The following is a 72,089-nucleotide window of genomic DNA, read 5'->3' on the forward strand; positions in this document are numbered from 1 at the left end:
CTTGTATGTCTCATATCCTAATAACTTTATATCTAACCTATACAAAGTTGACTCTAGTAAATAATCAAGCGACTCTTTAAATAAATTTTGGTTCACTAAAATATGACAACCAAACTTGACATACCAACGCTTGGTGGATTCAACCGAGCAATGCTCTAACGATCTCCCCCTTTTTTTCAATTTTAGTGACAAAACTCTTACATCATATGGATAAACAAATTACAAGAATTCATTATACATACGCTTGATTCCAAGTTTCAACAGCACAATAACCTGTATACATTCAATCCACAAATGCCGATGTTGACATTATAATAACAAAGCTAATACTCCCCCTAAAGGTAAGATAGGTAGATTTTCAATCCACACGTATTTGTTATTCCCTTTGTAGTTAAGATAACCACAAGTATGAATATGATATGTTACTCCCTCTTAGTCCATGCTTTACTCTTTCGTTAGATATAACGTTTAAGCACCATTTTCCTTTCCTTAGTGATACAATACCAATATCACTTGTTTACTCCATATATTTCTCCCCCTTTTTGTCACAAAATGATAAAGGTACGGGCAAATAAAGGACAATCGAATATTAAGGTTAGAAAACCGAAATCAGACATCCCATAAACACATAGCAATAATATAAAACATTCAAGCACAGGCTATGTAATCGAAAAACTATCACAAGAAAAATTATAACATAATAATTTTATACATAAATAAGATAGTTTATTCATAAATAAGATAGTTTATTCATAATAGGCCTTATACAATTATTGAAAGAAATCAAAAACTGAGTCGGGGACAACGTGCCAAATTTATGATTCGCTAAAATTATAAGATAATACTTTTTTGATATGTAGGCCCCGTAAGAAATATTAATAATGCAGTATATATATTCAATACATGAATGATTTACGAAGGCTTTTTGAAAAATGATTTAATTGTCTTCTGTTTTTTGCTAAAATCGAAATCGCATTGAATTTCATCTCTAATTTTTCTTATCATTGCAAGAATTTTTGGTGTTGTTGGATTATCCTTCTTGTGCTTGAATAATGCTCTACGAATTTCATCGGTCATTGTTGATTTTTTTAACACCTTTAAGATGGGAAGCCATATTTATGTGTATGATTTGTTTGTGTTAATTGATGTAGTTTTGAAAATGATAAGTGTAAGTTCGTTCAAAGACTTGTAAAGATTTGATTTCAGACTTAATTTTGGTTTCACTTAATGTTACGAGAGACTGGGACTCAGGATTCCACCAATAAATCCATTCATGCGATTCATATAGTTATTCTAGACAATTATAGCTCAAATAGAATATTGACTTTGTTTCTTTGCCAAGGTAGATTTTTGAAAAGCAACGACTGTAAACCTAAAGCATAGGATATCAAAAAACTTAACCTAAGTATAACCCATCAATTGAAATCACAACCGTTCAATAAAAACCATAAAACAATTAATAATCCTTGCAGAAAGTCATGAAAGAATTAAATATAATTACCACACGCATGAAATATGGCTTCCTCCGTCATCCCAGTGTTGGGGTTTAGCTCCTCATATTATTCACGTGCTCAAAATAGTTGTTCATAGCTCAAATAGGTGAAAAACAAGAGAAAACTAGTAAAGCAGACAGTTAGCAACGCTGCAACGGTGTTACAAACAGCTGTTACAATGGGTTGAACTGTTACAGAGAAAAGATGACAAGCTTATGATATATGTTATTTATTATTGTTGAACAATGATACTTCTGTTATGCTGTTTGAAAAAGACTGTCTCTGCGACTGTCCTCGTCTGTCCAATGTTCTTCAGCTTCGTCTTCTTCCTCCTGCTTCAGCATCAGCAGAGAGCTTCTCTGCAAGTCTTCTTTCTTGGATTCTCTGGCCCCTGACTAGACCCCTAACTCCTGATATCCTTTTCTGGAACTCGAACCAACTTATATATACCCAGCAGACACAAAAATCCCGAGTTAATCTCCTTTTTTTTCAATCAAAAGTCTCGGCTTTTCCTTTCTTTCCAAACACGAGATTTGTTTCCCTCTTTATCTTTTCTACGCGTCCCTAACAGAGAGTCCCTTCTCACCAAAACTCTTTCCAAATATAAACTCAATCCAACAGGGATGATATTATCCCTTTATCTCACGTAAATTCTCTTATTTCAATTCCAGCAAATCCCGAGTATCTCCTTATGTTTTCGAATCCACAAGCCTTACCAATCCTGTTTGGCTTAAACAGGCCCGAACCAAGTCAATTTGACGAGAAAATCCAACAAAACCTGCCCAGAAAATCATCAATATAAACCCGAGAAAAATACCTTTCCTTAATTAACTAAAACTCAATATCCAGCCAAAGTTCTTCCATTCCATCACCTATACCGACATTGGATTGCCAAAACATGCTTAGACCATGAGAATCAACGTTTGAATCTCTTTGAAACTGGTCCAAATCATAACCCCTAAATCTTCCAGAAACTGCACCTACTTTCCCGCCATTTTTGAATTTCAAACGGAGAAGATGGTGTGCCCCTTATCCTCTGGGCACCCCTTAGTAATTGAGGTGCCCCTTATCCAAATGAGGGGTTTCTTTAGTAATTTTTTCCCACGAGCGAAAAAAATACTTTTCGAGCCAATTTCGCCGCAAATGCTTATTTCTCCAAAATTACCTACAAAGACATAAAATAACCAAATAAGTATAAAATCGAGCACTAACAATATATAAAATTGAGATATATTAGACACATAAATGTGTCTATCAGTAGTATTATTTCATATTGTGTCTATATAAAATATTTTTTATTTGTTAGTAGTATGATTTCATATTGTATTTTTATACGAAATATTATTTTTTTTTGATAAAAATTTATTTAGAAAATATGATTTGGTATTGTGTTTATAAAAAAGTATGATTTGAAATTGATATTGTGTTTATATAAGAAATTAAAAATATGATTGGATATTATGTTTATAAAAATATGATTTGATATTGATATTGTATTTATATAGGAAATATAAAAGATATGATTTGTTTGCTACGGATTAGTGAGTACCCACTATCATGACCACATCCTTCGCCCATCTACCCAGTAGTGGGTAACTTTGTTGTAGGCAACATAACTACTCTAAACCCTTCCCGTATCAAACAACTTGTGCATCACAAAAATGCAACATACAGTTTTGAATGGTTATTGAAAATAGGGAAATTTAATCCTTACATAAAAGATATCACCTATAACGACTTCTTTTACTATCGCCATAATAGAAGGTGCGACTGTTCATAAGTGGAAAGAAGTTGCAGCGAACTCTCCTAAAAAAATATTCATGAGAGTAACCCTTAGTTTTGGGAATTCTACTACTCAGGAAGGAAACACAACACTCCAAGCATCATTCAACTCCATGTACCTAGGGGATACTACGAAACTCTGCTTGTGATGAAAGAGAGGTTTCATGAGTTTGGTTTGAAGAGTAGAAATTGTACTGAGACGAGTTGGGTTCTCTATTTTGGTAATTTTCCAGTATAAGACCCTCTTAACTTATACTAATAGGAGTATAGGAGCCACTACCTTCAAGGTAAAATCGTATTATGTAAGACACCTCATTTCCAAAATTGGACTAAAGGGTTTTGGAAAAGAGTTTTAGAAATAGAGCATCTTGTCATAATATTCACTCCTTATGTATGAGATTTCAGAATCAACAATTCCATGTCCACATAGAAATGGAACTCTATATATGATTAATTATGTGGTAATTTATAGTGAACAAGGGACGAAAAGATCAAAAAAGTATTTTAGTTGGATGTACTAATATGAGTTATGAATGCAACTTTTATTCAGAATAAATAAATAATAATAATTAAAAGGTACCTTTTCTTGCTGGGTATGAAGGATGTAATTGAACTTCTTCCCGTTTTTTCATATTGCTCTTAGACTGACTGACGACATCCTATTCCCTGAACGACTTGATCCCAAGTAGGTTCATATCCTCAGTTTTATCTGTCAGCATCATAATCTCCTTAAGGTAAAGTTTTCTATAATCAAAATCTTGTTTCTGGATGCAATTGGATATGGACTCAGAGAAGGTATTCTGTTATCTACTGGAAACTCATGAAGAATGGATGATATAAAATCTCTTATACGATTCGTTTGTCTTCATCAATCATGACAAATTATTCATTTTTACACCACCGATACCACTAACAAAATATACCAAAATAAATTATAAGGATGCAATCTTAATTTCCAAATAAAATGCTAAAGACTAGGTCTAGGAGCATCTTCGTCCCCCTTGTAAGCAAGTAATTAAAGAGGAAATCATCGGTTATTTTTGATAAAAAAAAATGCCCGGTCTTTCATCAACCACTCAAGGATTGTCACCAATCATATAAGTGGAGGGAAACATCACACTTGACCTGAAAATAAAAATCATCAAAACTGATATTGCATAGATGCGTTCTGATATGACTGATCTAGTAAATCCAGTTACAACATGCACTTTCCTCATACAAGGATATATATAGGGTGAAATTCTGATGATTATGATTGTGTTACCTAGTAAAAACACAAGAGTACGTGTTCCACATCTCAAAACTTACAAATATCATTAATTTACAACTTCTGGAGCAATACTACCTGCCCAACCGGAATATATTTGCACAGAGGAAAATAAAGACTTGTGCAGATCCAGTCTTTTGAAAATTAAATCAAGCACAACTTATACAGAAAATTTAAACTCATAATATGACAACTACCTCTAAAGCCATAATTAAGGTCGGTCATACACATATACCGCCAACCAATAAATGCCATACATTTTCAGGCTGTCCCGGACTGAAATAGAGTACAAATTCCACATACGCACACACAAAAAAAAAACGTACATAAAAACTTAGAATCACAAGTTACATATTCATATTCAAAACAAGAAACAAGCATTTGATCAAAAGGAATCTCGACTCACAATCTTTAATTAATCTTGGGGTGCTTAAAGTCACGATCGTCTTCTTAAAGAACAACCAAAAAAGGATGTAATGTCCTTGCATCTATACCTTCATTTTATAAATGAATTCCCACCTTACTAAGGTTTCTGTTCAGTAATTAAAGAAGAAATGAGGCTATGGAAACACCAAATCGAGGTAAAAAGGTTCAGATTAAGAAGAATCAAAGAAAAATCGAGTTACCTGAACATGATTAAATAATTCTTTCTCAACGTCCAACCAGTCCATACCTGTTCACAAAGATTTCATCCGCAGTTTTGCCTTTAGCCAATTACTCTAGGTCAATATTCCAATCTTCGTGAAAACAAACCTTGTCTTTCAAAACATCCTCGACCTTGTTAGGACACAAGGTTCCAAAACCATTTTCATGTTTCATGGTTACATGCCTTCCTACTTTTCCAAAATTATTTATCATTGAGCATGCTAGACCCTTTGAAAAATCATCTCGTTCGAAGGACATAATACAATGGTCATCATCACCGTCATCACATCTTACTGCTTTCATTGCAACATTATCCATCCTTCCCTAGAAGATCCCCATAAGAGATTGAAGAAAGGGAGGAAAGAGAATGGAGGCAGAAAAGAAAAGAAAAAAAAATGAAAAAGAAGAGTAAGAAACCCTAGTTTTCTTCTTTCTTAAATTTTTTTTTTCTAAAAAGATGTATCCAAACTTAAAAATGTTTTGGGAATCGAAGAAATCGAACATAGGACGTTTAGTACTACTCCTCCAACTCCAACCACTCCTCCACGAGCGTTTGTAGTAATATTTCACACATTCATACTCACCATTAAATCTTTTTACACCCTCATGTTAAATGTTATTTTCCTCCATATATACAAATACTAGTGTTTTTAGGATTATAAATACCTTTTATTTTATTGTATATAGGCCGAATTTTTCGTATCGAATTTATATATCTAAAGAATTATACACGTACGTATCCCATTCCGAACTATTGTCGGGTTAAAAATCGTTGACCGAACTTGACTTTTGCGAATCCGAATAATACACGTATGTTTTTCGTTCCATATGATTACCAAACTGCAAATTACTAACTAGGAAAGAAACCCTTCCAAAATATTTATGGTTTCCTCCCTTCGTGAGACATATTTTGGTAACCCTCAAATGGGGATAAAAGAATTAATTGAGAGATATGATCTACTAATCAGATCCTTGGTAACCTGCTAAGGATTTTTTTTCTAGGCAAAGTTACCATGTACTTTTAATATTAATTAAAAACCTAAAGAATTTACTATATTACGCCTTGTCTAAAACCATTTCACTTTTATCCCCTATTTTCTCTACTCTCCACCGGCATTGATTGTTTACATTACTACTAATTAATTTAATTGCCAGTGTGAAAAAACAATGTATCATAATATGAACTTTCATTTTTATTGATGAATTAATATACTTTTTCTAGTACAATATGATTTATTTTCTTTTTGTATAGATATTTTTTCGCATATAATATCATTATGAATTCGATATTTTGGTAAGAATTTTTAATAAATAACTCCTTAATTTCAATCGATTCATATAAACAATAGAGATAGGTTTAAAATGCTAATTATTTTCTCTAAAACCAAGAAAAGGAGATCTTGATATATTATGTATAGAGATAAATATCAGTAGGAGGGAAACAATGGAATGTTGTCTAGTGGACAATCATATTTTAAAGGTGGTGTGTGCAACCACTAATTACTAGTTTCATATACGTATAAACACTCTTTAAAAAATAAAGAAAACGTCGAGCATATTGTAGACACATAAAAATACCAGATTTGGAGTCCTCCTAAAGCCTCCAGGTACTATGGGTGCTATGTGTGCCAATTAGTATACCCCATAACTTATTACATCTTTAATTAACAATGTTCTTTTCAGAAATACAAACACTTTTCTCCTCTGTTGAAACCGTACCGCTGTTTTCTTATGCACGTTCTAACATCCATCTAGATATTTGTTCTACCCTATTACGTGCTATTAAATTCTTGTTAATTAAACTTGTATCGATCTATTTTTTTTTTTGGCTTTTAAGTTGATCGCACATATATAAATATGAAATGTTTAAAAGTAGTAACTAGTAGTCTAATGTGATCAAAGGAACATCCTCATACATATATATATATATATATATATATATATATGTAGGGGGATTAAGATAAATATTACTCGATTAAAAGATACGTTATTAAGGTAATGCGGCCCGAGAAATTTAAAACCAGTTGTTTTATTTCAAGAAGAAGTTAGTTGTCTTGTTTCTAAGTGAAGTCAAGGGACTTCTTGATATTTGATATTGCATTTGGCTTCGAACTACTAATATTTTGAATTTCACTGGTTACTTCTTTAACTAAGATGAATCTAATCTTGAGTCTGACTAACAACAAAATCTTCCCCGAGACTCTCCCTTGAACGATGCTCATCCGCCTAACTGGCTTGCTTTTGCAAAAACAAAGGCCTATAAATGTGTGCATATCCGCCTAAATCTCCCTTTGATGATGAACGTGAAAATTTAGTTGCTCTTTTGAAATAAAACATTCGAGAGAATGAAGAATTATGAAATGAAGCTGAACCCCGCCAAGTGATTGTTCGAACTCACTTCGAGGAAATTTCTTGGATATATGATATTGCACAAATTAATTGAAGTTAACTAGGAATAGATATGATTGATACTTGAGAAGCCATCACTGAGAAATAAGAAGGATATACAAAAGCTTACTGGAATATTGGTCGCTCTCAATAGATTCATCTCGTGTGATTTTAATAGATGCAAACCATTCTTTAAAACTCTGCACAAGGTAGAAATAAGCAAACAGTGAACTTCACATTTGAGCGAACTTATTGGGAGAAATTACACACAGTCCAAACTAGTCAAACTCGTAAAAGACTACAAATTACACAATCACAACATACCATTCCGGACTACTATATTAAGAGAAAATCTGTAGAGATAAATGAACTATAAGCAACATACCAGTAACTCGGGAACACACTTGACATCATCAATTGATCTGCCATTAAATCTATACTTTCTTTGAAAAATTCTTTCATTCCTTTACATCTACGCAAACTATTAAATAGTAAAAGGGTTCAATATTTGTACTATTTGATTCAACCAAGAACACACGATAAGAAAATTCTAATAATACTTAGAAAAGTGGAAAAGGAAATATAAAGCCTTGTTGTCATCCTCCTCCGCCCTCTCTCCTCTTTCCTCTTCTCTCTAACAGTTATTTTCCTTCATCTTCTACAATCCTCTCCGGCTAACTTTCATAATGCACTGTGAGTAGTTCAATCTACATGTGTTGATTCCTAAGCTAGGGGAACTTTGAAATGGGAGAAACTGATAAGTGCACAAGATTTGACTGAACTTATGGTGATTGTGAGGGAATAAAATAAATTTCTAAACTTCTTTTCTTTGGTTTTGGATAAGTTAATTCATTTTTCCTTTATAACTAAAATCATATGCATTTGACATCCTATTTTCATTCCTCTTTCTTTTCAAACATATTTCTGGATTTGATTTCATGTTTCTCGATTTATTGCATATTTAGTATCTATTAAAAACCCAAAATAGATCGACAAAGGATTCATTCATATTACAGATAAAAAGTAGAAGAGAAACCAAAGGAGAACTAATAATACATAAAACTTATACTTTAAAACATTAGGACATGATTTAGAGAGATGTGTAGTAATTATACTTTCACTAGAATTCGATCCCTTCTGCTAAATCCCCCTGTTCCATCTTCTCATAGTGATTCTTACCCCTCTTCTTTAGATACTGTATTTCTCTCTTCTGAACGTAGTAATAATCGGATCCGAAAGGAATTTCCTTAATATAAATCTGAGCATCTAGAGATATCCCCTTCTATATCTTAAACTGAATAACCTTTTTAGCTTTAGACCCGAATTTGTTTTTCTCTTCTTGCTTGAGGTTGCAATATGCTAGGTACTGAGCCTGAAGGAAAATCTCTCTGAAGCATTTTGCACACTGATAATAATGAATCCGATGGAGATGATTTTCTCTGCATCGCATGATTCTAGTAGATGATACCAATGCATCCTTTGGAACTTGGCTATGATCACAGTTCATTCTGCTTTTTGTTTTCAATCTCTAAATATTTTGTTTCTTGTTATTTTCGTTGTGGTTTGGGATCTCCTTGTTTTGGAGATATTTATTTAACCTTGTCATTGATGAACTCTTAAAAGATCATTAATGCCATCCTTATCTTCCCCTACTAATTTTATGTCTGTGTCGCTTCTTCTGGTTTGTGATGTCTAGAGTCTTTGAATCTAGAGTAACTACGGTGGGTCTAATATGTTTTGATCTTCTAAAAATTAATTGTATCCAAATTTAGATTTGATCTCCTTTAATTTCTCTTTAATAGACATAGAAGGAAAACCTTTACTGTTTTAACAATTAATAGAAACAAAGCCCCCTTATCAAAGTTGTTAGTAAGGAATAAGTTTTTGGAAAGTAGAAAAACAAGACTTAACTTAACAATAGAACTGAACAAAATCACAACAAGATACATGGCAGATAGATCATTACATTCAAATAATTACAAATCCTAGTTTTCTTCTACCTTCTTTATGGCATGTGGCCTTCTTTAAAATTAAAAGAGAAAACAATGTAACATCCATCTTTGCATGTGCTTACCCGACTCTATAAGTCTGAATATCAACCTTTAGTCTAAAAAGTTATTTCTCCCCTTGCTTCTGCAGCTTCAGCGGCCTCATACTTTCCTTTGCCCTTGTTCCAATTGTACCTTGATTCTATCTTGAGTGCGTAACCATAGTCAAAACCTTGAGGCATCTCGCTATAGAGTATAGTAGCATCAATTGGTATTCCTTGCTTGATCTGATTCTCAGTTGCTGCCCTAATCTCTTCTCCAAGCTATCCTTTATCTCTGGCCTTAGATTGCAGTAAGCCAAATACTTAACCTGGTGTGCATACATAAATAAATCAGTACCCCACAAATAACAAAAATAGTAATGCAACCTATGCAGATGATCTTCCCTGCACCGCATAACCCTTGTCGTTGAAATAGGAGCTCTTTCAGGAACTGTGTTATGATTGCTAGCCATCTTGCGAATTTCTTTAGTCTTCTTCTGTTTAGTTTGTTTATTTGGATGAAAAACAACTCTTTTTATACTAGTTTACGGATAAGTACCTATTAATGTTTGTGTATAGCCTTCTCTTCTCCCTTATTCCAATGCCTCATCTCAGTTTCTCTTCCTATTCTTGGTCTCTCTCTGATTTAAATCTCTTAGCAGCTGTGGCACGTCTTCTCTCTTAATGAGACTTGATATTTCTGTAATATTTCTTTCTATGTTTCTGTTTAGTATTACCTATAAAACATAGGAATCTAAAACACAAGAATAATAATTTAGGAAGTCCGATATGGGCTTAGATACACGCAAATTAAGCTCATATTCTTTATCTGATGGTCTAAAACTCATACAAAATTAGGTGCATTAAATGGTTGCCTAGTGAACTAGTATATGTAAAAAACCGTTTCTTTTCTTAGATGTGCCATAGATTAGATAAAGATCACTACTCTTAATTCTAATTTATTTTTTCAAATTTGACTTCATCTCTCTCGACTTCTGCTTTTGTGTTGCACCTGTTAAAAGTCACTTTTTTATCCTTGTTTTGGTTGGGGTTGTGTACTTGTCTTGATAGTATCCCCTTTAGTATGTATTGTAAATCCTCTACCTTGATCCCTATTCAATCTTCCTGATCATAGATGTGACCTTACTAAAACACATAGGCTGGTATCTCCCAAAATTTGGCTAGTCAATTTTTTTTTCTTATCCCTCCTACATGGGTTATAACAAAATTTAAAAATTTCCGTTGTCAACCTCCCATTGGTTAGAATTAAGGTTACTTTATTTCGATCTTTGTTTCATTCACGGGTGCTGATATCCTAGGCCGTTGTGCAATTTGCATCCTTTCTTCCCTTTATTTAGTCTGCCATTCTCCTCTCAGCTACCATTCCTTTACTTCCTGTTTCTCTCTTCTTCTTCTTGCAATGAGTGAACCTTTCAACCTCTATAAACATCTTAGTGGTCTTTCTCTAGCTCAAAGACTAGCCAATCACAGTACTAATATCGGTCTTCTTCCTACCCCTCCTTCCTTTATTAGAGATTATGGGATCAAAGATCACAGTATTCTTACTAGGGTTTTCTCAACTGAGATTCTTCACCAATGGGAAGTTAGGGGAGCACTAAATAACTTTTGGGGGAATCATATTATTTTCCAAATTAGGGAAGTAGATCCAAACATGTTTATTATCTCTTTTAGAAATAAAGAAGATTTTTACTAGATATCATCTAATGGACCATGGTATCCATTTGGCAATGTACTTGCTGCTACAACAGCTTTTCAAGGAATGAAAATATCTACTGACTTAGTTAAAGAAATTCCGATATGAGCTTCTATCTCAAACCTTAAATGCGAACATCGTAGTGAAGAGATGCTAGGATTAATATCAAGTAAGGTAGGACATGTTTCTAGAATATGTAAAGGATCTGAGACACCAAACTGTAATCCTAGAATTCTCCTTTGGGTAAATATTAAGAAACCTCTTGTTCATCATCTGCTAGTTAAAGTAAGACGTTACCCTGTCACTTCCATTTAATTCAACTTCATTAACCTACCCTCAAAGTTTTGCTCTCACCGTCTGCGATTAGGACACAAAGTAGGAAAATGTGCACTGCTTCATGGAAGACCTCTTGAATACATTTATGATATCACAGTCGACTCTCCGTACCCAAGTGATGATACGAATTGGTTAAACGATGTCCTAGTACAAGTTTGGAATCCTAAAGACAATTTTGATCATAATGGCATACCAGTACCCGTGCAAGACTATTTAAACCAGCCTGGTGTGAGAGAAACTTTTCATGATATTTTTAGAACCTATGTTGATGAAGAACCTGCATTGCAATGTGATAGGCATGCAATTCTAACTAGTACTCAAACTCATCCATTTAATTCCTATGAAGTTTTAGGACCTTTTATCATTAATGAATCTGGATCTTCTAATGAAGATATTCCGCTGGCATCTACTTCCGTTCTTGGTAAACGTACCTTCCCGTTTAACTTGCCTGAAAACTATATCCCGTTACCTTCTTCTTCTGATGAATCGCTCTGATACGCTAACTCAGAAACGTTCCGGGTTCTGGCGGAATCGGAATCGGAATCCGGTGCTATTGCTAGTCTTGAAGCGGGTTCGGAGCAGGACCTGGACATACTGATTCAAGTAAATAGCTCTCCAATTAGGTCAATCAATGAGAATTCATATGGGGTTAATAGAAGACTATCCTTCTCTTCTCTTGTTTTGGGAAGAAATTCTCTAGAATCCCTAACTGTTCCTGCTTTACATGTGAGCTCTTCTATTAGATCTCCTATTTTCTTTGATCATAAAATTTGCATTGCATCATCTTTTCAAACACTTGTAACTCAGCCAAAATCATCTTTCAAAATTTCAGTATCTGATTTCCTCTCTTCATCATCTTGTGAAAACCTTTGCTCCATTTCCTCTCAAGACGGAAAAATGTTTACAATCAATCAATATGAGTCAAATATAACTGACAATCTTGCAAGTTCAAGCACTTATCAGCCAATTCCTTTCCCTGAATTAGTCCCCTCAATGCAACAGGATGAGACACAGGTACCTCTCTTTCATAATATTTCAATTACATTTATAAGTCCTTTAATTCTATACATATCTGCTTATATTAGCTTTAAAATTTCTCATTTGCTAGTTTTACTTTTATATATCTGAGTCTGAATGCTTTTGAATGCTTGTATTACTCCTCTTGATTTGCTATAGGTAACATTTTAAACTCAACCTTTCTGTTATTTTTAGCATTATGAAAATTCTTGCCTGGAATGTGCAAGGATGTAGGAACCCCTTAACACAAAATCACCTAAATAACCTTCTTAATAAAGAAAAACCAAAAATCCTATTTATATCTGAAACTAAAAATAAAAGAACACTTTTTAAAAAGCTAGTTTCATCCTTCCCTAATTACCACATAGTTGACTATAGTTTCTGCAGGAGGATTAGTTGTAGCCTGGATAAATGGTTTCCATTTTAAAATTGTGCAATGGAATATTAATATGATTAATATCATTGTCAAAACTTCATTTGATACCGAAAATGGGTCTTAACATGTTTTCATGGCAGTCCATATCCAACAAATAGACACATAGCTTGGGACTTCTTAGAAGAAATTAGTAAACAAGTGTCCCATAGAATGATGCCTTGGATTGTAATAGGAGATCCCAACATGATTTTCAACCAATCAGAAAAATTAGGAGGATTACCCTTTAACAAAAATAATAGTGAATACTATGCTAATATCTTTGAAAGATCATGACTATATGACGTAGGCTATATGGTAATGACTACACATGGTACAATCATAGGGAAGGAAATCAAAATATACATGAAAGACTAGATAAGGCAGTGATCAATTCAGATTGGCACTCTCGATTCCCAAATGCTTCCCAATCACATTTGGTAACAGTAAGATCAGATCATTTCCCAATTATGTTATCTTTAGATTCTCAAACATCTAAAACTGATTGGGTCTTTAAATTTTATGACACCTGGCTGAAAGACTTATCCTGCTTACAAGTCATTCAAGGTTCTTGGAAGGACTCTAATAAGTTAGAAGCTTCAACTTGTCTAGTACATAACCTTAAACAGGTAGGGATAAATCTAGCTGATTGGAAAAAAAATATTTTTGGTCTACCTTTTAAAAAAATCAATAAACTTCTTAAGGAGAAATTACAAGAACTAAAATCCCTTTATGACACTCAAGAAGCCATATCCAAACAACAATCCAGAGACAACATAATCAATTTAGGAGAAAGGAATACCAAATACTTTCATACTATCACTTTGAGAAGAAGAAAATGGAACACAATCCTAAGTTTAACTAAAGACAGGAAAGAAATTCACCAGTCTTTAACTTCTTACTTTCAATCTACTTTCTGTGAGGCCTCTTCAGAAGTGGAGTTATCAAATCCTATTTTTAAAGATATCCCGGCCACTATTTCCACATATGACAATGATAGAATTCTAGTTATCCCATCTAAAGAGGAAATTTTCTTAGTTCTCAAAAACATGAAACCTAACAAATCACCAGGAACTGATGGCTTCCCAGTTAGTTTCTTCATTCATAACTGGAATTTGTTAGGAACTCAAGTTACTGATACAATCCAAGAGTTCTTTAAAGAAAAAGTTATGAACCCAGACCTAGACATAACACATCTCTTTCTCATTCCTAAACTAAAAAAATTCTAAGAAGCTTAGTCAGTTCAGGCCAATTGGCCTATGCAATACTATTTACAAAGTCATTTCTAAACTAATATCCAACATAATCAAACCAACCTTAGAAAAAATAATATCCCCATTCCAATCAGCTTTCCTATCTTCTAGACAGATATCTGACAACATCATAGTAGCTCATGAGATCATACACCCCTTTAAAAAGAAAAAGGTTAAAACAGGAGGCCTAGGAATCAAAATAGATATGTCCAAATCTTTTGATAGGGTTAATTGGAGTTTTCTTTTAAATGCTTTAAAAACTTTTGGATTCAATGATGAGGTGTGCAAACTAATAGAACAATGTATTTCAACAACTTCCATTGTTGTTCTGCTGAATGGTAGCCCTGGTGAAACCATCAAACCTACTAGAGGTCTTAGACAGGGTAACCCACTCTCACCCTATCTTTTTATTATTTGTATGGAAATTTTCTCTAGGCTCTTGCTAATACAGGATCATAAAAAAACCCTGCATGGTGTTAAAATCGCCCTTAAAAGTTAGTCTATTTCTCATCTTTTTTTTGCTGATGATTGCCTTCTTTTTGTGAAAGCAGACTTAGTGGAATGTAGAAACCTACTATACACAATAGCAACCTTTAGTAAAGTGTCTGTACAAGTTATAAATTTTGAAAAATCGGGAGTTTTTTCTGAAAGAAAGTAGAACCTAAACATCAAAGGATGATATCCAAACTACTAAAAATAAAACATATCAACCTTAAAGACCCATATTTATGAGCCCCTATGTTCATGGAAAAATCAAAAATAAAAACTTTCACTCCTATTTTAGAGAGAATGAAATCTAAATCCAAAGGTTGGAAGAGTCTGGTGCTTGCTCAACCCTGTAGATTTGTACTCAATAAAGCAGTTCTTTCTAGTATTCCATCTTACTTAATGGGGTGCTTCTTGCTTCCTAAAAATATAACCAATAAAATAAATGTCATACAGAGAGACTTCTGGTGGGGAAAAGAGGCTGGAGGGAGGGGTTTTTATCCCAAAGCTTGGCATAACCTTTGCAAACCTATTCTTAAGGGAGGTCTAGGCTTCAGAGATGCTAGAAAATTTAACTTGGCTATGATAGCCAAAATAGCTTGGAGACTGTTAAAAAAGCCTAATGCATTATGGGTCAAAACTTTGAGCCCAAAATATTTCAGAAATAAATCACCTTTTAGGTCTAAAGTTAACTCTAGAAGCTCTTGGACTTGGAGATGCATTAAACAAGGACTAGAATTAGTACAAAAATATAGTATGTGGGAAGTAGGAAATGGCCAAGACATAAACATTTGGGAAGATAATTGGATTCCTGGATTAACCCAAAATCTGCTATATCTAAAAAACTCCAGTAACTGTAATCTTGTTAAAGTATCTGATTTGATTGATTTTGAAACTGCCTCTTGGGAATTTACACTTATTTCCTCTACCTTTCCTAGTAGCATTGTTAACAAAATTAAAGAAATTCACCTGTTTAGAAATCCCAATCATGAACTTAGGAAAGACTAAATAAGGTGGACACTAACCAAATCAGGAGAGTTTTCTGTTAAATCTATGTATAGCAAACTAAATGAAAGTAGTTTGGATATAACCAGTCTATCCTTACCCGAATATTTCTGGAGATCTCTCTGGAGAATCAATATCTCTGAAAGAATTAAACTCTTTTTGTGGAAATGTTTACAAGATACTCTTCCCACTAATGCTAAGCTCTACGGAAAAGTAAAAGATGTTTCCCATATCTGTACTATGTGTAAGAATGATATTGAAACTACAGAACACCTACTATTCCACTGTCCTTATGTTGTTTCTATTTGGAATTCTGCCCCTAACCCTGTCTCTTTGAACATTGATCAATCTAAAACAATTCTAGATCTTTGCAAGACTTGGATGTCTAAACCTAGGCAAGATATTTCATTAAAAATCCTCCTCACAAAAATGTGGTTCATTTGGAAGGAAAGATGTGACAGAATTTTTGAAAACAAAACTAAGGACAATACTGCTTTAAACTTATTAATCTTAAGACATATTGAGTTTTGGTCCACAAAAAAGGAAGTATTCCTAAAATTAAGCAGAGAAAGAAAAACAGTTTCACATAGAAAGCTCCAAGCACTGGAAACTTGAAGTTTAATGTTGATGCTACCTGGACTTCTAATTCTTTACCATCAACTAATGCCTTTATATTGAGAAGTGAAACAGGAGATTGTGAAGGAGGAAAGGCAGGAACTGCAGCAGGTATCAACCCACAAGAAGCAGAAGATATATGAGTCTGACAAACAGCTACTTGGGCCAAAGAAGAGCAGATCAGGAATTTTAGCATTGAGGGAGACTATGAAAATATCTTTAACTACATAAATGGCCAGAAAGCTGATATCTCTTGGAAAGCAAAAGCGTATATGCGGGAAGCTCACAGATTAGCTCATCTTTGTCACAACTTTTTTGGGTTTTGTCTTTGTTCCTAGACTAGGAAATCAAGTGACAGATAACATAGCAAAATTTGCAGAAAATGTAAAGGAAACAACTCTTAATAGATAAATCTAATATTGGAAGCTCCTCAAGTCCCATATTAGATGGCTCTACTTCTTTTGTAATCTTGACTCTTTCAGAGTCTTAGTTTCTATACAATGCCTTATTTAAAAAAAAAAAAAAAACCTTGTTGTCATTTGTTAAGTATCAATCATCAACTACTCTGATTCACATCCACCGGAGATGGATGCTCAATTCCCAAACAGATGCCATCAATAGACACCCACCCATGATGCCACGCAAACCATATTTTAGGAGGTTGGCGCCCCCCAGACCCCGTTGTGCAACTTTTTTTAAAAATCTTTTATCTAACAAAATTGTATTATGGATTTTTGCACTGTCGGAGTCGCCCTTTCTCAGCTTTGTGGGATGTTCGGGATTGCTCTACTGTGCGTGTTACACGTTGTTTGTTAGGCATATGCTACGCATCACGCGCATATTAACATTTGCGACTCGATTTTAGTTACCTTTCATCAGCTCTTTCTTCCCTTCGGATTCTCTCTCTTCTCTGTAACATTTATTTTCTTACTCATCATACCAATTAGATATTTATATAAGACCGCCATTTTTTATTTCTTTCTCTCTCCGTTTATTTTCCTCATATCTATCAAATCAGAATTTCAGATCAGATCTCTCTCTATATCGGATCCACAGTAAGTTTTTCGCTTCATAAGATCTCATCTCATTTTGTTTCGTTCAATATCTCCTTCTATCTGAATGCCTACAATTTTCGATTCTATTCTAGATATTCTTCGTGGAAATTGAATCTGATTAACATTAGGGACCAAATTAGATACAATTCCAAGTTTGGTAATCGTTGTTTGGATTGAATATTGAAGAATTTGATCAATTTATGTTAAATAATATTTTGAACGCGAAAATCTGATTGAGTTTTAGTTGAAATTGTGAGGTAAACTTGTTCTTTTCAGTAGCAGTAGATCAAGGTTTTTGGTTAAGATGTTGGTTTTTCTGTTGAACTTAGTTGAAAACTTGTTAATGATGTTCACATTTGAAATTTAATCAGTTTTGCCTATATTGATTTGTAGGATAGGATTCTTTTGAATCAGCCAGTATAATGATCTTGACTATTGAAGTGAATTTTGAACCATCCTAGGGTTTAATAGTATATTAGTATTGATTGGTTCGCATATCAATTCGTATATCAGCTTAGAACATAAAATTGTTTTCAGGCTCCTTTTGCTGTTGAGTTGGTTAATAGGAATGTATCAGTCAGATTATAATCGATCAAAATTTTTATCTACTTTTATTACTTCCTGTTATGATTATTGACTGTTTGAATGTTTTGGATATAGCTTGAAGATGGTTGCTCCAATCGACATGGAGGAGGGTTCACTAGAGATCGGAATGGGTAAGCTGACTCTCATGTTAGATTTTTTGTGAATTTGGATTGTTGGAAACTAGGACACACATATTGCATTTCTCAAGTTTACACACCTGAGCTCCCTAGTTATTGATCCATTGGCAAGTCAATTTTGTTATTGTCCTCAACAATAGGAAAAGAGGGGAATTTTTTTTTTTTTTAATTATAAGAGAGAAGGATTCATACTGTTACTGTAGTTGGAAGTTTATTACATCTATAATTATGTATGTAACTGGTTGAAACATACTGATGTTCGTTCATGTTGGTGTACTTTGATCAGCATATTGAATTTTTTTCCTCTTTATAATTATTGCAGAGTATAGAACTGTCTCTGGAGTAGCAGGACCACTTGTTATCTTAGAGAAAGTTAAGGTAGGTTATCTCTCTTCTTTGCCTATTTTGATGGTTATGCAATTTTTCTACATTGGGTGCTATTTTAATGTAGGTTATGCAAGTGATCTTATACCATTTTTTCTTTTCTTTTTCAGGGTCCTAAATATCAGGAAATTGTTAATATCCGTTTGGGAGATGGTACAACCAGACGTGGTCAAGTTCTAGAAGTTGATGGGGAGAAAGCTGTTGTGCAGGTTATCCTAAATCATGCTTTTTCCACCATCTCATAATGGTCCCGTGTTAACGGGGCTTTGAATTTTTAACTTAGACATGTTTCTGATTGTAGATTTTACGTATCTTTTTGGCCAGGTGTTCGAGGGAACATCAGGAATTGACAACAAGTACACAACTGTGCAATTCACAGGAGAAGTGAGTTACTGATTTTTTTGGTCTTTACATGTGTGGATTTCTTGTGATTTTCGCACTCTACAGCTTCGTCGTTGCTTTCTTTTGTGTAAAGATTGCACAGACCACAGAGTAGCTATAAACATTAAAAGTAGCATACCAATGATGCCTTTTAAGTAGCGACATGGGCTCAGATGCACAGTTGAATGTTTAAATGCATATACTTATTTCGTGTTCCTTGTTTTCTTTAGTTTCCTCTAGCGCTGATGTATTATTTTATGAAATTATATCTCCGTGGCTTTGCCGTGAAAGCTTAAAAGGAAATGGGAGCTATGCGGTTGGTTTTCACTTTCTCTTTAACAAAATTTCTTTTTTAGGTTCTTAAAACTCCTGTCTCTCTTGATATGCTTGGACGGATTTTTAATGGATCCGGGAAACCCATTGATAATGGACCCCCTATTCTCCCCGAGGCTTACCTGGATATTTCTGGTGAGTCATTAGAGGAATGCTGAATTATTTACATTCAGATCGTGAAACAACAGTGCATCTATAATTTTTGTGAATGTCTATCTTCCTTTTTCAGGGAGTTCCATTAACCCAAGTGAACGAACCTATCCAGAGGAAATGATCCAGACTGGAATATCAACAATTGATGTCATGAATTCCATTGCTCGAGGGCAGAAGATACCTCTGTTTTCTGCTGCCGGTCTTCCTCATAATGAAATTGCTGCACAGATTTGTCGTCAAGCTGGTCTTGTGAAACGATTAGAGAAAAAAGAAAACCTTCTGGAGGTAGTTGCTTGTTACTGAAAGTTATAACCATAACTATAAGAGGTGTTGAATATATGATTCACTAACATCGTTCAAAATGACATGTGGTACTTTCATGTCAACATGCAAATATTAGTTCATTAGTTAAAAGTGAATCATAAGATATAACGCTGCTGTCAAGTTTTGTTGCTCCAAATATCAAATATCAAAATCTGTTTATAAGCTTTCTAGTTTTTTTTTTCTGCATTCATTCTTTTAACGGGATCTAGTATCTTATGGGTGATCTTTCTACTTAAAATTTGAATTCACAGGACGCGGAAGAAGACAATTTTGCCATCGTGTTTGCAGCTATGGGAGTGAACATGGAAACAGCACAATTCTTCAAACGTGATTTTGAGGAAAATGGATCGATGGAGAGAGTTACCCTTTTCTTAAACTTGGTATGTGTTAACATGGTATTATCGTGGTATAAATGTTTCTATTTAGTACTCAGTAAATTGAAGTTATTAGTTAGTATGTGTTCTATCTTCTCTTCTTTTTTTAATTTTTTTTTTATATGGAGTTAACTTGTTAACAAAGCAGTTGCCTTTTTTTCTTTTCTTGTGCAGGCAAATGACCCAACCATTGAGCGTATTATTACCCCTCGAATTGCTCTCACCACAGCTGAATACTTGGCTTATGAGTGCGGGAAGCATGTTCTGGTTATCCTAACAGATATGAGTTCTTATGCAGATGCTCTTCGTGAGGTAATGAGCTGCTCTGTTCTTTTATTATTCAGTTGGGTCTCGCTGAAGAGAATGAGAAAACGAGAAACTCCTAGTACTTGTAGCATACAAATGGATGGAGGATTATAATTCGTATTGAATGATAAACCCCCACGAGAAAGTAAATTCCCGTAGTGTGACACCCATGAATTGCAGATAAAATGTCACGACGAGATTCTTCTTTAATCTTCTCCTCCGAAATTGAGTTGGTGCAGCTATGTTATTGTGCATAGTATCAAGGTTGCACCAGTTAGTCTCTAGTCTGAGGCATACTGCTAGGTATTCAAACAAGAGTAGGTAGTGTATTCATCTGTATATAAAATTAAACGGACATCATACTTCCTTTTCTCCTAGAATTGGCATTTATAAAAGATGTTTGTAATTGGGGCACCTGTTTCAATGTATAACATGTGAAGGACACAAGTCTTGGGGGACTTTAACTTTTTTGGTTATTATCAAGTTCTCAAGTATCCTCGTATAGTACCATTCAAACTAATCTTATCCAAATAACATTCTATGTCTATGAATATGATAAGTTTACATCATGGTGCAGGTATCTGCTGCTCGTGAAGAAGTGCCTGGAAGACGTGGTTATCCTGGGTATATGTATACTGATCTGGCGACAATCTATGAGCGTGCTGGACGTATTGAAGGAAGAAAGGGATCCATCACTCAAATCCCCATTTTAACTATGCCAAACGATGGTACTGTCACGACATAATTTCTTGTTTACTCTACCTCTCTAACCATGCATTGTTGTTGACCAGTTCCTTTTTTTTTGTATTCACCAGATATTACTCACCCCACACCGGATCTTACGGGTTACATTACAGAGGGGCAGATTTATATTGATAGACAGCTCCACAATCGACAGGTGAAGTAGTACATTTGGGATTTCTTATATTAGTATTATAGTTGGGAGTGATGTATAAAGAACAATTTGGAATGGAGGGTGTTGCAAAGAGAATTACATAGCAGTGTCGGAAATGTAACTGTACAAGTTAGTTCGAGTTCCATTAAACAACCGTCCGATTGTATAAGTATTATTTGGCACTATTTTCGCACATGCCATTTTAAGGATATTTACTTTCTTCACTGAACATTGTCTTATCGTTTTGTTCTACAGATTTACCCACCAATCAATGTTCTCCCATCACTCTCACGATTGATGAAGGTAGTTTATTTCAACTTCTTAAGTTTTACTTGAGCTTGGGGGCCTCTCAGGAAATAAATATTAGGGGGGGGGGGGGGGGGAGATTAACTATACTACTTTTTATCCTTGCAGAGTGCTATTGGAGAGGGTATGACTCGTCGAGACCATTCTGATGTGTCTAACCAGGTCAGTTACTCGAAAAAGCAAATGCCAGGTCACCTTAATTTAAACATACACATTCAGCTTGACTGATGCTGTTGATTATTTAAACAGTTATATGCAAATTATGCTATTGGAAAGGATGTCCAGGCAATGAAAGCTGTGGTTGGAGAAGAAGCACTTTCATCAGAGGACTTGGTTCGACTCATACCCTCTTAACCTCTCTGGATATTCAGCACTTCTGTTTTAAAATTTTCTGTTATACATTATTGAACATTGCTAATGTTAACATTTATTTTTATGAACAGCTGTATCTTGAGTTCCTAGACAAATTTGAGAGGAAATTTGTGGCACAAGGAGCCTATGACACCAGAAACATTTTCCAGTCTCTTGATTTGGCATGGACACTTCTTCGTATCTTCCCTCGTGAACTCCTTCACCGTATACCAGCAAAGACCTTGGATGCATACTACAGTCGTGAAGCATCTAACTGAGATCTATGCAAAGAAAGGCTGTGAATGCCTCTACTCTTCTGTACTGTAAGTAGCATCAGTTTGAGCTCCACGTGGTTTTCTTTTGGTTCCTTTTGCCTCAACGGGAAACAGTAGCTCACCAGTCTCCTGGACGAATAAAGAGGGTGTACCCTGTTCAAGTCCTAAATTATATTTGTTATTCTAGATTTTCTTAACAACAATCATTATTTCGGCGGTGCGCTTTTTTGTAATATCTCTGTACTTATTTATCTGTGTTACCCAGGGGTCTGGGTACGGCTCATACATTCTGAAAAAGGAACAAAAAGGGGCATATATGTTATATGTGCCCTTACTGTATGTGATTCTTGTTTAGTTCCGTATACATATGACATGTATTGGTACGAGTTGGTTGCTATATATTTATGAGGGGTGCTTCCAGTTTCTGTAACTTGGTTGAAATTTGGCAGCTGCATTCTCAATTAGCCTACTTTTGAGTGTATTGTGAGTCACCATCTCTTGATTAGAGTTGGCCACTTAATTCCTCGTATGTTCTTGGCGTATTATATTCCAGACCTTAGCTGGTCCCTTGTTTGATGCCCATATCTTGAGACCCATCAAGAATATAGGACCTGGTAGTTAAGCTGTTTCAAGCTAGAAGACCTAGTATTCTACAAAGGGCCAGATTTCTAACTTCACATTTATTGTAGCTTCTCATATTCTAAAATTGTGCCTGATCCCAAATTTGGTGGTTGCTTTGAGAAACGATTTAAAGAAAACAGATTTGTGGTCTGCAAGGATTTGAAATTTGAACCACCGTCCAAAGGAAATTTTCAAAATGTGAAAGTAAACATTGATGTGAACTATGGTAAATGTTGCGCAGGTGCTCTTCTACCTACTGTCTTCTAACTAGAAATTCAGGCTAGAGGTAGTAGGTAAGATTGAGTTCGCCAGGCTTACCAACTTTGAATTTTAGCTCGAGGTTGAGAATACAGGTGAATGGGAAACAAAGAAAATGGCCAAACCAACCCATGAGCTCAAAATCCTTTATACATAATATCGTTGTATGGTACAAGTAGATCAACATGATCTTGTATGACGCTGTATGTACAGATAGTAAGGTAGGGTAGAGAGAAAAATTAGAATGTCAACGACAATGAGTGAAGAGGAACTTCCTCAAGACGCGTCGATCCAAAAACAAAAAAATATCTTCTCAATACGCATAATTTAGAAGAGTAGTAAATCGACCAAAAAAATGGAACTCTCAAGGGATAAACTTCTACAAATCTCTTCTGCATAATGGACATGAACCATGTTTGATGAGCCACTTATCGATACAAGACAGATGAAACATGTGGTTACAGTGAGGCAATCTCCGAACTGTTTCTCCCGGTTGGAGATCCTGAAAAAATAAAAATAAAAATGTCGGTGTAAATTTCTTGATACAGAATTCTACTCTATACATAAGTAGTTCTATTGAGCAGAATGCCATGCGTATTGCGCAGAATATCTTCAGCAAAACTTGCTGCATTCTAAAATTTCTACATATTGAAAGGGGGAGAGGGAGAGAATTAAGGACCTGAATGCATACAGAGCAACAAATGCAGTCTCCTGAGGCATCCACATTGTTCTTCCGTGTGATTTCAATTTTCGGAATCTTGGCAACTAAATCACCAGTTAACCCTTTGACACCACCAGTCTCAAAAATGTCTAAGACTTCTTCAAAGGTTGTTTCAGTTGAGCTCATCTGATAACAAATACCCAATTTACACAATAAAAACACTCTCTATTCGGTGATTCAAAACATTATAGGTCTAATCCAATAAGTTGCTCAAGTAGTACCTGACTCGTTACTGCACTTAGCATTGCAGGTCCCATTTGTTCCCGAACTAATTTTCCACTCAATAGGCTTCCGATCACATCAACCAAATAGAGTAGACACCCGATTCCAGTTTCGTCAGAGTGCCAAATAACAAGAGATGATTCAAAGACATCAATCGAGAAAACTGCACCGGATATAGCTCCAATTGCAGCTCCTCTAAACAAACCACTTTCTGTTTCTTGCCCTATTAAAGCTCCGGTCACCGCTCCTAGAAGAGAACCCACTGCACATAACCAAGAATTCAGCATTAGTCCATAACAAATTTTGTTAAAACAGGAACACAAAACATAAGAATCAAGAAAAAGAGACTAACCCACTGCAAAGAAGAAGATGAATATCGCTGAAAAAAGGTTTCCTAGAGCAGTAGAAACCATAGAACTGCAAATGTTTACAACTCTGTCTACCCAAACCCCAAAAGGTATAGAAGATGAAGATGATGAAGAAGAATGAGAAGAAGAAAGGTAGTAGGTGAAGAAATCCATTTTGGGTTTTACTTTAAAGAAAATGAAAACAATCAAAATTGGGAATGATCAAATGAATCTTGAGTAGTATGGTGTGTCAAATGAACCCTGAACTGCTTATAAAGAAGAAGAATAAGATACTTAGTCGTTAAGAGAAGCAAGGAAGGAAAACGAACCCCACACATGAAAAATCTCATCACATTTAATGCTTGTTGCTTCTTTAGCTTCGTCTCTAATTCAAAAAAACTCACTTTCTCTTTCTAAATGTCTGATCAACACCAGTGACTATTAAGGAATCCTGGATCAAAGAAAGAAACTTCTTTTTCTAAGTTAACTTTTTTTTTTCTTTCTTTCTTCCAAGTTCATGATTCAACAAGAATAACGTCCACCATCCACCCGTCTTTACGAGATAAAATGTTTGAATTTTGAGGAGCCAACAATTAATAATAACGCTTGATAATTATTAGAATGCATACAACTTGTAAAAGAATTAGAGTGGTGGCTACTAAAATGTGTCCGGTTTTGATGCACTTCTCATAATCATTAAAGGTGTGGAGCCAATTTAATCCAAATCAATCACTATACGTGGAAGGTTTACCAACAAATATCTATCAAGACATTTTTTTGAGTTTTGAGAGACTGGTTCTAACTTTTGTAACGTGTGGTGGGGTGTGCAAATATTAACAACATCGATGGATATGTCACAGTTTCGTCTGGTACGTAACAGATATGTCACCGTTTCATCTCGTCGTGTTAGATATGGCGCTCAATATATGGTCATTCAACTTCATAAAGCAGCCAAGACGGCCTTCACAAATACTACGACATTCATGGATATCATAGTTCTGTCTCGTCGTCATCGTAGTGCTAGATATGGCAGTCAATGTACGTATGTATAGTCATTTGACTCAGTAATGCCGCCAGGACTAGTTCAATAAGATTTAAGATGAGGATAACGGTCTACTTGAATAGTCCAGTCCCCCTTGAGACTTGGAAAATATTGGTCTCCAAATCTCCGATCCTTTTAGGACTTGTTCAAAACCAACAAAAAGGATTCCATGCTAAGATTCATTTATTTACCAGCCATGATTGTAATTTAATTACTACACTGCAAAATGCGATATTGTTTGTACGTTAGTAGTTATTAGGATTTCTTTCTTCAGTATCTTGTTAGGTCCTCCGCACAACAAACACGATATCATTCTTTCTAGAAGGGGAATGTGAGATATTTTCATCTAGTGTTGGAACATAATGATCCATTGTGGGGGATGTGAGGTTGGGTTGTCAATTACTTTTGACATTTTAGGTTCATGTCAAATTATGGTTTGATCTTAAAGTTAAATATCAAGACCTTTTTAATCCTCGCATTTTTAAGGGAGACTCCGAAAAGAATTAGGGATGACATAAAAAGATAAAAAAGGTCACCTACACATAAAATGTAGCCATTCCTTATCTCCCATTTTTTTTAAATGACCAAATTATCCTTTATAATCGGTAGATAACTTTATAATCGGAAAGCTAATCCACAATCGGGAATCAATTTAGTTTATATAACTTCCGAATATAAAGTATCCCCAAAATAAAATCCTCTATCTTTTGAATTTTGATTATCCTACAATCGGTAGTTAATAAAGTTATTTTATGTCGGATTAAAGTAGACCTTTGGCTAAAATGCTACCATAATCGGTAGTGAATTTAGGTTATTTAACTCCCGAATATAGAGTAGCCCCAAAATGAGATTTTGCAAATAATCTCTATTTTTTGGACTTTGGTTGAGCCTATAATCGGTAGTAAATGAAGGTATCCTTACTTCCGATTATATAGTAGACCTCTTTACCGAAATCCTAACATAATCGGTAGTCAAGATAGTTCATAACTACCGAATATAGAGTAGCCCCAAAATGAGATTTTGCAAAAATTCTCAATTTTTTGAATTTTGGTTGAGCCTATAATCGGTATTAAATGAGGTAAAATCCTGACTTCCGATTGTACAGTGGCTCTCTTTGCAAATATTCAACCATATTCGGTAATTAAAATAGTTCATATAACTACCGAATATATAGTAGCCCCAAAATGAGGTTTTACAAATATTTTTTTTTTTTAATTTTGGTTGAGCCTATAATCGGTAGTAAATGAGGTAAAATCATGACTTCCGATTGTACAGTGGCTCTCTTTGCAAATATTCAACCACATACGGTAGTCAAAATAGTTCACATAACTACCGAATACAGAGTAACCCAAAATGAGATTTTACAATTTTTTTTTTTTTTTGAATTTTGATTGAGCATATAATCGATAGTAAATGAATCTATCATTAACTTCCGATTAATAGTAGCCCCAAATACGCATTTAGCACAAATTTCATATCAATCGGTAGTATCTTTCCGTTACTTAACTCCCGATTTAGTATTAATACTCGGGCACAAAACAACTTCCGATTATTGAAGGGCATTAACATATTATACTATCCTTTTGGACATCCTTAACCTTGTCTATGGATTGGGAATAAAAAAGTCGCCCCTAATTCTTTTGGGGTCGCCCCTGAAAATGCCAGGTTTTTAATGAGTTAATTAACAGGGCTAAATTGGGGCCTATAGCTAGATGACAAAAAAGGTCATTATAAATCACCTACACACCACCCCTTATCAAAATAATTACCTAACTATCTATTTTACCCCTGAATAATTAGCACTAATTAATCGTATAAGGGGTTAATTTTGTTTTGGATGTGAGATTAACTAATGTTAGAGAGTTCATCAAAACACCAAACATTTTGAATTTTTTTTCGTAAATAGTACCCAGAATCGGTTTACGTTCATTCACTTGTAAACCGATTCTGGATTGGTGTTTACGAATTAACAGAGGACATCTATAATCGGTTAACGTTGACATGTTTATAATCCGATTTTGGTAATCGAATTTTACTTATGACATATATAAACCGATTATTTCCTTTCATTACCAATTTTCATTCATTGCATTATTATTGTAGGATGCATTTAGCACATTCATCAAGCCTTTAAACCCCTAAGCGAACCTAGTGGACGAGTTATAGTCTCGTGAGGGTTTATATAGAGAGTTCTACCCACAAAACCTATAAAAAAACTTCTAAAGCCATCAATCTTCCTCCTGCGAAGACGATACATCATCCAAGTAGTCCGGGTTATCCTCCGGGATTCTTTCTTCCAAGAAGTGATAGCTTGCATGAATGCGAATGCTTCCCCCTTTTCCTCCAAGTAGCGCGCTTTCACGACTTCGTGCTACAAAAACACAAAAACAAACTTACATTTGTTACTGGTGTTTCGTTGGAAGATAAAACAACATGGATTACGTAAAAAAAACCACAAAATTACTTACAAATTGTGTAAGGGACAAGGTGAAGGGGCAAGTGTTAAAAATCCGAGGTTGGAGAGCTAAAAAAGAAAGTATCACATTTTTGATGACTAGGTGCCTATCATGGACTTGTTGAACACTTCTTGCATTAGGATTCCCAAACTATTGGCTAAATTTGTTGTGTACCCTAGCCCAAAATGTTGTGGAATCCTCCCTTTCGGAAGAATGACGTCGAAGTCAATTTTCCGCATACCATGCTTTGGTGATTGCCACATCTTCCACGGAGTCAAACGATGTCATTTCTTGTATGTATATGTATGAAATGAGTAGTTGTGGAGTATATGGAGTGAGGGGGAATAAAATGATCAATTTTGGGGCAAATGGGGTCCAAGGGTGAGGTCTCTATCTATAGAGTAAGTCCCTAACAACTATTTTTTTTTTAAAAACGTGAAATAATTTGCCATAATCGGTATTTTAGAAGGTCTGTAAAACCCGATTGTGTTGATATGCCACAAGGAATCAGTTGTTCTTGCGACCAACGTAAACCGATTAACGACATGTTAAATTTTGAATTTTCACCGACACAAATCGGTTATATATTTTAATATGTGATTCGATTCTGGCTTGAAAAACATCCAGGAAAAATTTCTTGCAAAATCGGTTTATGTTGACATATCGAGTAGACCGATTGTTGGCATGCCAGGCTAGAATCAATTTAAATATTAAGTGCATTACGTTCAACACAAAGATCATCCAAAATACAAACATCAACCATCTCAAAAGACTTAAAACAACCACAAGTCTTATAAACTTAAAGTTTTAATATTTAAAAGTTAAACTTAAAAAATTAAGGAGCACCAGGAGCATTTGCAGCAGCAACAACATCAGGAGCAGCAGCAGCACTACCAGCAACAACATCATCAAGAGCAGCAGCTTCTGCATCCTCCATGGCTATATATTCAGCCATTTCTTCAAACATACCTTCCAATTCTTGGTGGCGATCCCTCTCAGCTGATATAATGTTTCTCCTCATCCTAGCGAACCTCAAAACCTCAACAAGCTCTTCAAGTGAAAGCTTGTCAATCAATGCGAGGGCTTGTTCAAGACGGGTCTCACCTACGAAATAAAACTTATATAGGCTTCTCTCTGACACTCTTTGTGGTTTCCTCAAAACATCCTCCAAGGTTACCTATCGATTGTAAAATTATAGGTGTCCGAAGTCCATCTATAATACAAAACAGAATGGGTTTTTGAGCTTGGATGGTCGGATAACATTTTGAGAGACAAAGGTTGCATCCGACCATCACAGTCACATCCCAGCCAAAGACATCCGACGGATGTAAGATTTGTAACCTCCTTCAATTATAGATATACATTGATTAGATTTCCTCATCATTATGATCATAAAAAATAAAAAAAAAGGATCATCATTTATATTTTGGAGTTTAAAACATGTATAATTAATGTTATTGTAATTAATAATTTAGCCATCCTTCATCGAACTATAAAGAAAGAACGACATTAGAATCTTTATCAACGTAATAAAAATAAAAGATATTTTTAATTTGGGAACCAATTAAATACGATAAGGTACCATCAAGAGAAAATTTGAACAACAATGTGTATGCATGTTAAATAAAGTCTAATGGTAAGGAAGTGTTTAAACTAACCGTACTTCTTCCAGTGTCGATTTTTATTTGACAAATTCATGTGTTCAATGTTTAGTGGAAACTTTTGAGGAACTTTTGGGTGTCATAATTACCGTGCAGCATCCTAGAGTAGATGATTTCATATTAAACCCAAAGGGTTTTGTTAGTACTAAAATTTTAAACCTTGCCAAAGTTCCAGAGTTTTACCTGTTTTATAAATCACAATTGATGAAAATAAAAATCTATTTAAATTCTATGTAGTAAATAAAACCACAAACTATGTCCTTATCAAAGTTACAATTAGGGTCTTCAAACGGAGGAGGAAACATATGGTAGTTTTCTTCCTGAAAGTGCACCACCAAAAATTTAGAAGACTCGGGTAATGTAACAAACACTTATACATTCATCACAGATCAGATCTAGGCAATACCGAATTTATAGATTTTCATAACTACAAGTTCTATAATGGGTCGAAATAAGTATTATCATAGTTTATAGTATTTATCTAAATCATTATGACCAAAAATTATATCGTCCCATGCCGTGCCGTCACGACACGGATTATTTATAGTTCTACACAAAAATTAAACAAAAATCAAGTAAGAAATCAGTACATATAGAAACATAAGTAATCCGTTTCTGAAGAGACTAAAGAATCGGGTTATGTGGTACATGTATAAACCCGATTGTGGAAAGGAAGATGAAAAGACTATAATAATCGGATTATACATATTACATACTAGGATATGACCCGTGCCATAACGACATGAGGCTATGAGTTGTTTTTGTGTTGGTTAGATATTTTTTTTCTTGTGAGACTACCAAGAGCTGAGCGTGGGAACCCTGGGGGAACTATAATATTTCTCAAACTGAATTTGAAGCTTTGATCGATAATATTAAAATCAACCGGACCGGTTTCTTGTTAGGATGTCCACATGGATGTACACTGACATATATAAAGCAAAAAGTATTTTTTTGGTGATTAAGATATCCAATATAAGTGTGTGCACTGGGATCTGCACCCATTTTCATTTATGGTAATTGAGATAACCATCCATTCATAGTTGTTGCAAATAATACCAACAAACTTGAAAACCTAATGTCCCAAGAGGGAACACGTAAAAATTCCAGGTTTGAATAAAAGTAACTTGTCGATTGCATTCCAAATTACAAATGCAGTTCAGTCATCATTTAGATAGATTGTAATTTTGTGCTAAAAAAATTAGTAATTTTTTTTTTGAAATTCAAAAAGTTGAATCTGAGTTGGGAATCCTTCTTTCATATCCTTAAAAAGTGTTATATCTACATTAATTTTTGGAACCTCTAACTGTTTTAAAATACGAATATTGACTTTGTGCTTGTATCAATATATAATTGGCATGATTACGCATTAGTAATACTTGAACTCATGGTAAAAAAAATTAATCAGTTGGGTAAATATAATTTACGGCCATTAAACGTCAGCATTCCCTACAATATTCTAGGTTTGAGAGACGTTATACTGTAATATGAAACCTCTTGATAAAGAATGATAACTATACATTTATGGTTTAAACTAACATATGAAAAACGCTCAGCTTACAACATCACAAAAAAATAAAAAAAATGTAAAACGTTAAATCCTACAACATTCCCTTGGATATTAGTGATACGAAGCGTCCTTGAATCTTTCTTAGCGGTGAAAAATGACGCGCGTGATGATATTGCATATATCATGTGACAAATATGATTTTCCTTGCAAATTAATAATACAATCTTATTGTCTTAACTTAGTAGTGAAAGACTCGCATTAAATAAAATTGCATATCCAAACAAAAAGAAATTTCCCCCTCTAACATGATACATGTATAAGAGAGTTGCTCTTTATCAGCATATGCGTTTGGGACCTAGAAGTAAATAAGAGACCCAGTCTAAATATGAATGGTATGAAAACTTGGAAATGGAACTGATATTACACCTTAACCTAAGAGTACATAAGAGACCTAAAACATCCATAATTTTATAATTTGCTAGCATAAAATGAACATGAAAATACAATTGAATATTAAGATATTTTTTAAATCAACTTCTATAAAGTGTAAGATAATTTGTACCGACTTTGGTTACTTGGTATCTTCAATGAAATAAAAGAAGCTTAAGTATTAGATGGTATCCACATAGTAAAAGATAGGTAATTGATCAAGTATTAGTCATGATATCTTTAGATGAAAAATGTAGATGAGTTCCTATGCACTAAGCTCTCTTAAACCAAGATAATCTTTAAAAAACTCGACAATTTAGTCATCGCAATCACATATGTGCATATGAACCACATCTTCTAGCAAAAATTAGACTTGTACCTTTCTAGAATACCAAAACTTCTTCATTTGCATCAATGATAAAATGCATGCAATGAAAATTTGTGTAGTCCCGACACATATAGATATAGTGACGCATCACACAGAAAAAAAATTGTATTATTGTATTGCTCCCTAAACCGCTTTCTTCATTGCTTAAAACTAATCTCTTGAAATCAGAAAATGAAAGATCATTGTTTGACTATGCATGAAGAATTTAAGATAAAAAAATACTCATTTTGTAAACCATCAGAAGGTTATAAATATGAAGAAATGTAATTTAAAGTTTCACATGATACAAAAAATTTAAAGAATAACACACACACATAATCAAGAAACTTTAATCCATTTGTTACGAACATGTACACGATTCTAATCCAACAAATAGTACGAACTCTCTAACAGCAGTAGCAATACAGTTAAAAAATGCTATTTACCGACCCAAGTTAAGTGCATAGCAATGGAACCATCGTTTTCTTCGTCATTTATTTTCACTCCATGTAAATCCTATGGTTTTGGCCCGAAGAAGTCAAAGTCTAATTGGACAATTCCTGTCCAGGGAAAAATAAAAAATTTAGTGTAAAAATATAGGAATTAAATGGTATGGTATTAAAAAGAACCTAACATAAAAATAAAAATGAATAGATAGCAATCGTATCTGATCAGTATCTTTTGACTACAAATGAAATAAAAATTCGAGATAACAAAATACAATATTAATGAAAAGTAACAAAGAAAAATTAAATTGCATAAATGACATAAATGTTAGGCGCGAGGCTCCCTTAATCCATTGATGTTAAACAAAAAATTAAGAGAAAAGCTAACAAAAATTATCTCAATCAAGCAAAACAACAAAGAATCATACCCTGAGAATAGAGTTGTGCAAAGGATGAAAAGCTAACAAAAATTAAAGAGAAAAGCTAAAAAAAAATTATCTAGAGAAATTAAACTGCATAAATGACACAAATAATAGGCGCGAGGCACCATGAATCCATTGAGGTTAAACAAAAAATTAAAGAGAAAAGCTAACAAAAATTATCTCAATCAAGCAAAATAACAGAGAATCATACTTTGGAAATAGAGTTGTGCAAAGGATGAAAAGCTAACAAAAATTAACAAAAATTAAAGAGAAAAGCTAACAAAAATTATCTCAATCAACCAAAACAAAAAAGAATCATACCTTGAGAGTAGAGTTGTGCAAAGGATGAATAGAGTTGTTAATTTAGAATAAAAGAAACGGTTTGACATTAAATGTGAGATATAACTCCCAAATAAATGACATAAAAAATCTGCATTCATTGTCTTAAGTAAAATTAATATGTGAATTAATCTGGACCATTCTTTATATGCCTAAAATGTGGAAAATTAATATGTGAATTAATCCGGACCATTCTTTATATGCCTAAAATGTGGATTGAAAATCTTAAATATTTAGCTTAATCTGGACCATTCTTTATGCGCCAGAAATGTAGTTGAATAACTTAAATATGTATTTCAATCTGGGCCATCATTTATTCGTCCAAACTGTAGATTTCCGTTCATTAGTAAAAACACCATTGTCCCTTATAATATAGATATAAACCGATTCTGGTGATGTATTTTCATATTTCATTTCTAACCCAGAATCGGTTGATGTTAATCATCATGTAAACCGATTATTGTGCATGATCTTCATGGCCGAAAACAAAACCCAGAATCGGTTTATTCGATATGTCAATAAAAACCGATTATGGGTGTAATCAGAAGTTTGATTTTTCGAAATTGAAGATTTAAACATGTAAATCAATAACATATGAAGAATCATAGAATGGGTTGATGGAGATTTACCTTTTTCTTGTGTGGATCGAAGATTCGTTGGAGAAGAAGATGAAAATTAGTGTTTCGAGAATTTGGAAAGATTAGGATGAAAATAGAAAGTTTTTTTAGGTTTAGGTTTTTTTGTTTTTGGATTTACTAAAAATGGAAAGTTTAGAATTTATATGAGATAGTTTTAGGAATTAATGTGGGGGTAAATTAGTATTTTTTAGAAGTTTGGGTGCCGAGAGTAATTTGGTGGTATGGGAAGGAAAATTTGATAGGTCCCAATTAAGTGATATAGGTCCCAATTTAACAAGGTTAATTAATAGTTTTTTGAATAGTTTGATTTTTCACTGACCCAACCAAATAATTCATTGAACCTCAATCCTTGATTCATTTCTACGAGTGCAATGTCAAGATATGTAATAGAACCATCATTTGGGACATGCAAGAAAATTTTTAGGGCATACAGATTTATTATGCCATCCAATAATAGATTATAAGGGGTGTCCTAATGATGCTTAAGTTATTATAATACCCCTGCATAGTTTAAATTACATTAACGCCTTTCCACTAAATTAAATTCCAATCCTAAAACTCTCCCACTAATTAATCCATCCACTAATTAACTACCCCATTTAATTACCCCCACTAATCAACGGTTACCCATTAGTTAACCGTTACTTAATTATTATTTTTTTTAAAAACTAAAAAATTTCAAAATCAAAAGCTCATTCTCCTCCGCCCTTCTTCTCCAAAAAACAGCCCCCCCCCCATTCTCGAAGTCTGATTTTTCGATTCATTTCTCGATTAAATCCATATATGGCACCTCGTGTTAAGCGATGCCCTAAAAATACGGTGCCGAATCATGGTGTTGCTTCTGTAATATCTCAATCTATGGTTTTTGGAAAAGATGGAGATGAAGAGAATAGTGGATTGATTGGTGTTGGAGAGAGAGAAATAGACCATGATTCTATAAAATTGCACATAGAAGGTATTTTCCATTGCTTGTTTTTTCGTATTTCGTTGATTTCATGACATGTAATCGATGATTCCTCTAGGTTTTGGTAGTTCCAGAGTAGTGTTCGGCTCAAATTTAGCAGCCGAACTTAATTTTTTTCTACAGACGAAGAACAGTTCGGCTGAAAACATGTAATGTTTTGAATATCGAATGACTTATAAATTTTTTTTATGCTAAAAGGAAAACAATGGAATGACTACTTCTAATTCAAAAACTCCCAAACCTCGAGGTGGTGGCACCAAAAACTTGCATGCAGGAAAAAGGGGAAATGACACAGGTGGATGTTTGCCTGTAGAACAAGAGGATGATAATGATGAAAATAAGGGTGTAGTATGAGGTGATGATGAAGATTGTGGTGGAGGGGGAGGAGGGGATGATGAATATGGTGGTGATCGCGAACCTCTAACTTGATTTTTCTTCTGAAAATTGATGCATGTCGTTTTAGAGCTTTAAATGTATTTTTTATGATGTGGAAGATAATATGAATGATAAAATGTGATGTAAAGAGATGATAAAGATTGAAAGATCTCTTCTTAAGGATTTTCTTATATAGAGCTCTCAAAGTTCGGCTTTAGAATCCTTCCGAAACCTTTCTCCTTGAGATAAAAGTCAATTTTGCGTCCAAACATGTCCCACAATAGTGTCAGGTTCGGCTAATACCTTGTCAACCTTTCCCGGCCGAACCTGACAAGTGAAATTTACCCCAGGTGGTTGTCAGGTTCGGCTGACTCGATTAGATTACTTTTAAGCCGAACTTATCTCTGTAAACACTTCGAAAATCTTGATTTTTAAGCTCCATGTTCGGATAACTCGTGATGATGAGTTATCATCCGAACTTATCTCCGTACACTCAAGTTTTTAGATTTTATTTTGGCCATATCTTCTTCGTCCGATGTCGGAATGGCCTCATTCTTTTTGCGTTGTTTTCGTCTTTTCATTCTCTTGAAGATGACGATAATATCTCATTGATTTGAATGAGTTTAATTTGTACCTTGATGTTCTCCATTAGTAGACTTCACTATCGTTTGGGGTTAGGTTCGGCTCATTCGCAATATTATTTGAAAGCCGATCTTTAAAGTTCGGCTCATTTGTGTTTGAATTGAAAAGCCGAACTACTTGTCATACATGCGTTCGGCTTATTGGGGATTAAAATTATAAGTCGAACTGTTCTTATTTATCAAGGTTCGGCATACAAATTATTTACCGAACCTAACTCTGTTGCGCCGAACTACATACAAAAATCAAAAAATTTGGTGAATTCAAGCTACAAAACGGACATTAAACAACGTCTACAACCATACCTATGTATTATTAGCGTTGGGTTCCTCATCCATGTACTCATCTTCAGGATTTGGCTCCAAAAAGTCATCATCTTGAGCTTGAGAAAAAAAGTTGAGTTTGAGATTGAGTTTGGGTAAAATCATTTTCATAATCCAACAAATAAGCCATCTCTGGATCTCCATCGTATTTGATATGTATTTTCTTAGGTTTACGTGATGAAGATTCACCTTCCCCACTCGAATTTGGATCACACATCTATCAACAATCACAAATATCTCAAAAAAAAAAAGTTTTATTCTCTACTACTACTCCTACTCCTCCTCCTCTTCTTCTTCTTCTTCTAAAATTAACACTAACCTAACTACAATTATTAACAACTAATTAATCAAATTAACACTAATTTAACACTAATCATTCAAGGGTATTTTCGTATTTATGAAAATAGGTTGGATAAGAGATATCCTAGAAACACTATTTCCAACCCTGTTTTTGTCTTATTCAATATGCCCCAAATGATGGTCATGTAATATGAACAAGGGTCTTTGTTTCTCCGGCCCAAGATTATGATCATTTTAAATCCAAAATTATGATCATTTGAAATGAACATTCCCTTTCAAAACTTTTTATTTATGTCTCCGCCGGTAGAATAGCAAAACGGGAAGCAATTGCATTAGCTAAAGCTACTGCTAATGTAACAGCAACCCGTAACAATGTGGGTTTCCTCCTTGTATTTTTTATGTTTTGGATCAGGATAAACGGGGTGCCTGTACCCAAATCTATGAACCATTTTGCTTTGACTTTTAATTCTATTTCAACTTTCTTAGAGCATCTCCAACAGAGGGTGGATGTTGTTTTTTGTAGTGACATATAGGATTTTAGACCCTCATTTGACATAAATCCATCTCCAATAGTAGGGTCCTACAAGTTAGGAGGGACCAATTACTAAATATGAAGGTGTTCAAGAAAGTGTTATTTACACCTCCACGTCATGTTTTTCACTAATTTTCTTTGAATTCTAAGGTTTAAAATTCTCACTGTTGAGATGGTTTTTTAGATATGAGATCCTATATTTACTCCACGTGTAGACCCCATAAATAAAAGGACTAAATAAAATTCACATAGGATTTTTACACCTTCGGTTGGAGATGCTCTTATCGGGAAAAAAAAAAAATCCAACCAAACATAAACTCTATGGCACTATTTGGACTCCCATAGTCAGGTGACTTCAGGTGTATCTTCATCCTCGTTTTCTTAGCTGCACATTAAACTAAACTATAGTGTTTGGCGGAGCCAAATATAATAATCTTATGTGCTGCATCCTAATTATAATTGTACGCAAAATCTCTACTAAAATCCAATTGTAATCAACAACTCTGATGAGGATAATTGGATTACTGGAATGCATTTTGGTCCTTTTAAATATTGTCTTATCCATGCTACATAACTTTGGAAAAAACACACAACAGCACCGACTTTAAGGTATGAGGTATCCTTACTTTTGTCTGATAGATTTGACAAATTTGCAACAAAATGTCGGTAAAAAAACAGTTGGGGCAGATATGTTTATCACGGTATGGGTCGTCTGGCTCACACAGAACTAGTCTATCAAGTCTTTTTGAGGAAGCCATACCCTTGCACCTCTTCTTTTAGAGCGACAATTTCTATCGGTTCGCCGGAACAACACCCGACTGGTAACAGTACACAAAACTAAAGCTACCATATGAAAGTTAGAAAAGAAAACATGAACAGTATGATTATGCATCAGCCCCTTAGATGTTATAATTTTGTGGTCATCTCCACTATCATTACAGGTCTATGTTTAATCATCATCGGCATTTTACATCAAACATTTCTCTGAATCTGAAATAATCTATGCTCTTACCTAGAACTTTCTCAAATGCAACGAAAGCAAATGAAAATACAAAAAGGTTTCTAGAGCAACAAATACTATTGCTTCAAGGGAACGAGTCAATCAGGAACTGAAATATCCTGTGGACCAGATTAAAGAAGCCTAAACAAACACAAACCTTTCATAATCAGAAGAAATAAAAACCCTAATGGAATTGAACCAACAAAAACAAAGTAATTTGATGGTATCCTCAGTAAATGCTTATAGCTATCATCAATAGATAATGAGGTCTCAAAGATTACATTACCATCATTGGATCCATACAATACAAATAATAACAATGAGTTAATGGACGAAAAACAGAAAAGACTGAGTAAAAAGGAGAGGCAAGATATGTTGCTGTAGGTGGAGGCGGTCTCTGACTTTATAAATAGAGACAGGTAGTGAAAGAAGATAAATTAGGGTTTTGCTAGAAAGAAGAATAAAGCATCCTATAGTTTTTATTCATAGTCTACATCTAACGGTGGGAAATTTAGTGGTATCAATGGGTATCCAATTCCGGTTCCAGTTCCGAGTGCTAATAGCGGTCGTAGGAAGAGAAATTTGATGTTTAGTTCGGTAAACCCAACCCGGCTTATCCTATAGTCCACCGGCAAAAAAAATTAATCGGAGATATAAAAAGGTTTTGAATACATAAAATTATCTTCCCGCCAATCACAGTGTTTTGAATACATAAAATTATCTCCTCCTCCTCCTTCTTCTTCTTCTTCTCCGTGGATTTATTTGTGAAACTTCTTGATCTTCTTCTTCACTTGTTTTCACTTATTATAGAACATACCTGGATTGGATGGATATGAAGCTGATTACAGAGCACCAAAACGATCTTCAAACAAAAATCCTAAAAACACCGGTAGAGAAGAGAAAACAAATAAAAAATATGGAAAGATAAGCTGGATTGGATAGATATGTACAGTCGTATCATTATGCTTGAAAAATGACGGAGAACACCAGCAGAAGAGAGAGCGAGAGAGATCCGAATCTGAGCCGAAGAAAAGAAAAGAAAACAAAGCTTTGTCCTCTTATGTCGTTGCAGGGTAATTTCAGAAAAGAGAAAATAAAAGACATTTGAAACTCGCACATGTGTTGGACCAGTGAGTAAAAAAATTGGTCCAAAATCATGTTTTTGGACTAGCGAGTAAATTAGTTTGACGGGTGGGCTAGACAGTAGTTGGATCTCCTAGATAGGACTATATATTAATTCCTACTTGTAGGAATTATTAGTTAATCCAGTTTTGAGGACCCATTTAATGGGTGACCCCGATCCGTCTCGATGGTTTACCATCAATGCCGTCTTTCCGGAGCGTAAACCCCATCAACCTCGGACCATGGTTTACCATCAATGCCGTATTTCCCCGCCATGTGCAATTTTGTGTAATATAATCGTTGCTTTTCTTTGGTCTTGGATCTCAGTCTTTGATCTCTAGCGTGCCGCTGTTTTTCAGGACGATGTTTAATAGAATGTGAGAAATCGCACATTACAAGCCATCGTTAACATGTACAAAATGCAAGTATGTTTATAGTGCAAATGTGATAAGTTTCATAGTTTTCATATAATACTCACAGCGAAGTAACTACCAACTTTGGTCCACCGAGTTTTCTTCGTGAATCCAGGGTATTTGCGCGTCGAGTGCAATACACAATTCAATCTGCAAGAGGTCTCAAAATAGATAAGCTGGCGAGTAAATTCATAAAATATCATGAACATAAACTATAATAAAACAATCTACTTACAATGTCTGATAACCAGTCGGACCGTGGTTGTGATGTTCCTCCTAATAACTTGACATATCCATACCATTTCAAACTTTCTTCTGTATCTTCAATCTCCTCCACCGGAGATTATTTAGGACGTGGGTCATTTGCCTTCTTGATTTCCTTTGGATCCACATTTTCCCTGCGCATTTTAACGATCATGAGACAATGACTTTCGAGTTAAATACGGTAAATAAGCGATAGACACTTGCCCTGTCCATATGTAAATGTTCAGATTCCTTTTACAGTTCTCTGAGATACATGGATCCTCAATATTTTCCCCAGCATAGTCATTTTTAGAATTTTTTTTGTAAGTGAGGCTTGCATACAGTGATGAGATATGAGGTCATGCCTTTACGATTCTACGCCTCTTTAAGTTGGGTAGTCAGGGGATTTAGATGTTTCTGCATCCGCACCTACTGGAGAATTAGATGTTTCATCTCCTTTATAATCATCCTCACTAGGCACATCAATGGTTTCGTTTTTAAAGTCCATGGGAAACGCAACTTTAGCGTTTGGAATCTTTGGATAGAGACCTGCATAGGTTTCTTCTTCTTCTTCTTTTTCTTCCATCCCTTTACCGTCATCAATTGGAGTACGCACTTTTTTTACTGTCTCTTATGATTTTAAAACTTCTTCAGTATTAATGACTGAGTCCATCTGTGTGGAAGCCGCTATTGCGTTACCCCGATCTCCATCACATGATGTCTCCCCCGCTGCGGTGTTTTTATCCACATAACTAACGCTGGCTGGAGCCAACTTCTCACGTAAGAAAATAGTAATAATATTTGTTAGCCGAGACTCCATAAGAGTGTATAAAGTATCTGACCCATGTCCTACGCCAACCTTCTGCGTAAATTCCTTGGTCATTCCCGACCAAGAGGATTCATATACCTTGCTAGATTCTTTTGGAATATCAGACAGTTCCACAGTATCCTCCAACACCTCCTTATCATCTACTATGCCAAGAAATCTACGGGTGTCACCATTGTACAACTCGTACTCATCACAATCCATTATTAGCCCCTGTCTCAAAGATACAAGTTCGTTGTATCTCGGTTCGTTTGTGAAGGATACACGTTCCATGGCAGTGCACCACCGACCGCAAGTATGCTTCAACACAAACCGTCCACATAAACCCCTAATTGTAGGAATACTTTCCAATTCCCAAGCCTGAAATAGCAGCAATAGTTAGAACTTGAACTGTACAAACTACAAACCTCCCAAGTATACAAGATGAATAAGACCATTTAAACAGAATATGCGAACTTACTGTCAGAACGTATGACAGTCCAAACACCCTGTAATGAGCCGGCAAGCCCAACCGACCACTATTCTTTGGTTCCCTGTCTTTCTTGACAACACTGGCTTTCTTAGTTTGCTTTCCATCCTTCACAACCAGAGCTTATCAAAAGCTGCAGATGGTTTTTCTAAGACTAACATGACCCCATGGGAACTTGTTGAAGTTATTCAAGTTGTCCACCAGATGGCAATATTCTCCCTTTACTACATTTCTCGCATGGCAGCCCAAAAATAAAACGTGCACAAAAAAGAGAAGCGCCAACTTAGTGTTCTCATCGTCAGTGCAGGTAGTCAAATCTCCTTCCTCGAATCGCGTATGGAGTTTGCTTACTGTTACCCTTTTTTCCCCAGGGAAATGAGTTTTCATGATTGGTGAATCCGCGATACATTTTGGGAGTGGGTTATCTAGATCTTCCTTTGTTGCCGCTGTCAACTTGAAGTTAAGTCCCGTAGTAAGGGAAAATTCTTTCATCCCAAACCTCAAGATATGCCCTCCAACCCCAAAGTTCATACACCATCATCTTGTCTCACAATTTTCTATGAGAGTAGATAATGCAAAATTGTACTGTTTTTATGGGTTCCAGGCATATCCTGAAAGTGGCCAACTGCCATTGAATCAAATACTGCGTAATCCTTTTTGCTCAAACGACCCTTGATCGTGGACACAAGATTCGTAGCTGCGTGATTTGTTACTTTCGGGTAGTTATCCCGATACTTCTATGGGTGAACAAACTTTCTTTACACATGAGATGCTTCAAGTCAATTTATTCCAAGGATATGCAACAACTACAATATTTTGAAGGGAGGAGGATTCTTTAATATGGTTATTCTCAAACTATCTAACAATTTCAACACCAATGTAGTTATAAAATGCAAATACTAATGAATCTAAAAGACTAAAACTAACTTTTGGTAATATGTTCATCTTACAATCATCTACATTACTATTAAAAATTACTACATCTCCAAATGGCAAACCTCACTATCTACAAAATTTACCAAGTGGTAGATGGTGGTGTTATTAGGTAATTCATTACCGGTGCCTTTGGTAGTATCATAGAGCACTATAAGGAGAACATATTACCAACTAATGGATCTTCTCTCTTGAAATATTATCTCTAAACAATACTCTGCAAGAAAACACTTTATGAGAACGAATGGAACAAACATACTATGGTTCGGTTCCAGATGAATTACATTCCGACGATTCAACAGATGCAAAATCCGTCTCTAAAGATTTTTTGGAATTGACATCATCTTGGAGGTCAGTATCCGATGAACCTCCCGTTGTAGTAGCAGATATCTTTCCCTAACACCATGGACAAACAATCAATTTACCATCACAACAATTCACTCAACTGCTGATATATAGCAAATCAGGTTCATAATTTCAGTGGGTTTCGAGAAAGAAGAACTACACATACTTAAGTTTGCAAAGAATTCTACATCCACTGATTCTTAATACCAAAGGTGTCAAAGGACTAAAAATCTGTATTTAAGATATATGGTTTTATAGGGTCAGTATCTGAAAGGAGAAACAATTATCTTTTTCAAGATGTTGAACTAAACCATGGTTTTGACAAATTAAATTCAGCGATAAAACCTTCCAATTGTAAAATAAACAAATAATTAAGTATAAGCAGGATGCATATGATTTTGCATATCACCAACATGACCATGTAGTAATTTATTATTTTCAGAATTGAAACAACTATTAGAAACCAATGGAACCACTTTACTGAGTATCAATAAGTTTAATGAAGAAGAATTTACCAGTTATGAAGCTTTTACTAGTGCCGAAAGCCCAAAACCCTGGACACAATAAAAGAAAAATTTAGGAATACACCCAAATTCATTGAAATCATTCGATTTACGGTGAAGGTAGGGATTGAATTTTAGCTCAGTTTAATGAATTTGATGGCGAAAGCACTAGTGTGGGTATATTTTGCACCAAATGAAATATGGTTTGAAGGCGACGAAAGGAGATACTCACTGCATATCTCAAGAGAGAGAAATGGTATGGTATCCGGAGTATACTTTTCCTATTTATATGTCCCAACCAAACGCGACATCAGTGCGACAATTTTGGGATAAATCCGGAATTGGTTAATTAGATAGTATCTGACTCGGGTATATTGGAAAGCTCGTGGTATGTTTCGTTAACTATTTGCAAGCCGTGGTATCGGACAACAATATACCTCCGGATGTGCCTTCCAAACATAATTTAACCAAGATAACATACCAACTTTTAAGATGATTTTTCATTAAGTTTCACAACTTAGCATCTTCATCAAAGAGTGATAAAGGTACGGTCATCTCCTATAACTCCATAGTCGTACTCAAGAATATAATAATTAAGTACAAGTTCAATACTGAACTCTCCCTAATTTAATATCATTCTCAAAGAGAGCAACACGACTATCTTTACAAGTAAAGGATTTTCATGAACATAAAAAAATTCACAAGTACATTTATATCCATCATCATCAAAAGTTTACTCCTCCTAGTCAACTAAGAACGTAAGAGTTAAAAGCGTAACGTTTGAGGAAAAATCATCATGAAATGGTGTTATAATCATAAAAATATGAAGAAAAGGAACAATATCTCAAGAAAGTCAAGCAATACACAAAAATAATCATGAGGATCAAGTATTCGATGATCTTAGCTAAGATACAGACTTTTATTAACAAGATTTGATTCACTCTTAATTACACCAAGAATGGAAACCAAAAGTGTATTAAAATATTTTCTTGACAAAAAAAAAGTGCACGTATATATGTCAATAAGGGCGTGCACCAGAAGTTCACATATGGAAGACGTAAGATTGTGAACATTCAAGCAATAATCGTGTTCAAGAACACTCAAGACTCAATAATAATCCACAATCCCAAAGTAATTTTGTGAATAAAGCGGTCTTATAAGTGTATATTATAGTTACAACAAAAGCAAATATAATCATGTAAGAGAGTTGGTGACCTTGTCCTAAACTGGAACTGGACATGTTTCCAAACCTCTGGAAATTCGCGAAGTCGGGTTATAGGGGTTTACAAACCTTGGAAGTTCGAGAAGTCAGTTTATAAGGATTTTCAACCCAACCCATATCCATAAAATTAGATGTAATTGGCTTGCAAACCCTATATAGTTCGCGGAATTCAGACTGACTAGATAATACATATAAGTATTTGTATCTTGCACAAAGCAGTTATGTATCTCTCATAATTAACTTGAAATATTCCTAATCACCATAGACAATATGTATTGTTGCTTGGGAAATTCCAAAATTATAAACTTAAATAAAAATAGTTTGTGAACAATAAATTGTTCTAACTAAGATTGTTAAGGATCTACAAACATCTATTGCTTAAATCATATTTCGAGAGTTTAAACAAGACAAGCTTGAATTCAAAATTTCTTCTTTGCAATTCACCAAGAACAAAAGTCATCGACTTTGTTTGTTTCTTATAACCTGTATATCTAAGAACTTAAACACAAATAAAGTTAGGTAAACATGAATGATAGACAAGGTACATGGATCATTAGCTGCGTTGGTTTGTCCGCGGAATACTCAAAATTATATTCCTTATTCATATTCAAAAGATTTGGCAATCTTATTCACACATATAAATCATACTTTACTATTATAGGCACACCACCTTAATGAATTATTGAAATGAAGATGGTATCAAGTACACCACAATGTTTTCGATATAAACATATATAATACATGCTATGTGTAATCTAATTCAGACAAGTACTATCAAGGAGATTACTTTTCAAGAAGGTAACACTTGGTATATAGAATAGGTGTCGAGACCAAACCTAAACTATTGGGATCAAACCCAAGTGTTGAATTTCTTGGAATATCAGCCTATAATCATGCTTTTAAACCTTTATTATCTATAAATCATGATATTCTTAAACATAGTTAATATTATATGCTGATATATATGTATATATATATATATCAATTAATGCTTCTGGATCATATATTCTACATCTATGTAGTATTAAGATGAAAGTAGATAGAAAGTATAAGCATATACCTTATATTATCTCACATAAGTTAAAAGGAAAACTAAGAAATTTCAGTTGTTTTCTATCTAGGTTGACACTTCCAATTCTATCTTCTCTTGTTTTTTTTATGATGGAAAATTTTCTTCTTTTTTTAAACAAGAGCTAGAATGGAGTTCACCTCATGTTAGGAAAGACATGTGTCATTCAACATTCTATCAAGAGTTGAAAAACAACCTCACATAACATTATTATAACTAGTATGCCATTCTAAGTAGTCTAAGTGTTAGAGCACTGCTCGTCCGAACTCACAAGCGTTGCTATCTCAAGCTTGTTTGTCAAGTTTAGTTGCCAAAACTATAAGTCTTGATTTCTAGTCTACTTATAGCTAAATCTCGGATTAGGATAGTAAGTGTAGTTGAGCTTTAGACTCCACGACGTTCATCGAATGAAGATGAAGAACTACTCAAGGGAACTTGTGGAACTTCAAAAACAAAAGGTATGTGGAGATTTGAACTCATCTGTCATTCAAAAGTCTATCTACTATATCTCCTATTTGAGACAAAAGTCGTATTGCTATATGGACTTCAATTATACACATTTGGTATATCGATCCGAGTTTATCTCGCTTATCTATTTTTAGAAATATGTATTGGTAAGCTTTCGCTTTAACCAAGTTCATCTTTTATTCTTGACGAAAGTCAAAAGATGATCATGTGAAAATCGCCTTGTAACATCTTACATGATTTGTATGAGACAGTCATTTGATGTAGACTCGGAATGTTTCGTATTGATTATTCGATCACTTGAAAATTGCTTTGAAGCTAATTGATATGATTGTAGATAGTGATAAAAGTGGTTCGATTCTAAGACTTGCAAAGGATAAAATATAGACTTAAATTCTAAAACAAAAATAGAAAACTCAAACAAAGATGATGTTGTTATCAATATTAAAAGAACACTGAAGCTAAGATTCCACTATTTTCCAAGTTCAAAGTGATTTAAATCCAATATTTATATTTATTCAATTTTTTCGTTTAATTTGATTCTAAGATGTTGCAACAAGTAGATTTTTAAAATAACAAGTGTAAATCAAAAGCATGGGATATCAAAAACCTAAGTCCAAGCATATACCATCAATGGAAATCGCAATTGTTGAATAAAAATCATTAAAACAATTCTCAAACAAGGCAAATAATCATATGAATAATTGTAATAAATAAGATAAATAGAAAATACCACTCTTTATTGGAAAAATAGCTTCCTCTATCGCCTCAGCAATGGGGTTTAGCTCCTCATATCAAAAACAGGTTCAAAATATTTTTCCATTGCTCAAAAGGTGTTTTCAAAGGTGAAGAGACTCAAAGGGAGTAAAACAGTTCAATCGCAACGTTTATATGTGTTGCAGATCGACTTTTACAAGAGAAACAGAAGGAATAAGACTGCTACAGTAACGATAGAAGCGAAGTGTTGTAGAACAACGACAGTGTTCTGCGAGAGTTGGGCGTGGGTTGATGTTCTTCGTGTTCTTCAGCAGCACCAGCAGAACAACTTTCCTGCAACTCGTGATTTTTGTTTCCTCTGGTTCTCTAAACTACCCCAAACTGTTCGTCATCCTTCTATGACCTGCAACCAACCTATATATAGGCAACAGACCCAAAAATAACTCGATTTAATCTCTCTCTTTCCTTCACAGCAAGTCTCGGATATTTCCTTTTCTGAATCTTCTCTACGCGTCTTACAAATTAAATCTGACGTCCAAGAATCTCCTAATGATGGCATTAAATATACAAAAGATCTTCTACCCTTATCTGCACGTAATCCCCATGTATAGAACCAAGAAAATTCCCGATAATAATGCTCCTCCTCTGTTTTTTTCAATCCAAGAATTCATCCCTATTCCTTCGTATTTGATACATACATCCCATGTTATGCTCTAAGAAGTCCATCCCAACACGAATATGCAGTTGAATCACTCCAAATCAGATCCATAAAATCTCACAAGTCCCGTGAAACTCCAAGCCTTTGTTTTGTATAAACTCGATTTCTGACCCTGTTTTTTCGATTCTACAGCTCATACCTTCCCTGTTTGACCAAAACAGGGTAATCCCAATCCACAAAAAACACGAATTCAGCCTAAGACTCGATCAGAATCTCGCCAGAATGTTCCGCTGCAAAACTGAATTTGAATTCAGTTTTTCCCGCCAAAAATCTGGAGAAGAGAAAGGTTGCCCCCTATCCAGAGTAGAGGTGCCGATAGCAGGTGCCTTGGGGTGTCCTGAGGGTGCCCCTTAGTAATTCGGGTACCTCTTATCCATAGTGAGAGTCTGAATAGTAAGTGTCCTCCGGGTGCGCTTTTCGATAACTTTTCGAGCCGATTTTTCAAAAAATGTTTATTGGACAAAAATACCTACACACACATAAAACACCATAATAAGTACAAAAATGAGCACTATCAATATATAGAATCGAGACAAATTAGACACAAAAATGTGTCTATCACTAATAGTTTGCGTGAGACAACTATTGTCGTCTTCCAAGAATGTTTCAATGATTGAAATGAGGGTTTTAAACATGTAACCATGATTTGATATAAACATAGTGTGTATTCACATTTGTGTAAAGTCCAAAACCGGGAACCATGGTATGCGTACCCGTACGCATACTGGTTGGTTGTTGGAAGTCCGGGAACTAAGTATGCGTACATGTACACGTACTGGCGTAACCAAACTCTGTCCGGCTACTTAGTTATACGTACCCGTTTGCATACTTAAGTAGGTTATGCTCTAAAATCGGTATGTTCATGAACTAATACATTTATATAATAAGGAATGCAATCTTTTGCAAACCTTGGCTACAATGTTCATGAAATGATTCGAGTGAATCAAAATCGATTTTGCTTCAATTGTGTCTTTTATACTTCTATGAGAATATAAACAATTGAACAACTATCTAACTAGTTTCATTTGAGTCATTTGAACTAGTTATGATAAAGATGAATAAGGTTGATATGAAAGTGCTCATATGGCTAACCATTGGTTAACTATTCTTGAACCAACTAAGTGTACACGTTTAGGTACAACCAACTAACCATTGGTTACCTTTATCTAAATGATGTATATTTCATTTGTGTATAAAAAGCTAAGTTCGATCTAACAGTTGAAAGATATTAGCTTGAATCTAATCAGGTTTTCATCTGACGGTGAATATTGAATGCTTAGTTACCAAGGTAACATTGATTGCAAACCCTGATTTGAAGACTATATAAAGGAGAAGAAACTGAGAAACCTAATCCCCACACCTCATGTGTGATACTAGTTGTGACTAGAGTCGGTTCTCCTTCAACCTTAGGTTTTTCTAAAACCCAGTAGGTTAACGACTCAAAGACTTCATTGGGATTGTGAAGCCATACCCAACTATTTTCTCTGTAGTTGCATGTTTCGATCTTGGTATTTTCTATTATGATTGAGTACTATCTTCTTTAAGATTTTCTAGAGATTTATTCTCCAATAGGCAAGATTCAAAAGTAGTCACAAACATCTTCGTTTCATCGTTTGTGATTCCACAATATCTTGTTTCGTTAATCGATTAAGATTATTGTGAGGTGATTGATAATACTAGGCTGTTCTTCGGGAATATAAGTCCGGTTAATCAATTGGTTCATGTTCACCTTGATTTATCAAAAGACGGAACAAAACTCGTAGGTATATCTGTGTGAGACATATTTATCTATTCGATTGACTTTTCTGTGTGAGACAGATTTGTTTATCAAGTCTTCGACTTTGGGTCGTAGCAACTCTTAGTTGTGGGTGAGATCAGCTAAGGGAATCAAGTGCGCAGAATCCTTCATGGTTCAAGAGGCGTAAGGAACACAACTGTACCTTGATCAATGTGAGATTGGTTAGGGCTCAACTACATTCCAGTCCGAAGTTAACTAGTAGTAGGCTAGTGTTTTTAGCGGATTAATACAGTGTGGTGTTCAAGTATGAACTAGGTCCCGGGGTTTTTCTGCGTTTGCGGTTTCCTCGTTAACAAAACTTCTAGTGTCTGTGTTATTTCTTTTCCGCATTATATTTTTTTTATATAATTGAAATATCATAGGTTGTGCGTAAGTTTCAATCAATTGTGAATCCAACCTTTGGTTGTTGATTAAATTGATCGACACTTGGATATTGGTTTTTGATACTGTCTAAGTTGTTTCTTATATTAATCAGGCTCACGGATTTCTATCTGTTTGATTTTCTGATTATATTAGGAAACAAAAATATAACTCTTTGATATACTTTTCTTAAGATTGAGTCTGACTGTCTAGTTGATTCTCTTGAAAGTATATTGGAGTTAGTCCATACAGATTGCTAACCGAAATATTGGGTGTGGTTGTTAGACCCCCGCTTTTTCAATTGGTATCAGAGCAGGCAAACACGCTAAGACCTCATAAGTCTGTGTTTGTAGCGATTTGGTTATGGATGATAATATCTCAGATAATGCACCGCCAGTTCAGAAACATTGTGATTTGGTTCAAAGCCTTGTTTTTCTTGAGAAGTTCCTCACACCTTCTCAATTGTCTGAAACTATGTATAACTGGGAAGCACGCCTAGATGAGCAGTTAGACGATATTTCAGATGAAAGTGATTCTGATGAGGGACAAGGTGTTGATGAGGAATCTCACAATTATCAAGCTTTTTGACCAAATCATGAAGAAGAAAGGGTCAGCATCTTGCTTGACTGAGTTTCTGACTCCTCTCTGTCTAGAAAACAGGAAAATGAGAAAACTCTTTAAGGGATACGATTGTGGTTACAAAATATACTTAAAGATCGTGAAGAATATGTACGTTCAAAGAAGTCTGAATGTGAAAATCTTCGTCGAAATCTCTTTAAGTTGAAAGAAGAACTTGCTGAATCTGAAGCAAGGATTAACTCTCAACAGGGCTGTTTCAAAGATAGAGAAAGTGTTTTTCTTTCTCGAGAAAAGCGACTTGAGGCTGATATACCTGCTGCTCCTGATAAAATCAAGATGTTGGAAGAGGAATTGAAAAAGTTCAATTCTAGTTCAAACAAATTAACCACAATGTTAGGATAAAGTAAAAATCATTGTGATATACGAGGATTGGGCTATAAGGGAATATATGCTCCAAGTACTAGCAAAGAGGTAAAAAATTTCAAGGCTAGTGATTCTTCTCAACAAAAGGTTTCCGCTGATGATAAAAGTGAAATACTTGCATGGAAGTTAAATTTCAAAAGACCAAAGTATATCAACCTCCAAAGTCAACACACACATATCGAGGTAAGAACATTCCTTATGTTTGTCACTATTGCGGAAATAAAGTTCACCTGGAAAGGAGATGTCGTTTCCGTATAAGGAATGAGAAACTTCATAATGTTCTTGTTTGGGCATCACAAGAAGTTGTGAAACCAAGATCATATGTTAAGACTAATCCCCTTAACGTTACAGGTTGTAATTGTCCAACCTTTAGGCAAAGGAATCGGTACTGTGATAAACCTAGATTTTCCTATAAACGTCATACAAATACTTTTCACAATCGTAATGGTAATCAAAAGGATAACTTCGTAAAGACGAAGACAAGATCCGATGCTCTCAATTGGAGAAATACTAAATTGCAAAATAATAGTAAATCTAATTCTCTTCCGAGAATTATAGAAGAGAGTAATGGGAAGAAGGTGTCGGTTGTTCCTAAACGCTCTCAGAAGTGGATATCAAAGAAAGTCAATGATGTTTTGAGTGTGAAAAGGAATGATCTCCCAGAAAATTCCATGACTATGGAGAAAGAAGTATCCATGATGTTGGAACTTAATAAGTTCTTTGGAAAGATGGATTTGGATGTAAAAGGTTCTAAAAGTGATCTCTTTCATGATAATCCAATGTAAAACGAAATAAACCAAAAACTATAGATGGTGAAAAGTCCATAGTTGCGGAAAAGTTTGTTTCAGTAACTTGTGGTGAGTAAGACCTTTTTCACCTCAACACAACTTGATTGTGTTGTAAGTGCATCCTCACCAAGGAATGCCCTGCTATGTATACGGTGAGGGAAGCACGAGAATTGAGGGGCATGGATTATGTTTGGTAAGGCTGTAGAATTCGATTGGATTCATCTAAAAAGGTATGTCTGCAAACTTGAACAAGATTTGTGCTTTTATTTATTTGCTTAGAGTACTTATAATGATCTACGTACCTTTCTTATCGTTCATTTTTACCTAACTTGATCTGTGTTTAAGGTTCTTAAATGTTTAGGTTTGAAAATAGTAGTTCGGGATATTTGGACTTCATGGTACACATACCAGGTATGCATATCATCTTTTAAAATCAAAATCCAGGGATTTTAGTATGCAAACCCGTTTGCATACTGCTCTAGATCACGAAAATTCGTTTGCAAACCGGTGTGCATACCGGCCTGTAGACGTCGATTTTCGATAAACTTGTTTTGGCCGTAACTTCTTCGTCCGAACTCGAAATTACCTCTCTTTTTTTTTAATTCTCTTCATTTTTGAAGTCTATTCAATTTAGAGATGAGAATTCTCGGATTTGGATGAGTTAAGATTGGTATTTGTCCCATCTCTTGTTTTTGAGTGTTTTACTCCGTTTCGTCACACTTGTTCCACTTCTCTTGGACTTGGGCACTTGAATTCTTGAAGTAATTATCTTCTAAGCTCATTTGTAGCCTGTATAAGAATGTTGTTGGTGAATCACAAAGAAGGAAGTTCAAGGATGGCCAGTAGTACACATTGCTATGGGATTCTTGAATGTTCACAATCATCTTATGTGAACTATGGTGCATGGTCGTTAATGACTTTGTACGTTCTTATTTGTTAATAAAATCTTTATATACGCCTTTGGTAGCTATTCTTGGTGTAAATCCGTGCGAAAAAGATTGAATCTACCTTCAAAGGGCAAATGATTTTGCAATATTAATCTTTATGGTTTTATATATTGCAACTTGTTATGGGATATGTGTGTTTGCATCCATGAACTATGATTGTACCATATATTCTCAAAAGTTAAGTCTATCATATGTCTTTATGCAAATATTGATAAAAGATAGAATGAACTTTTGACAACAAAAGTTAAGCCTATTATGTCATTATGCAAATTTTGATGGAAGATAGGATGAACTTTTGTTTACAAAGATTAAGTCTATTACATATATCTATGCAAATATTCATAAAAAAAAGAATGAATATTTGAATATTCCGCAGTATTGGTCTTTCGCTGATCCACATCCTTGTGTAAGTATTGTGCGGCTCCATAAGTTCTCTTATGTTGAGCATTTCCGATTAAATTAATCATGGATTCTCTTGTGGTTAATTTAATTGAGTATTTTGGATACAAATTCATGTTCCATATGATTTATTAAATTCCAAATAAATCCTTCTTTTCTTGTAAAAGTAAGGTTGCTCTTGTTGTTCTTTCGGGAATGACATTTTATGGGGAAGAGTTCTTATTTGAACTTGTGCTTAATTGCTGTATCTTTGTGGGGAGTGCAGTTGTGGAATATTATAGGGGTTTATCTTTTATCTTTATAAACTCCTTGATGAATGCATTTAGCTTCGGCTATATGATTGTATCTAAATAAAGTTGATTGGTGGTTCTCTTTTGGTCATGAAGTATCTCTATGGAAATTTCATTAGGATCCCACTAGTTTTTGTACCTTTGCCAATTTATATTGGCAAAAAGGGGGAGAATTAATGTGTAATTCACACTACAAATACATATGGTTTACAGATCATTATGTAAGGGGGAGTGGTTTTCATGTGAGATGAAGTATTGACTATAGGGAGAGTGATACATATCATTATAGTATTGTTGTCAAAGTTGTGATACAATTGAACTTTGATGCCATGTAATAATACTATGACATTGTATAACAATGATTTAGAGCTATTATTTTCTCATTGTTATAGCTACGGATCTTCAACAACTATGATACTGAGTTGAACACATTTGGAATCATTGGAGTACTTGGAAGTGACGAATATTTCGAGTAATGTTGAAGAACCAAGGATATCAAGCATTTGGATGAGAAGATACAAAGTTTATTTATTTTGTAATTCATATGTATTGATAGTTTTGTCACTAAAATTGACAAAGGAGGAGATTGTTAGAGCACTGCTCGGTCGAACTCGCAAGCGTTACTATCTCAAGCTTGTTTGTCAAGTTTAGTTGCAAAACTATAAGTCTTGATTTCTAGTCTACTTATAGCTAAGTCTCGGATTAGGATATTAAGTATAGTTGAGCTTTAGACTTCACGGCGTTCATCGAATGAAGACGAAGAACTACTCAAGGGAACTTGTGGAACTTCATCAACAAAAGGTATGTGGAGACTTGAACTCATCTATCACTCAAAAGTCTATCTACTCTATCTCCTATTTTAGACAAAAGCCATATTGCTATATATACTTCAATTATACACATTTGATATTTCGATCCGAGTTTATCCCTCTTATCGATTTCTCGAAATATGTGTTGGTAAGCTTTCGCTTTAACTAAGTTCATTTTTTATTCTTGACGAAAGTCAAAATATAATCATGTGAAAATCACCTTGTAACATCATACATGATTTGTGTGAGACAGTCATTTGATGTAGACTCGGAATGTTTTGATCATTCGATCACTTGAAAATTGCTTTGAAGCTAATAGTTTGCGTGAGACAACTATTGTTATCTTACAAGAATGTTTCAATGATTGAAATGAGGGTTTTAAACATGTAAGCATAATTTGATATAAACATAGTGTGTATTCACATTTGTGTAAAGTCCAAAACCGGGAACCATGGTATGCGTACCGGTACGCGTACCGGTTGGTTGTTGGAAGTCCGGGAACTAAGTATGCGTACCCGTACGCGTACTGGCGGAAGTTCAAGTTCCGTGAATTTCTTCTGGAGTTTGGAAGTGTGAAATGGTTTGCGTACCCGTACGCGTACTGGCATAACCAAAGTCAGTCCGGCTACTTAGGTATGCGTACCCGTTTGCATACTTACGTAGGTTATGTTCTAAAATTGTTCATTAACTAATACATTTATATAATAAGGAATGCAATCTTTTGCAAACCGTGGCTATAATGTTCATAAAATGATTCGAGTGAATCATCAATTTTGCTTCAATTGTGTCTTGTATACTTCTATGAGAATATAAACAATTGAATTATTCTCTAACTAGTTTCATTTGAGTCATTTGAACTAGTTATGATAAAGATGAATAAGGTTGATATGAAAGTGCTCATATGGATAACCATTGCTTAACTATTATTGAACCAACTAAGTGTACACGTTTAGGTACGGTTACCTTTATCTAAATGATGGTACATTTCATTTGTGTATAACAAGCTAAGTTCGATCTAACGGTTGAAAGATATTAGCTTGAATCTAATCAGGTTTTCATCTAACGATGAATATTGAATGCTTTTTTCCCAAGGTAACATTGATTGCAAACCCTGATTTGAAGACTATATAAAGGAGAACTCTAGAAACTGGGAAACCTAATCTCCATACCTCATGTATGATATTAATTGCGACTAGAGTCGATTCTCTTTTAACCTTAGGTTTTTCTAAAACCTAGTAGGTTAACGACTTAAAGACTTCATTGGGATTTTGAAGCCAGATCCAACTATTTTCTCTGTAGTTGCATGTTCTGATTTTGCTGTTTTCTATTGTGATTGAGTACTATCTTCTTTAAGATTTGCTCGAGATTTATTCTCCGCTAGGCAAGATTGAAAAGTAGCCACAAACATCTTCGTGTTGTCGTTTGTAATTCCACAATATCTTGGTTCGTTAATCGATTAAGATTATTGTGAGGTGATTGATAATACTAGGCTGTTCTTCGGGAATATAAGTCGGGTTTATCAACTTGTTCCTGTTCACCTTGATTTATCAAAAGCCGGAACAAAACTCGTAGGTATATTTGTGGGAGACAAATTTATCTATTCAATAGACTTATCTGTGTGAGACAGATTTGTTTATCAAGTCTTCGACTTTGGGTCATAGCAACTCTTAGTTGTGGGTGAGATCAGCTAAGGTAATCAAGTGCGCAGAATCTGGCGTGGTTCAAGAGGCATAAGGAACGCAACTGTACCTTGATCAGTGTGAGATTGGTTAGGGATCAACTACATTCCAGTGTGAAGTTAACTGGTAGTAGGCTAGTGTCTGTAGTGGCTTAATACAGTGTGGTGTTCAAATCTGGACTAGGTCCCTGGGTTTTTCTGCATGTGCGGTTTCCTCGTTAACAAAACTTCTGGTGTCGGTGTTATTTCTTTTCCGCATGATATTTTTTTATATAATTGAAATATCACAGGTTGTGCGTAAGTTTAATGAATTGTGAATCCAACCTTTGATTGTTGATTAAATTGATTGACACTTGGATATTGGTTATTGATACCGTCCAAGTTGTTTCTTATATTAATCAGGCTCACGTATTTCTATTTGTTTGATTTGCTGATTACATTAAGAAACAGAGATATAACTCTTTTAGTTACCAGCAATTAAAATGCATATCTCTGGAAAATAAAAATTGGTAATGTGCATTTATTAATTGGAGATTTTCTAGTGAGATTTCGGTAATATTGGACAGAGCATTTCCAGGAATTATAAAACCGATTTTGGGCATTTATTGCATATCTTAAGAATATTTCGGTTTTGGAAATTCCTTGGTGTCCAAACATCCTTGGTCTATAAATATCTAAGTTTGCATTTCGAGCAAACTATCCTAAGAGCCAACAAAACTACCTTGTTGTGTTGTTACTCGTGGAGCCGTCTATTCGGAGAGGAAAGCACCCTCATTAGGCGAAATCTCTTATGACCGCTCGTTTAAAGACTTCTTTGGGATCAAAAAGATTTACGAGTACCGTTGGTGGGAAACTAGATAATTGCAGTATTATTAGTTTTCGATTTTTTTGATTGACTAACAGTTGTTGAACTTTGATTGCACCTAGTTTGTTTATTCTTGAGAATCTTCTCTTTTGATATAAGATTCAGTCAAACTACATCGAAGTGTAGACGGGATCTTTAGAACTGTTTGTAGATCTAAAGACACCTTGTGATAATCCATCATTAACAGACTCCGTTCTGTGCATGATTGATCACAAGAGATTCAAGTTGTGGTGTGCAGTTGTTTATTGAATATTAAAGAAGATTTGAAGACAAAGAAGATTTGAAGACAAAGAAGATTTCTTATTAGTTTCATATCTTTGGTGTGCACAAAACATGATCGGCTGGGATCCAATTATAATCGGTTTATCCTTGATAGATTTGATTGATTAGTTGATTTTAGAGCACTGCTCAGTCGAACTCGCAAGCGTTGCTATCTCAAGCTTGTTTGCCAATTTTAGTTGCAAAAACGATAAGTATTGATTTCTAGTATACTTATAGCTAAGTATCAGACTAGGATAGTAAGTGTAGTTGAGCTCTAGACTCCACGAAGTTCATCATGCAAAGACGAAGAACTACTCAAGGAACTGGTGGAAACTTCATCGACAAAAAGGTATGTGGAGACTTGAACTTATCTATCACTCAAAAGTCTATCTACTCTATCTCCTATCTTGAGACAAAAGTCATATTGCTATATAGACTTCGGTTATACACATTTATCAATTCTGCATTCGCAGTTTCCACGTTAACAAAACTTCTGGTGTTTGTGTTATTTCTTTTCCGCATTATATTTTGTTATATAATTGAAATATCACAGGTTTTGCGTTGAATCGATCAATTGGTAAATACAACCTTTGGTTGTTGATTGGAATTGATTTATCCTTGAATATTGGTCTTTGGTACCGTTCAAGTTATTTCTCTTGTATTCAATCAAGCTCGCATATTTCTATTTGTTTTAGTGAGGATTGAATTGAGAAATTGAGATATAACTCTTTGATATACTTTTTATTAAGATTGAGTCTGACTGTCTAGTTGATTCTCTTGAATGTATATTGGAGTTAGTCCATACAGATTGCTAAGCGAAATATTGGGTGTGGTTGTTAGACTCCCGCTTTTTCACTAAGAGATACTAATCTTTATGTACCCATAAACATACATAATTAACATGAAAAAAACTTAACCTCATTGATTAGGATTAGTATTAATCAGTTTAAAGAAATAAAAAACATGTTTTGTTGCTAAACCAACATAAAGACTAACATCACCCACTTTGGTCAGCAACAAAACCTTTTAAGTTTTAAAAACTTTACAAAACAGACTTGGATTAGTAAGATACAAATCTATAGGTGGCCAACCTTTTTTAGGAAATATAATCCTACCCAATGAGCAAATATTCATGTATAACCTTATACTCAAGATCAACAATACGCTAGAATTCGACTATGAAGACCCAAACACTGTTTAAAAGATGCACATACCATTTCCATAGTAAAAAAATCTAGGAGCACTATTGTTATTGAGTTAATATTTATAAAAATACTTACATAAAGGACGATAACCTTTTAATCCTTACATAGATCTCTTTATGCCTTATAGAAAAGAGTTCAGTATGATCTTAAAAGGATTTGCTAATACCTCTTTCAAGAGACTACAACATTCTTATGACCTCAATAGATATCTGCCAACGTATTTTAAGAGACTACCACACTCTTATGACCTCAAAAGAGATCTACTAACGTCTTTTAAGATACTACCGCATTCCATTTTTACCTTAAAAGAGATATGCAAATATGTAAATGCATTAATTAAGATATTACAACAAATACAAAATACCAAGAGCAATCATAACAAAGTATGTTGATATGCACAACTGAGATATTTGATTATTCACAACCAAAATATATAAGATCCAGTTATATATCTAAGACATATCAACAACATTTATAGATGTTACATGCTCTTTAAACGCCTTAGGGTTCAAAATTTTAGTCATAGGATCTATAAGCATATTTGCAGTCAAAACGTAAGAAATGTAAATTTCTCGATTCTTGATTTTGCGCTTTACCAAGAAGTATTTAACATCTATTTGTCTCGCTCTTTCTGTCTCTTGATTTTCTTTCGCAAAGCTGATTGCAGTTGGTTGTCACAATAAAATTTCATCGGTCTAGATATAAAATCTATAACTAAAAGACCTTTCGTAAAATTTCTCAGCCAAACTGCATGAGTTGTTGCTTCCTAGCAAACAATGTCTTCTGCCTGTATTGTGGATTAAGATTCAACAGATTGCTTTACACTTCTCCACGAAACAACACCTTTAGCAAACATAATACATAACCAGATGTGGGTTTCAGCGTATTCGAACCCATAAAGTCAGAATCTGAGAAATATTCCAATTTCAATTCATTAGATCTTTTGTATACAAGATGGAAATGTTTGGTTCTTTGCAAATAGCGAAGCACTTTCTTCGCTGCTTTCCAGTGTAGTTAACCTGGATTTTTCTGGTAACGTCCCAAAACACCAACGACAAAACTAATGAAAGGAAGGGTGCAAATCATGGCATACATCAAGCTTCCAACAACTGATGCATACTTTTTAGAGTCTATTCGACTCATTTCTTAGTCTGATTTAGGACACTGCAGGCAGTTGATAATATCACCCTTCACAATTGGTGCTTCACCCGGTGCAAAATTCTGTATTTCAAATCTCTGGAGTATCTTCTTGATGTATGCTTCTTGAGACAAACCCAATAAGCCTCTGTTTCTGTCCTATGTATCCAAATACCAGGAACATATGAAGCTTCTCGTAAATCTTTCATCTCGAAATTGGTTGAGAAAAAAATTTCTAGTGTCATGAAACATATGAATGTTGTTGCTAGAAAGTAGAATATCATCTACATACAGAACTAGGATGATAAATTTTCTCCCACTAGTTTTCAAATATATGCATCTATCAACTTCATTCTCAACGAAACCGTAAGATGACAGTACTTGATCAAAATTCAAGTACCACTGACAGGATTCTTGTTTTAACCCGTATTGTTAGATCATTGCTCGGTCGAACTCGCAAGCATTTCTATCTCAAGCTTGTTTGTCAAGTTTAGTTGATCAAAACCATATCTTGATTTCTAGTCTACTTATAGATATGTCTCGGATTAGGATAAAAGTGTGTAGTTGAGCATTAGACTTCACGACGTTCACCATTAGGGGATGATAACTAGATCCTAATGTAATAAAGACTACTTCACGGCGTTCATCATTAATCGATTATGGTGAAATAACCGAGTAGGGATGATAACTAGATCTCTTACCCTTTGTTAATATGTTTACTTAGACAACCATATACAAATGATTGTCCAAGAACCAGACACATTTTGAAATAAATCCGAATTAGATAACCAACCACAAATATCCAAGAACAGACACATTTTGAAATCCATACTGATCAAGTAACTAAATTATGCTTTCAGAAAACAAAAAAGCTAAACTCTACTAATATCCATTGATGTATTTTTTTAAAATTTTCTTGCTTCAGGTTAAATCCACACATTAAAAGAAATAAAAATAAAGTAAAAGTTAAATCCAACTATTAATATCCACCAACAACCAATAAAATTTACAAAAACATGTACTACATGCCTAACTTAACATTTGTTTCGAACCCTCTTTCCTCTTCCTTCACCGATAACAAACCCTAACACCTGAAATCTTTATCCAAATTGGCTCCTATGGAGCAGATATGGGAAGACCCACCAAATTAATCGGTCTCTTCTTTAAATTCTCTCACCTAAAATCATTATTAGATGTTTGGTTTTGCTTCTTTGATGTATTTTCTTTGATGTTCTTTAGGTTTTCATTCTCGTTTTCAGATTGGGTATTGTTCTTTGTTTTATTAAGTTCTATGGATTATTTTGAGAAGGTGATCAACAGGTGGAAGTTGGGTTTCTACAAAAATACCTCCTCATCTTCAACTTCAGCAACAAATCCAACGACTTATCTTAATTTAACATCAATTGCGACTTCAAAAGAGTCTACAACAGACACTACAACAACAACAATACCAGATATAAAGATTGTGTTCAAGATTCCGACCGGTTGATACCGACTCAGACCTTTTCCGAAACCATTTTTTTTTAGATTAGAAACTTACTTTAGTTTAGATATTTTAATTGTACTTCAAAACAACCTTGATAAATGATTGGATCACTTGATAATCCTATCACATCTGCTCTATATAATATCGTTATTTTGTTTGGTTTTGTTTAGAACAAAATAAAAAAAACCTATTTAAACTTGTCGCAATTCTATTCTTGGTTTATTGGAAAGGTTGATGTGAGCATGGTTGATATCGTATAATCAGACACTTCAATTATTTAGGCACTTCAATTATTTTTTGCTTTGTAAGCTAATTGGATAGCAAAGCTCAGTGACTCCAGTTATGTAATTTCCTTTGTTTAGTTTTATAAAATTCCCTTTTATCAAAAATAAAATAATAATAATAATAATTCAAATACTTCAACACTTCAAATACTCACAAGAAAACCAAAACATGAAATGAAAAATCTACCGAAACTCATATCCAAAATGGGTCAATGATTTGCAAAATCACATAATATTCCAATCTCATCTTCACCTGAAGACTCGCCACCCCGCCATTTCTATCAATCTTTCGCTTTAGACCATATCACTTATATTAACAACAATAGGAAATAGAGTAGTTGTAGGGCTGAACATGGTGTCGGTTAACCGTTGGAAACCGACCGAACCAGACCAATAAGCAAGAAACCGAACCAAACCATTTAGATTTGGATTGGTTTGGTAAAAAAGTTGAAAAACCGACATTACTGGTTTGGTTTTGGTTTGATCTGAAAACCGAACCAAAAACCATTGGGGAACCGATTAATTTTTAAACTTAGTTTCTACCGTTGATTTAAAAGGATTAGATTCTACCCATTGATTTAGAGGATAAATAGAAACCCTAAATCTAATATTTCATTATGATACTCTCCCTCTTTCTCTTTCTCCTTCTCTCAGCCGCCTCCCTTCTCCACCCCCAACAACAGCTGCTGCTACTCGACTTTTTTCTTCCCGTCTTCCTTCTTTTTTATTTGTCAATAACTAAATTAAGATATATTATATATCTTCTTTTGATCTCTAGAATTAGAGTAAGCTTACACTATTCTTGATTATTTTTTTGTCTGTATATTTGTGTAAACCAATACTATCGACAACTACGATTTTTTTATCCGTAAATTTGTGTATTTTTTTTTGGTTTGACATAATTATTGGTTAACCAAAAACCATTGGGACAAACCGAAACCAACTGGAACCATTTGGAAACCGAACCAATGGTTAATGGATTGGTTTGGTTTAGATTTTTAGAAACCAATAATATTGGTTTCGGTTTTGGTTTGGCTAGAAACCGAACCAAAACCGACCATGAACAGCCCTAGTAGTTGTATATAAATGTGAGTACATAGGTTTAAGGTGTTCGAATTTATGTGTGTATATTGGTTATTTTTCTTACACGGATGCGGCGGAAGTAAGTTGCAAATCTGCTAAGCCTTTAGATACAATATTTATGCACATGAAGTTTAGCTGACTAGGATATATTGGGTCGTCCTACTTATTTTTTAACTTTAAGCCTTTGGTGGTTGGGCTATCTTTTGCAGATTCAAATTTTATTGTACATGTGAGTTGAGGTTGTTACATTGAGAGATCAAGAGTATGCGAATGTATACATATTTTTTCTTTTAATTTTTGAAATGGGACTTTAAGAATTAGTTCTTCCATCTGCCGAAATGGGGTTGATACCCTGTGTACCCAGTCAAATACCAATTTGAAAATGCTTAAGCAACTAATTAATATATAGAGTATAAGTTATTAAACATGAGACAACTAATTTGAGCCCGTCCAAAGCACGGGCGTTCAACCTAGTGTAATTAGAATTTTCCTAAAAAAAAAATTAAAATTCAGTACACCTGTTAAAGTTTAGCATCTCTTGAATTCCGTTGGGGTTGAAATATCAGGCACTTCAATTATTTTTTGCTTTGTGGATAAGCTGAGAGTCCCTAGTGACACGCTTGGTATTGCGAAACTGTCGTGCACACTTCTCTCCCTTTAGCTCTCTGGTTTAAGCAAGGTACACTTTGGGCTAAAAGAAAGTGATAAATGAACTGCAAATTAGAGAACAAATCTTATACACATAAACAGCAACACAAAATGTAGAAACAAAGTAAGAAATCAATACCTTGTAAAGGAAACAAAAAAAACAACACTTCAAATACTCACAAGAAAACCAAAACATGAAATGGAAAATCTATTGAAACTCATAGCCAAAATGGGTCTATGTTTCACAAAATCACATAATATCCCAATCTCATCTTCACCTGAAGACTCCCCACCCCGCCGTTTCTATCAACCACAAACAAGAGACTCACCGCCACCCCCACCACCACAACCGCAACCACATCCAAGACCAACTTTTTCTTCAATACCATCAAAACCAAATCTATCTTCACAAATCGGACCAATATTAGGAAACCCACTTTGTGATTTAAGTACACTTTACGTTCTTGATAAAGAACTAGGTAGAGGACAATTTGGCATTACTTATCTGTGTACTGAAAAATCAACTGGCGTAAAATATGCATGTAAATCAATTTCCAAGAGGAAACTCGTTAGTAAAAAAGAAATTGAAGATGTTAGAAGAGAAGTTCTGATGTTGCAACATTTGACGGGACAACCAAATATTGTGGAATTCAAAGGTGCTTATGAGGATAAACAAAATGTTCATCTAGTTATGGAGTTATGTTCAGGTGGTGAACTTTTTGACAGGATTTCTGCTAAAGGAAGTTATACAGAAAAAGAAGCAGCAAGAACATTTAGACAGATTGTTAACGTTGTACATGTTTGTCATTTTATGGGTGTTTTACATAGAGATTTGAAGCCTGAGAATTTCTTGTTAGTTAACCATGAAGAGTTTTCTCCTCTTAAAGCTACTGATTTTGGTCTCTCGGTCTTCATTGAAGATGGTAATTAGTCTTGTACTTTGGTTCTTTTCATTTTCTTTTTTGTGCATCCATTTCTTTATACAATAGGCCTACTCAGGATTTTCTTTCCAGGGAAAGTTTACCGTGAGATTGTCGGAAGCGCTTATTATGTAGCTCCAGAAGTATTACGTCGACACTACGGAAAGGAAATAGATGTTTGGAGTGCTGGTGTCATTTTATACATTCTCTTGAGTGGTGTGCCTCCATTTTGGGCTGGTAGGAGCATTCTCTTTACTTCTACTCAAGTTTTATTGTACATGCTTTTCTGCGGATTACATACAAAGCTAAAACCGAACTAGCTGATGTTTTGCTTTTCTGCGTGTACTGCAGAAACTGAAAAGGGGATATTTGATGCCATCTTAGAAGGTCACATCGACTTTAAAAGTGCACCATGGCCTACAATATCTGCTTCCGCAAAGGATCTCATCACGAAGATGCTAACACAAGACCCTAAGAAACGGATCACAGCTAGCCAAGTTATGGGTTAGTAACTTGTTCCAGTAGGCTTGCCACATTTTACTTTTTATGTTTTCTACGTTAAATGGATTAATTACGCGTCGGAAAACTGCCGTAACTTTGTTTAGCGTTTCTATATGAGTAGAACATCCTTGGATGAAAGAAGGAGGTGAAGCATCGGATAAACCTATTGATAGTGCTGTCCTCATTAGGCTGAAGCAATTCAGAGCAATGAACAAGTTAAAGAAACTCACTCTAAAGGTCATCCCTCAAAATATACATTGAAATGAGTTTTCATAGAACAGTATGCTATTTGTACACTTGCGGTTGGGCTTCTGACCCTGATGTTATGCTTTGGCTTTGTTTGAAGGTCATGGCAGAAAACCTTTCGGAAGAAGAAATTAAAGGCCTGCAGCAAATGTTTAACAACATGGATACTGATCGAAGCGGAACTATTACCATTGAAGAGCTCAAAAATGGACTGCACAGACTTGGATCAAAACTTACAGAATCCGAAATCAAGCAACTAATGGATGCAGTAAGTAAGCAAAATAGTGGCCGTGTCATTGGCTACCGTGTTATTCTTTTGGTCAATTAGGCAGCAACTCTGATAGCAATTACACTGTGTTTTAACTCGGTTTTATTCGTGTCAGGCTGATGTTGACCAGAGTGGGAGTATCGATTACCATGAGTTCATAACCGCCACAATGCACCGGCATCGGTTAGAGAAAGAAGAGAACCTGTACAAAGCGTTCCAATACTTCGACAAAGATGGGAGTGGGTCAGTACTTTTAACTCTTCATATGTCTCTTAAAGAAACTTTAGATCCTTAACATGGATGGTGCCTAGACATCTTGCTCTGGGGATGCAACATTGTTGTAGTAGTAGACATCTTAAATGCTTTTTGTAGATTCAATCAGAAAAAATGATTCTAAAATACTAGAACAGTTCAGCAAAATTGGTACAAGAAAATTTATGCTCTCTTATCGTCCACATACAGGTTTATCACAAGAGATGAACTTAAACATGCTATGAGTAAATATGGAATGGGAGACGAAGAGACTATCGATGAAGTTATCAACGAAGTTGACATTGATAAAGTAAGTTGAGTTCCAGATCAAGTGTTCGTGTACATTGCATTTTAAATGGCCTACTTTGATTTTTGCTTGCTTATACTATGGAGTTTAATGTGTGTTTGCAGGATGGCCATATCGATTATGAGGAATTTGTCGCCATGATGAGAAAAGGATCTCATGAAACTGATGGACCACAACCAGAATAACCATCTGGTCATTGCAAGTAAATCAGAAAATAAAGAATGGCCGGTTCTTCTTGCAGTGTATTACCTGTTTAATTTTCTTTGATGAAGTAATTCTTGCAAGTCCTGTTAGAATGTTATGTAAATAATATTTAATCATGTAACATTTTATCCCAGGAATCACTTGAATCCATACTCCTAGTAGCAGCTAGCATCTACAAGAATATTATTTCCTAAAAAATGCAACAAAAATGATCCACTAAAAGATGGTGAAAACTTGCCAACTTTCAAAATAAACACCTAGATATCCATCTAACTGCTTCCCCAAGTAGAAAAGGTTTATGCCCCAGCAAATATGCAAGTCCAATGTCTTTGCTTCTAAGGTTATGCCATGGGCTACGATGTCAAAGTTGACAATGTGAAGCATTACAGAGGCGTCAGATGCCAAATGCAAGTAGCTGAGACACCTTACCAAAAAACCTGGATATCTAAACTTCCTCACCAAAAAGTTTGATTTTGTGCACACTCCAGTAGCATTTCAAGCTCATCATCTGATTTAGATTTGGTAGGTATTGAACAAGAGGCGAAATTCTGAGAACACAGTAGTGTCACCAATCAATAAACTCCTTTTCTTTTTTTTGAAAAAAAAAAGTTAAAAGATTTTCATTAAGCTCAAGGCAAAGCAGAGTTAAACATTACATGACATTTTTTCAACTTCTAATCTAGAACTAACACACATAGGGAGTACATAACCCCATTTCCTAGCATAATTATTATTCCTACCAAACTTAGCAAGTAGGTCAGCTACTTGATTACTTTTCCTACTTCTAAAACACACTTGGACATTACCTAAACACTTGACTAAATGTTGACACTCCCTAACAACATTATTATCTTCCCATATGGTGATGATATAAGTTCCACTGATGCTTTCCATAACTTCTTTGTTGTCTCCCTCCACAATAACATTCTGCAGATGCAACTGGATGATCTACTGGAGAGCTTTTAGAACTGCAATTGCTTCAGCTTGAGCAACATCTCTAACCCTTTCTACCAAAGTCCAGGCTTCCACCATCCTCCCTGTAAAATCCCTTATAATTAGAGTAATACCAACATGAAAATTATCAGGCAAAACAGAAGCATCAATGTTAATTTTGAGCTTTCCTATAGGAGGTGGTTCCCAGTGCTTGTTGTCAGTGTAACTGGCCACATTTATTTCACCTATATTGTTAGCCACCTGAACCTGGTTACAACTAAAGTTAGTGTGAATATTGTTTTCATTGCAGAAAGTAGTGATCCTGTGTTTTAAGCTTAAGCTTGTGCATCTGCTGTTGTCAAAGATTAGTTCATATCTGGACTTCCATATAAACCACATAGTAATGACTTTTAGGTTTATTTTAGCTTTCTTGTTAAAAGAGATGTCGTTATCTGAATTGCACCAACTTCTTAGCCATTGCCTGATGTATGTGAAAGCACTTGGCTCTTGAGCTATTTCAAGAGATATTGCATTCCACACACTTCTAGCATAATTGCACTGAATCAGCAGATGAGTAATATTTTCTTCATCAATGTTGCATCTTTGCGTTGCACCTCCTGATTTTGAGAATACCTTGCATATCTTTCATTAATAGGGATGATATCATGAGCTACTTTCCACAAGAATAATTGGCGTTTGTGTGGAATCTGAAGATGCCATATGGTGAGCCAGAATTTAGCTTCATCTTCTTTACTAGCTAAGCTTGGATCCTTCGGTCAGAGAATTTCCTTGTAGGTGGAATTGACTGTAAAGTGACCACTTCTTGTAATTAAGAGACCATAGAATTTAATTTTCATTCTGTATAGATGGTCTGATGTTTAGAATTTTCTCCATATGGTCTTGAGTGAAGTATTTTTGTAGCATATTTAGGTTCCAGCTTTGAGTACGATCATCAAACGGCTCATTCACTTTCATGTAGTATGAACACTCTTCATAAGTGGAGAAATTTTTGTTGGATTTGCTGAGCAGTGCAACCCTCTATCCAGTTATCTCTGAACATATAAACATTTTTGCCATCTCCAATCTGCCATATATGGAATTGCTTCACCCAACTAATGCCAGTACATATACTTTTCCATATGGCATTTCCATTGCTTGAGATATCATCTTGAAGAATATTTTTCTTTTCAAAATGTTTAGTTTTCAGAATTTCAACCCATTTTCCTTCTTTTTCTTGAACTAATCTTCAAGCTAGTTTTGTAATCATTGTCTCATTAAATACCTTTAGATTTTTGAATCCTAGACCTCCCCATCTTTTTGGAATGCTGACTGTTTTGGGGTAAAAACTGATTCTGCTAGAAATGGTAAATTGGGTGTGTCGCCGAGAAACGAATCTAAACCCTAAACAAATGTAATGCACATGAGTACTTTATATTCGAGAGATCAATCTGTACAATTCTGGCCTAAACCAAGAAATGGCCGTTCCAGTCTTGCTTCAGTCACAAAATGAAGGAGAAGGGTTGATCTTAGGGAGGGAAGCGAAGAAGGTGTTGAGATCAGAATGGTTAACTCTGAAGGTATGGTTGTTTTATGACTTGTATCAGAATGTGGAACTTGCTTACAGAATGTAAGCTATAAGTTCTTTTTATGTTTTCTGGATACTTGTGTTGTTAACCGTTGTTGGTTGAAATAGATTGAAAATCTATTTATATAAGTCATAATCGAGCACACCCTGATCTCATAGGAAGTGGAAATAATTGAGTGGTGGAGAAGTGGGATTGTGTATAATGGTGAAACTATGAGGGGAAGACCGGTTGGTTTTATTCCCACTATTTCTCTATCATCACTAACTATCTGCCTTTCCTGACACTTTCTCATAATGGGTATGTCGTGCCGCACGCTGTAAACCTCCAGACCAATACCATGATGAACATCCCTCGGTTTGTGACATGTTTGATGTCTCGGATATTTTGTATAAAATATGTAGCAAATTGCTGAGGGGTCTTCCTTGCAATACCTAATTATTTTGAGCAATCACACGCAATCTAGGCGGCGCGCGGTCATACATTACAAGTCAAGTTGTGAGATTTGACGCGGGAAATAACATGTAATGCTCTTAGGTCAAATAATTATGTTATTTTTGAAGTCGATATTTATAAAATATCGTTTGTAATTGATGCATATAAAGCATCGCTTTTAAGCAAGCAGCTCAAAATATTCGATGTTCATGAAGCATCGTTGTATAGAGCCTGTCTTGATTGGTCGCAGAACTTAATGTCTTAAAAGGAGCATGACCAACCATCTTCAGGAAGCTGCCAAGAGCCGTATGGGTAGGCTGAGGGTTGGCCGATCAGTTCTTATGTAAGAGGGGCTTCCGACGATCACGGCAGCATCTCATTGGTGCCCCGAAATCAGATCTAGGCCGGTCGATTCGGCTGGTGAAGTTGGATGGCCGAGATTGATTTGCGGCAGTTGTGCGCTGCCGTTTGTCGATCTTGAGGATTTTAAATCCGTGTGACCAACCTACTTTGAGCTAACGGTTTTAGGCGTTAGCCACTGACTGGGAGCAATTCGATTGGTCAGGGATAAAGGCCAGTCGCCGATGGCGTTCCGGAACTTCATTGGCCGCCTAGAATTGGATCTGGGCCGGTCGATTTGGTTAGCCAAGTTGGACGACCGAGATCGCTTTGAAACAGTAATGTGCTGCCGCTAACATAAATTATTAGGTTTCAAAACCGCACAACCAACCTACTTTGAGTGATCGGTTTGATGTGCAGCTAGCAGGTCGTGAGCAACATGATTAGCCAAGGCTAAAGGAGAGTCGCCGGTGAGCATACCGGTACTTCACCGGTCTCCCAAAACAAAATCTAAGCCATTCAACTAGGATGTCTAAGTTGGACGACCACGATAGATTCGAGACTGTCATGGCCAATCTTACCTCGTTAAACCTCTTTTTAAACAGCGTGATTATCCTAGTTTGGCTAGCGATCATGGATGGTGCCTGCAGGCTAGAGGAGTTCCGATTGGATGGAACGGAAGTGGGCCCACCGGTAAATGTTGTGGATCTTGTTTGGCCACGCCATGAGGCAGCTAAGTGTGATAAATCGGCCGGCTGTGATCGTTTTGAGACTAGCATGGGCAACCTAAATTCAATTTCTTAAGGAATTTAAGTGTGTCGACCAACCAACTTCCACCTTTAATTAAAAGTGTAGGCTCCGTATTTAGAGCGATTTGATTGATCGATGGGAAAAGAGACGGCCAACAAAATAGAAGAAGGAGCGCTGGCCAAAGGAAGCTCGAGTTAGGGCAAATTGGCGCGGCCAAGCCTTTTCTGCCACTGCTCCAGTGGGTCACGGTTTCCTATTTTCTTCATATTTCCCATTTTTTGGTAGGATTTACTCCTACTAGTTCCATGGTGGATCAATTTCCTAGTTTTCCTAGGTTTGGTCTCGACCAATAGGGTTCAAGATATTGTGCAGGCCGCGAAAACCCAATTTTTGCAATTCCACAAAATCAATCAATTTTGGTGAATTTTGCGCATTGATACAAAATCACTAATTTTATCTCACAGGGCATCATAACTTTGCGTGCCTCTAATTGAGTACTTCCATGCGCACCTTAATCCTGACACTACGGGAAATTCATGCGACTCAGCTGCGAGCGAACATTAATTATCATGTCATGTCAATATCAAGAGTTCAGCTGGGGAACATAGCCTAGAATAAATACTCGACAGGCCATGCATTAGTGAGTAATGCAGGTGGAAGATAAAAATATATCGAATATTTGGGATTGTTGTTACATGCACCATTCTGGATAAATTTCATATATAAATATACTGAATTGCTCAATACATATATAAGTAAAGAGGCCTAGGCACTCATCACTTTTAAATGGCTTTGTTTCTTTGCAGAACGACGACACATTAAATACATGGTTTTACAATTTTAGCCCTGAACTAAAAACCACCATCAACACTGACACTTTCTCAAGATTTGAAATAACCTCCCTTACTTTGTTTCTTGTTCCACCAATATCTTCTTTGAATGGCTTCTAAGTTGTTTATGTTTTGTTGAGGAAGTATGAAGCAACTCATTTGGGATTGTGCCATGGAATTAGTGACAGATTGGATTTGTATGCTTCTGCCTGCTTGATTAGTCATCCCTACTTGCCATTATAGAAGTCTTTGTTGCATTTTTTTCTTGAATGTTGCTGAAGCAATTGGTTCTATGCATGCTAATGAAAAGATTAATGCCCAGATATTTTTTCTCCAGTGGCATTATGTTCATATCTCGAATACCAAAAATCTATTGTTTTATTTCATCATTTAGTTTTTTGTTGAAGTGTAAGCTTGACTTGTTCAAATTCACTATCTGGCCTGACACCTTGCATAATTTATTGATTATGTTCTTAAGATTGTTGATAGAATTCACATTGGCAGAGGAGAACAGAATGCAATCATCTGCAAAGAACAGATGAGATATTGATGAACTCTTCTTTGCTGGGAAAATATGAGTTATGCTTTTGTTGATCACTGAGGGCATGAATCATTCTGCCAAATCCCTCCATGCAGATTATAAACAAGTATGGAGATAGACTATCACTTTGTCTTAATCCTCTTGTTGGCTGGATTGTTTCAATTGGGGAGCCATTTAGCAGGATATATATTATTGTTGTAGAAATGCATTGCTTTACAAGATTGTACCATTTTCCAGAGAACCCCAACTTCTTCAGAATATTGATGATGAACTTCCACTCCATTCTATCAAATGCTTTTAACATATCCAACTTTATTGCCACTGCACCATTACTTGTTTTTTTTGTCTTCGTATAATGTATGACTTCATGAGAAATGATAGTGTTATCTATTATGTTTCTTCCAGGAACATAAGCATCTTGCCATGTGGATATTAATTAATGTAACAGAGGTTTCAACCTATTTGTCATGATTTTTGAGATGATTTTGTAAGAAATGTTACACAAATTGATGGGTCTGAAGTCTGAAGGGTTTTGAATGCAGTTATTCTTTGGAATGAGAGTTTGAAATGTGTGATTAAGTTCCTTGAGAATTTTACCCTTTCTGAAGAATTCTTGCACCATGTTGACTACATCTGCACCCACAATCTCCCAGTTTTGTTGGTAAAAGCCTGCTTGGAATCCATCTAGTCCTGGAGCAGACCAATATTTTATTTGAAACACATTATTCTTGATTTATTGTTCTGTTGGAATTACAGTTAACTCTAAGTTTTCAGCCTCTGTGATGCAACGAGTGATTAGGTTCATGACTTCATTATGTTCATCTGGTTGACTTGTTGTGGCAATTTCTTGGAAATGTTCCCTTAGGATTTCAGCTATCTCTACCCTTGTATCCTTATATTCTCCACTCTTGTTCTTCAGAGAGTAGATTTAATTGCATCTTCTTCTGTAATTGGCTTGGGCATGCAACATTTTGGAGTTTCTGTCATGGTATTTGATTATATTTTCTCTTGAATGTTGATAAGCAATTTTCTTTTTGGTGTCATACAGAGTCTTTAGTTGGTGTTGTAGCCTTTGATGCTCTTGAATGTCTATCTGTTGTTGGTTGATACATTGTTGGATACAATCTTGAGTTTCTTTTATTTTCCTATATGTATCTCCATATTCCTTTATTCTCCATTCCTTCTGTCCCTTCTATCTCTAACTTTGTTTGTGAACTTGATAGCTTCAGTTTCATGTTTGTTGCATCTCCAACTCCTCTTGATTTCATCTTTACGTGTTTTGTTGAGGAGCCAGTGTTCATAGAATCTGTAAGGTTTGTTTAGGTTTTCATTTTGTGGGTATGTGATTAACAGGATTGGTGCATGATCTGAACCAGAAGGTATGAGGTTTTTGAGAATAACATTGGGAAACAGATCCATCCATGAAGAGAAACATAAGGATCTCTCTAGTATGTATCTAACTTGATTGAGTTGAGTTCTGTGATTTGACCATATGAAAGGACATCCTGTGAATGGGATATCTATGAGGCCCAATGAAGAAACAAATTTAATAATTATTGCGTGAGATTGTATAGGATTGATAGAGTAACTCTGTCTTTCATAGCTGTAAGAGTAGAATTGAAGTCTCTCATTATAACCCAAGGAATGTCCATATTCCTTCCCATTTCTTGAATGAAACTCCATTGAACCATACAAGTTAGAAACTACTCACTGTTAGTTTCCCCGTTTTAATGATCACATTAATCATATAGTTAGAAGTATGAATGAAATCTAATTCCAAGCCATCTTTCCAAAGTAATGCCAAACCTCCTACTTTCACTCTATCTTTATTGCACCAAACATTAGGATACTTCATTTGTTTTAAGAGATATGAAGCTTTTTTCATAGTGGACTTCGTTTCAGATATGAAAATAATTTCAGGATTATAGTTAAAGATGCAATTCTTAAGGTGGTCTATTGTTAATTTGTTTCCTAAGCCTTGTACA

At 35.0% G+C, this 72,089-nt stretch overlaps 3 protein-coding genes and 1 non-coding gene across 5 annotated transcripts; 2 read left to right on the top strand and 2 right to left on the bottom strand.

The window, feature by feature from the left end:
- Positions 1–17,340: 17,340 nt before the first annotated feature.
- On the top strand, positions 17,341–22,731 carry LOC113289010 (V-type proton ATPase subunit B2-like). Of its 2 annotated transcripts, none has more exons than XM_026538167.1 (15): positions 17,341–17,497; positions 18,158–18,213; positions 18,542–18,597; positions 18,714–18,812; positions 18,928–18,987; positions 19,341–19,452; positions 19,547–19,755; positions 20,046–20,174; positions 20,343–20,480; positions 21,052–21,202; positions 21,290–21,372; positions 21,625–21,672; positions 21,784–21,837; positions 21,925–22,008; positions 22,119–22,731. In XM_026538167.1, the coding sequence occupies exons 2-15, from the start codon at positions 18,165–18,167 to the stop codon at positions 22,302–22,304; spliced, it is 1,458 nt and encodes a 485-aa protein (XP_026393952.1). In that variant the 5' UTR covers positions 17,341–17,497; positions 18,158–18,164; the 3' UTR covers positions 22,305–22,731. The 2 variants fall into 2 exon arrangements, with proteins under 2 accessions (XP_026393952.1, XP_026393953.1); XM_026538168.1 differs by lacking the exon at positions 17,341–17,497 and adding an exon at positions 17,619–17,754.
- A 565-nt stretch (positions 22,732–23,296) lies between these two features.
- Positions 23,297–24,975, bottom strand: LOC113289011 (NEP1-interacting protein 1-like). The gene is made up of 4 exons (XM_026538169.1): positions 24,476–24,975; positions 24,123–24,385; positions 23,860–24,027; positions 23,297–23,682 (listed from the first exon to the last, which is right to left on the bottom strand). The coding sequence occupies exons 1-4, from the start codon at positions 24,642–24,644 to the stop codon at positions 23,560–23,562; spliced, it is 723 nt and encodes a 240-aa protein (XP_026393954.1). The 5' UTR covers positions 24,645–24,975; the 3' UTR covers positions 23,297–23,559.
- A 13,160-nt stretch (positions 24,976–38,135) lies between these two features.
- LOC113292242 lies at positions 38,136–38,206 on the bottom strand. Its single transcript, XR_003331735.1, has one exon. It is a non-coding gene; the product is annotated as a small nucleolar RNA R66 (small nucleolar RNA).
- A 23,876-nt stretch (positions 38,207–62,082) lies between these two features.
- LOC113289012 (calcium-dependent protein kinase 29-like) lies at positions 62,083–64,857 on the top strand. Its single transcript, XM_026538171.1, has 8 exons — positions 62,083–62,918; positions 63,009–63,152; positions 63,267–63,419; positions 63,538–63,653; positions 63,763–63,930; positions 64,046–64,173; positions 64,393–64,492; positions 64,594–64,857. The coding sequence occupies exons 1-8, from the start codon at positions 62,195–62,197 to the stop codon at positions 64,672–64,674; spliced, it is 1,614 nt and encodes a 537-aa protein (XP_026393956.1). The 5' UTR covers positions 62,083–62,194; the 3' UTR covers positions 64,675–64,857.
- The last annotated feature ends 7,232 nt before the right edge of the window (positions 64,858–72,089 follow it).

The sequence above is a fragment of the Papaver somniferum genome, chromosome 6, assembly GCF_003573695.1.
Source record: "Papaver somniferum cultivar HN1 chromosome 6, ASM357369v1, whole genome shotgun sequence".
NCBI lineage: Eukaryota > Viridiplantae > Streptophyta > Magnoliopsida > Ranunculales > Papaveraceae > Papaver > Papaver somniferum.

What these genes read in the sequence shown, in the direction of transcription:
- LOC113289010 (XM_026538167.1), top strand. Translation starts at nt 18,165, where the DNA reads ATGGTTGCTCCAATCGACATGGAGGAGGGTTCACTAGAGATCGGAATG. An exon ending in CTGTGCAATTCACAGGAGAA is followed by an intron (nt 18,988 to 19,340) that starts GTGAGTTACTGA and finishes TTTCTTTTTTAG; the next exon opens with GTTCTTAAAACTCCTGTCTC. An exon ending in CACTCTCACGATTGATGAAG is followed by an intron (nt 21,673 to 21,783) that starts GTAGTTTATTTC and finishes TTATCCTTGCAG; the next exon opens with AGTGCTATTGGAGAGGGTAT.
- LOC113289011 (XM_026538169.1), bottom strand. Translation starts at nt 24,644, where the DNA reads ATGGATTTCTTCACCTACTACCTTTCTTCTTCTCATTCTTCTTCATCA. An exon ending in TAAGTGCAGTAACGAGTCAG is followed by an intron (nt 24,028 to 24,122) that starts GTACTACTTGAG and finishes ATTTGTTATCAG; the next exon opens with ATGAGCTCAACTGAAACAAC. An exon ending in GTTGCTCTGTATGCATTCAG is followed by an intron (nt 23,683 to 23,859) that starts GTCCTTAATTCT and finishes TTATTTTTTCAG; the next exon opens with GATCTCCAACCGGGAGAAAC.
- LOC113289012 (XM_026538171.1), top strand. Translation starts at nt 62,195, where the DNA reads ATGGAAAATCTATTGAAACTCATAGCCAAAATGGGTCTATGTTTCACA. An exon ending in CACAGCTAGCCAAGTTATGG is followed by an intron (nt 63,420 to 63,537) that starts GTTAGTAACTTG and finishes CTATATGAGTAG; the next exon opens with AACATCCTTGGATGAAAGAA. An exon ending in ACGAAGTTGACATTGATAAA is followed by an intron (nt 64,493 to 64,593) that starts GTAAGTTGAGTT and finishes GTGTGTTTGCAG; the next exon opens with GATGGCCATATCGATTATGA.